The sequence below is a fragment of the Pinus tabuliformis genome, chromosome 6 (genome assembly GCF_031772625.1).
Source record: "Pinus tabuliformis cultivar Carrire ecotype Pingquan chromosome 6, CPIR1, whole genome shotgun sequence".
Taxonomy (NCBI): domain Eukaryota; kingdom Viridiplantae; phylum Streptophyta; class Pinopsida; order Pinales; family Pinaceae; genus Pinus; species Pinus tabuliformis.
In genome coordinates, this window is record NC_142292.1 from 1,684,148,342 (window position 1) to 1,684,220,430 (window position 72,089).

The window sequence follows — 72,089 nt, forward strand, 5'->3', positions numbered from 1 at the left end:
ATGACATTGTTTTATCCTAGTGATGCTCCATGTTTGATTTTTCACTCTCCAATAAGGCTACATGTAGGCTCATAAATATTCATAAGTCAACTTTATCAGTAGTGGGATTGTCTAGGCAAAAGCTCATAAAGTCTCATAATCCATTTCCTTTTCACACAAATATTTTTTATGATGAGATAAAATATATAGGATTTCATCCGTGTTAGTTTTTGTAGCACCATTAGTGTTCTAGTCTCAAAAATTTGTGGAGAGGCTAAAACACACAAGTTTTTCATATCTCATAAATTATTTATGGAAATTCCACCTAGAAATGTCTCAATTATGTTATTAGCCTATTTTTAAACATTTCCAAAGTTTAATCTTAGGAAAATTTGTTAATTAATCAATTTTAATTAAGAAAGGTGTTAATCCTGTAGAAAGTCACACGAATCGATCCAGAAATAACCTCCGCATCAATTATGTTTTAATCTTTTCCATTAAGAGTCCCAAGAAGAAGTTATAATAAGAGTCCAATGGGTAGATGGAGAATATACACTTGAGATTGATTTCCTTTGGCAATTCAATTTAGAGCGAGAGAAGGGAAGAAAATGTAGAGATGGGTATGAATAATGATTTGAAGGAAGGTTTTTATGGGGATTTTATTCCAAAAATAACCATGTCAAATTTGTGTGTTTATGTACCATTATTTTCTCATTTTCTAGTTTATCTTCAACATAATTCAATTTTGTGAAACTTGTAGTTGTGAATTATTCGTTGTTTTTGTAGGAAAATAAACTACTAATTAATTTACTGTTAGAATAATAATTTCCATTTAATTTTGAGAATATATTAAAGGTTTGGAGCTTTAGATGGTTGTTTAGTGTGGGTGGACTAATGCTTATCCAACTCGCTCTAGAAGTTATGCCAGTCTTCTGGATGTCTTTGTGCTTGATTCAAAAATGGATTTTTAAATCTATTTGTAAGATTAGCTATAGATTTCTATGGACAGGTTAGAAATATGGTAGGGTTTTAAATTTTTTCAAATGGGATAAATTTTCCAAAGATGTTGAAAGGTTGAGATCTAAAAAGGTCTTATTCTTTGTTTAAGTTGTTGGCAGCTAAGGTTTGATGGAGACTGTTATACACAAATAACCTATGGATAGAAGTGGTATTCATAAAGTATATTCACTCTATCTCTATTGAACATTGGATTAGGAACCCGAAAAAGAAAATGATACATTTTTTTGTCGTTTCGAAGGTAGTATTAGCTTCATTGAAAGTGGTCGAAGAAGGACTGTCCTAGAAGTTAGAAAATGGTAAAGAAGTAAGAATGGGTATCGACAAATGTATATGGTGTGGGGAAAATTACTTTTTTGCAAAGAATTTTGTTGAATTCCTAAATGAAAATAGGAGGTCTACTTTGAACCAGGTGGTAGATCCTATTAGAATATCTATTTGGGTTGATGGATCGCATCATCCTAATAAGCTAAAAATCCCTTTTGATTTTTCAATTCAGTGGATAATTACCCTACTTCCCTAAATATATTGGATGTTCACCTCAAGGAGAGGGAACAGACATTATGTTGGGTGCACTCCTCTCTTGGGGAATATTCTCCATAAATGTTTTGTTTGAATATCATTGTTGAAAGGGGGATTTAGCTTGGTGATGTAAAATATTATGGAACCTAAGTTATTTAGAAAATGAAAGGATCCTCCAATGGTGCATATGGGAAAATAAGATCCCATAGATGACAACTTATAGAAGGGAAGCATGATCATGCCTAGTTGGTTTGCCCTATGTATAAATGTGAGGATTATGTGGACCATCTCTTCCTTGTGTGTCTTTTGCCCTAGATGTGTGGAACATTGTTTGAATTTTTTTGGCGTTAGATTCCATGCGGCGAGGTATCTCATCCAAACAAGTTGGAACAAGAAGACCCAAAAAATGTCGTAAATCTCTTGCATATCATCAATTGGTGCATAGATATTGAAAGTAACAATGGCATCATCCAAGCAAAGATTAAAGACTCCTAAATGGGTAACAACACAAGTTCTAACCACATATGACTTAATTTCAAAAGTTGTTCATGTGCACTAGCCATGGAACATTACTGTTGAAGAAGATGTGCATTTTTATCCCTAGGCATACTTTGATAAGGCATCCCTTGCTAGGGTGAGTGTGTGGGATAGGATATGATGTATTTGTAGGTTTTAATCCCGTACAAAAATTACCTACATATGAATTCTAAAACACAGAAAATAAACAATGCGAGAGCATAACACATAAAACACATATACACAGAGATTTCCCCTAGATCCAACAATCAGGACTACCAGCTTGATTTTTCATTATGTTCCTTTCAATGTTACAATACATATTTATACATGTTGAAGCATCCAATACCATGGACCTAAAACCATCGCATCCAAAACCATGGACAAAAAAACCATCGAATCCAAAACTGTGTGTGAAAGACATGCACAAAACCATAGATAGGTCTGCCCAACCTAATATAGGGTCCAACACCAAAAAATTTCGGGGCCCTCAAACCCCCTGTGACTCCCCCCACTACGCAATCGATACAACAAAGGGGGGCTCTGTCCCCCTTCTAAACCCCCAGTTAACTATGTGGATTAGTCATGGAAAGAATATAACACAACCCAACAGTATTAACAAAAGGAGATTAAGAACCACTTAGAAAAACTCTAGTGTAAAAAGAAAAGATGATTTACTCTAATTTCCAAGCTAAAAAGAATCTTACCATCTACAATTGAACAACTAAGATGATGTAATTACAAATATAACTATTTAATTTCTTATGGATGCGAAACATTATTTAAATAAAAATGTTACGTCAAATAACTCTTTTTAATTACTATTCAAAAATATATGAAATAGCGCCCCTCAAAAGCCCTGTGACTCCCCCTGCTATGTAATCGGCGCAACAAAGGGGGGCTCTAGCCCCCTTCTAACCCCCTAGTTAACTATGTCGGCTAGTCGTGGAAAGAATATAACACAACCCAACATTCTCCCACTTGTTGTTTTCCTTCCACAGGGGGCCACAAGAGAGCTTAGTCATTTATGTAGCCCTGCAACGCTCATTGTTTCTATACACCAAGAGAACTTCTCAGAGCTCACAGATTTGTTAATGCATCTGCAGTATTCTTCAAAGTGTCCACTTTTACCAGCAACACCTTTTTGTCTTCTATCATATCCCTCACAAAGTGATACTGAACGTCAATGTGCTTTGTCTTTGAATGATATGCAAGGTTCTTTCCCAAGAAAATTGCACTTTTGCTGTCACAATCTATCCTTATAGCTCCCTGTACCAACCCCATACTTGAACACAATATCTGAAACCATACTGCTTCCTTGCTTGCATGAGTGGCTACCATGTATTCTACCTCTATAATTGATAGTGCCACTACAGATTGTTTCTTACTCATCCAACTGACTGCACCTCCAAATAGGTTAAACACATACCCACTTGTAGATCTTCTCTGATCCATATCTCCAACCTAGTTTGCATCAACAAAGCCATGAATATCCAATGCTCTGTCCAGCCCTGGTCTTCCTTGGTAGCACAAGCCATAATCACTAGTGCCACGCAAATACCTGAAAACACGATTCGCTGTTGTCCAATGCTCCTTCCATGGTTTTGACATAAACTTGCTCAATACTCCCACTGTATGTGCAATGTCTAGTCTAGTACAGACCATCGTATACATCAGGTTACTGATTGCACTTGCATATGGAACACGGGACATGTCCTCTTCCTCTTCTTGTGTCTTGGGACACTGTTCAACAAATAACTTTACACCTACAGGAATAGGAACCTTCACCGGTTTACTATCCTGCATATTGAACCTCTACAATATTATCTCGACATACTTTCTATGGTTTAACCAAAGCTTCCTCTTTGTCTGATCTCTTTTAATTTTCATGCCCAAAATATAGTTTGCAGCACCAAGATCTTTCATGTAGAATTTGGAGGACAAATGGGTCTTCAAATCCTGGATAATTTCTTTGTCATTTCCAACTAGCATCGTATCATCCACATATAAGAACAGATAAATAACATGGTCACCAATTAATTTAAAACACACACATTGATCTTCTTTGCTTCTGGTGAAGCCAAGTCCCCGTATAAATGTATCAAATTTCTGATACCACATCCTTGGTGACTATTTTAACCGATGCAAAGGCTTCTTTAACTTGCATACCAGTTCATTCTTACCCTTCACCACAAAGCCTTCAGGTTTCTTCATGTAGATCTCCTCTTCCAGATCCCCATGAAGAAATGTTGCGTTCATATCCATCTATTCTACCTCAAAATCAAAAGTTGCAGCAACACATAAAAGTAATCTAATAGAAGTTACCTTGGCAACGGGAGAAAAAATATCATCAAAAGAAATTCCCAACACCTAGGAATAATCTTTTTCTACCAGCCGAGCTTTGTATTTCTCCACCTTTCCTTCTACATTTGTCTTCTTCTTGAACACCCATTTGCCGCCAATGGATTTCCTTCCACCCGGCAACTCCACCAGATCCCAAGCTTCATTTTTGTGCAAATATGCCATTTCATCAACCATGGCCTCTTTCTAGAGTTTTCCATCCTTCGAATCTATTGTTTCCTTCACAGTTCTGGGATCGTCATCAGTAATAGATAAAGTAAAATTTGAACAGAAAGCAGACTATACCTTTCTAGCTGCCTTCTTTCTCGAACTGATCTTCTCACGAAGTTTGTGGCTCTTCATCTTTTGATTCCTCCTCTGCTATAGAGTTTGATTCTTCCTCCTTTATCTCAATCTATCTTCTCAGGTTCCTTAGGTTGGAATTCATGTTTAATAACATCTTTCACCTCTCTGAACACCACATCTTAGCTGTAAAAAACCTTCCTTGTTACTGGGTTCCAAAGATTATAGCCCTTTAAACCATCCTTATACCCAACAAATGTGCACTTTTCAGATTTACTATCCAACATGGTTTATTTCTCCTTTGGAACATGTACATATGCATCACATCCAAATACCCTCAGATGTGAAAGATAGTGTTTCTTACGAGTCCATACCTCTTATGGAGTCTTATCCTCCAAGGCTGATGAAGGTGATCTATTGACCAGGTAACATGTTGTCTCCACCACCTCTTCCCAGAATTCTTGTCCTAACCCGGCACCACTGAGCATGCTTCTTGCCCTTTCCATCAACGTCTTGTTCATTCTTTCTGCAACTCCATTTTGCTTAGGTGTGTATGGAGTAGTCTTCTACCGTGCTATACCACACTTCTTACAAAATTCTTCAAATTCCTTACTATGAAACCCTCCACCATTATCTGTCCTCAAAACCTTTACCTTCTTCTTCAGATTTATTCTTAAGGAAATATATCCATGTATTCCTTGAGAAGTCATCTATAAAGGATACATAGTACACATACTTACCCAGTGATGGAACCTTCACAGGTCCATACACATCACTGTGCACAAGCTCTAATATATGTTTCACCCTCTTATCACCAGAGGGGAAACTCACCCGATTCCGTGTCTCATATACTCAATTTTCACACAAATCAAAATCCAAGAGCTATTACTCATACCTTTACCATGAAGTATTAGAAGGTCCTTCTCTCCAATATGTCAAAGCCTTTGATGCCACAGCATGGTCTTCTCTCCAGAGACCACTAGATTTTCTGCTCCACTTTCAGGAACCACAAAACTTTTGCACCCATCAACAACAGTGCTACCTTACAGCTCATCAAAATTTGAACTCCTTGCATCAATACCAATGCCCCCCAAACCATTTTGCAGGTATCCTTTTCGAACACTATTTTTACACCTGCATCATCCAGCTTGCTTACAGAAATCAGATTTCTAGCCAATGCAAGAATATGCAGAACACCCGGAAGTGTTCTAACCCTTCCACCTTACAACTTCAACTTTACTTTTCTACGACCAACGATTCAAGCTTTCCTGTCATCCCCCAAGAAGACATCACCACCATCATATTTCTCATACTCGTAGAACCACTATCTATGGGGAGTGAATTGAAACGATGCACCTGATTCAATCAACCATGCCTCGTGATCTACATGTATGCTTGAAGAAGCCAAGGACACATCCCCACCTTCATTTGAGGTGGTTTTTGCCTCTATAGAAGGAGCGTCATTAGATCCATTTCCTTTATTAGGAACTTTAGATTTACCGTCCTTTTTGTAGTGCTCTTCCTTCCGCATTTCCAGCACACCACATTTACAAGTTTTCTTGGAGATTTAGATCTCCTTCTAGATTTAGACCTCCCACTCAATGACTTATTTTTATTTCTGTTCTGGGACCGTCCTCATACAAACAAGGCATCACCATTCTGGCTCTCCATATTTTTCCGTCTTATTGCCTCTATCAGCAAGGATGAGACTATTTCATCAAACTGCAAGGTAGTTGCATTGCTACCTATTGCAATAACCAGACTATCCCACGAATCTGGTAGAGAACACAACAAACTAATGCACTTATCTTCATCTGAAATTTTAATATCAACAGACGATAACTGACTTACCACAGTATTAAACGCATTCATATGCTCTGTCACCAAGTCTCCATCTTTCATCGTCAGGTTGTACAACATTTTCCGTAGGAACACTTTATTCAGCAGAGACTTAGATTGGTACAAAGTCCCTAACTTGTCCCACAAACCCTTTGTTGTAGCTTCCCCTGATACATTCAACAATACTGAATCATAGACACACAATCGTATTGTGCTCTTTGTCTTTCGATCCAACTTCTTCCATTCTTCATTAGAAACTCCCTTTGGTTTAGTACCTGGATCTATCGCGATCCACTGATCTTTATCCACCAACAGATCCTCCATCTTGAGTTTCCACAACTCAAAACATTGACCATTAAATTTCTCGATCTCTCTCTTTCCACTGCTCGCCACCTTATTTCACCACCAGAATCAATCCCGCAAATCTTCCACTGAATAGGGTCTATCACAGGCTTGAGAAAAACCCCTCAGCAACAAAGGCATCCCCTTGAAGCGAAAACAACTCCGATATCAAATGTAGGTTTTAACCCCGTGCATAAATTACCTGCATATGAATTCTAAAACACAGAAAATAAACAATTCGAGAGCATAACACATAAAACACATACACACAGAGATTTTCCCGTGGATCCCAAAACCAGGACTACCAACTTGATTTTTCATTATCTTCCTTTCAATGTTACAATACATATTTATACATGCCGAAGCATCCAATACCATGGACCGAAAACCATCGCGTCCAAAACCATGGACCGAAAAACCATAACTAACCATATGAATAATTGTTTCAATGTATAATTAACCATCTTTCAATAAGTTATGAAGTTGATTTCTATATGATACTTTGTCCATATATCACTATGCTTCTTTGAATTGGTTGTTTTGCAGGTTCAAGGATTGAGAGGAACTCCAAGAGGGTTTGGACCCTGGCTGGATCTACCCGAACAAAGGATTGCCAGGTGCACCTCTCTTCACGTATTTTGCTTATTTAAGTATCAAAGCTATGTGGAATGCTTGTTTTTTACTATAGATAGCCCCCGCTCTGCTAGGGTATTGACCGAAAACCCTAGGGGATTTAATCCCTCAACACTTATCCCTGCCTTTTTATGGGATTACATCCAAGAACAACCTTACTGATATCGCAAGAGAATTGATGCATTATAGCCCTCTATTACACCCTTATTTTTCTAATGAAACCTTTGAGTACTAATATTTTGAATTGTAACAAGAATGTGTATGAATTGACCTGTCCCTCTATGGTTATGAATTGACCTATCCCTCCATGGTGCTTAAAATTGGGCATTGTCAATCAACCTCGACCCAAATCATGGAGCTCATGACAAACTAGAGAGAAACCTCCACGACACTCATTAATTAATAGATACTTCCGCATTTTTAGTTACTACTTTCGATTTCTTTTTTCAAAACCCGATATCATTAAGCTCGATGGGAACATTTGATTTAAATAAATGAAACCTTTTCAATTTGATCGTTATATAAAAGCTCCTTGTCAACTGATGTTTCCCCATCAATAACGCTTTTCGGCTTACTTTATCCATAGATCTGGAGATGTACGAATTGTGAAACTATAAAAAATATGAGCTTACTCTTTGCTGTTGAATCTTCTACTGCAAAATGTCATTTAGTGGATAATGGATATCCTCATGGTCATGGTCATCCTTAATTTGGATAGTGTTTATCCTTCATTACACTTTGAAAAAACACACTAACTTTATCTTCTACTTGCGATGGACACAAACATGTAAGGTTAAGAGCAGATCAAGGCTAACATTAATACCACATCTTAGGCTCATGCAGCTCTTGCCATAGAGGCATGCAGGTGTAAAATCATATGGAAACATCTATCAGGATTTTGCAGTGGTTGTAGCAGGCGATGGTCATATGCACGGATTGCAACGTCCCTTGCTTTACTATAATACTCTGTGATCGAGCATGGTTAAGGTAGTGTGTTGACAAAAGGGCCAATCTCCTCTACAACAAAATTCAGAGCTTCAACCTTGAGGAATGTTTTTTTCCTCTTCAAAGGATTAAGGACATTCTGGTCAATTAATTGCTAATAAGAAGTAGGTAGCAGGAAGCGTTATTGTGGCATTATTTAAAGAATGAGTTGCCTCGCAGAGCAATAGAGTTGAGTGGTTAAAGTTCACGATGGTGGTCTGAATTGGCTACAATAGTCTTTTGACCATTGTCCAATTAGTGGAAATATTGTGGTTAACTACATTATGTTGGTCAATGTTGTTATTAATAATTGAGTTCCTTACGATGGGTATTTTACGTTGAAGCTATAGTTGGCATAGCAATAGAAAATGGATGACAAAAATTTGAGTCTAAACATGACTTATTTGAGATATTTGAGTCTGAATTATATATACCCTCTTTGGTTTAATTTTTTTTAGAATTTTACCACTAGAATATACAAATGTTACATGTTGATTACAGGAGCATGTTGATTTGGCTCAAAGCTATGGAGTATGCTCGCCAAGCGTTGACATTTTTTCAATTGTTCAAAGATGTTTTATTTGTCTTGCAATTGGAAATTTGATGGCATTTGAGATCGTAGGCTGACTTCGTAGTGAAGCACCTCCATGCGAGCATTCACTTAATGATTGGAGGGAATTGTTCTAGATGGCATCACTACCAAAAAAATGACTTGGTTCTTTTAGCATCATGGTAATAATTTTCTTCCCCGATGTTGCAAGTATAATTTTGAGAGATATGATTGTGCATTGCGTGTTTTTTTCAGAAGCCACCTATGCTCAAAATTTAAGAAGTTTATTCTTTATACACGCTTCATCGGAATTTTTTTACTTTATATTGAATTCATCAAGTCTATGTATTGTATTCATACACCATGGTGGATAACTATAATAGCATTGTGGGAGAAGAAACCTTGTAAGGATATATTTGAATAAATAATATTGCAATATTGTTATACAACATAGAACCTTCCAATCTTGTGATGGAGTAGAGAGTAATCCAAAGAAGTGAAAAAAAATAACTTGTTGAATAATTTCAAGAGGTAGAAGTGGTCAACCCTAAAGTGGTTACGGTTTTATTGTGCCTAACTATCAACGGTTTGGAATTATGTGAACATTAATTTTTTATTTCAATATATGTTCTACAAGCTTTTTCCAAACTTAACTTCTTGTCAAATTCTCTTGTAATGGCACAAAGTCTCTATACCATGATTTAAAATCGGTTTAAGATACCTACACATGATAGACCTAGCTTTAGATTCTCAGAGTCAAGCTTCATGAATGAACGCATTTGAAATAATCGTAAGGTATGATTATGGAGAGTCTCGATGATGATATTTAGTGGTGTGGTCATCATGGCTTATGAATATGAAAGAAAGTGTTGAAAGGAGTAATGGTGGATAAGGAAAGTTTGAATCCTATGGGTAGCTGCATGTTGATATGTTTTCTCTTACATATTGTCATCATATTACTTTGCTCATATTAAAATTAAATTATGGGTTCAACGATTGCGAAGTGTAGTATAACTGAGGACATAGCTTAATAGAATGAAGTTATAATTATAAGAGATCTTAAGGGAAGAAGCATTTAACTATCATGAGGTAACGAGAAAAAAAAAAGATAAAATAATAAATTCTCTTTCCATAGATCATGGTGAACAGGAAGAAAGATAGATGGAATCTATATACATCTTAGGAAAGAAGTTCATGATATTTTATCAACGTAGCCAAAATTGATGGGTAATTAATTGATTTCCATCCTAGAACATATTCTGAAGGTTTACTTTAATTGTATCTATTCATGAAGTTACCATAAAATATCGTTACGTTCTTGAAAGACAAGTCCCTGTGTGTGCTATGAGATTATGGATTTTTTTGTAAACTATCTTTCGATTTAATATTTTTTGTTAATTGGTGCATCTACATGTAACGATGAAATTCATTTTTTGATGTGGTCTTGACCACAGGTTGAACTATTAACTCACCCTTAAGGGGAAAACACTTTAAATATACGCTACTAAAAGGAACTAAACCTTACCAAGTCATTACTCATATATTTAGTAGCAACATGCGTATTTAATTGAACATGCATAGTTTGGAATGTACAGGTTCCTTTGAGTAAAGAAATATCTCAATAATTATAACTAAGAGATGTAAGAGGCATTTAAATTGAAATAAGGTCAGAGCAGTGAGGTTTATGTACACTTGTAATACAACTCACTATATACATGTTGAAGATGACATTATACATTAATAATTTTATGACATTCATAAGTAGGTCAATGGAAATGGCACCCAGTACTACATCTGGTGTAAATACATAATAGGAATGTAAAATAGGCTCTACTGGTTCTTGATTAATAGAAGTAAGACAATATTAAATACAATCTCAAGAGCACATTCCCACGTTCACTCAAATTTCAATGTGTAAATTTTTTCAACTCAAGTATGCAACCTCAAACTTCACAACCTTGATGTGGATATCCATCTAGATAGATATGCGGTTCTGTCAATATCTGACAAATAGGAACCTTTCAAATCTACAAGAAAAAGATGATGCTTCCAGTAGAGTGAGTGTAGATCTTACAAATATAATTCTTGTGGGAAATGATAAGATAAAAATGAACCATGTGCTTCCACTATAATAAACAGATTATCCATGCTTTATGAAATGACAAACCTATTAGATATGGTGGTCTTGGATGCACTTGAAGTAGAAATAGAGAAATTATGTAACACCCCTCCATTGTATGTAAAACATTTCTAACCTAAGCTACGAAAAGTTAGGTTTGATGTGCAAGAAACAAAAGAAAATAATTTATCGTGAAATAAATAAAATAATCTATTGGGAAACTGAGACACCAAGAGATGAGATTCTTTCCAAATCCCATTGGTGAATGGGATGAAATAATTATTTCATGATAAGACTTCTAGATCCAAATCCATATAAACTTAGTGGATTTGTAGATAAATATCCATTAAGCTACATGGGTGCAGAAAGATGCTAAGTTAAGAAAAAACATAAAATATTTGCAGGAAATAAATGAAAGATTTTATAAGGAAACACCTCGAGGGAGATAAAGGCAAGCCTTTCTGGGAAAAGCCAATGCAAATGGATAAACAATATCCATAAAAGCGAGACACCGTTAATGGAAACAATATCATGAAAGAGGGTATTAAATACGCGTTGAAGATATCAAAAGAGGAAGTTGATCCATGGCAAGAACCTCGTCTCGGGGGTGAACTAAAAGAGGACAGTTCTAGGTTGGGTGGTGGTGCTCAATTTTCCAAGTGACTATCTACAAATAAGCAAGTTCACTTCAATTTCTTGGGATGTATTGCATGTGGTCCCTTTACTCACTTTGTTTTCACATATTTAAGCTTATGAGTATAATTACATGATGCTATATTATTAATCATTACTCTTAGTGTTGTGAAATTTGTGAGTGTATGATGCATGAATAATCCTTGTGGTGAGATGATCGAATAATGATGATTAATTATACAGGAGACAACTATGTTTAATGAGTAATTATGTTTTAAGATGTGAAATGGTATAGTTTATGGTTCAAGTTGTTTATGCTATGAATTATGCATCATGAGGTGAATTTCATCTGCATAGCCATCATGTACCCATTTATTCCTATTACGTAAAATATTTATGAGTAATACTTCGACTATGCCAGGCAGGACTACGATCATGATACATAGCCATGCTAGCTACAACAATATTATGGATTATTCTATTAATGCTTGTGTTGTGTCATTAAAGAATCTTATTGGTTGCATGCCATAATTGATTCTTTCTCCAAGTTGAAATTTATGTTTAAGGGTTGATTTGAAATGTAAGTCTTGTAATTGAATGAAAAGGTCCACATGATGGATTCAGTAGAGCATAGAAGGAAATGGTTGTATTGTACCCAGGGGGTATGTGGAAAATGGTATTGATGCTTAAGTACAAACCTTTCTGCCTATGGGCCAATCCACTTTTGTAGAATATGAATAGGTTTCCGGTCCTAAATTTGGCCTTATGCTACTAATATGTTTAATTGAGGGTGTTGGGTACCAAATCTCCTTACTTTTTCCCTACATTTCCACTCATATTTTGATCCTTTTTGCACTCATTAACATGTATCTACTATGCTAACCCTATGAGGTAACCCTCCTTTCATTGTCTCTTGGAATATTTAATTAATGAAGTAAAGTCATCAGGATTTTACCTACGTGAGCCACTAAAAATTGTTATGTCCACAGTTCCCGGAGAACAGGTGTTGTTCTCCTGGCATATAGCAGCAATTCCATAATTCACAACAGCGGTTTAGTAGGGCTAAAACAATATAACCAACTTGCAACTATTTCTAATCCATTTTGGATCATTTCTATTCTCGCTCTCTCGGCACTATTGCTTTTTTGAACTGATTTATATTTTTGGGCATGTAGTTGCCAGGTTTTGGGGAAAGATGTTATCACCCCCCTATATTGTATAAGAGAGGGATCGTTCCTGTGCGAAGGGTTAGTCGTACTTGGATATGTGTTGGAGAGGTAAATCCCCTCTGCGGACAGAGGCAATCCCACTAGCCCAAAATGGGTCTAGAAACAATCAATTAATGCTACCATGCAAGTTCCTAGTTGCAAATTGAAAGTGGATTATAAGAACCAACCTGGAGTCCAACGCTAGTGTCATAGAAGAGTTGATACTCCCGTTCCCTTGCTCCAGCAGGTCACGATCCTCACGATCTCCGTGAATGGATACCTGCACATGCAAAGAACGAAGCGAATACAAGCATAAAATCCACTAAATACAACTATATATCAGTCAGAAAGGATATAGATCAAACATTATCATAATGAACAATAAGGTCGGAACCATAATGACAGTCATTTATTAATGAATAATCAACAGAGAAATATACAACCAAAGTTCTGACGTTGAATCTCTCCTCTGGCTGGGCGAGCAGCTATATATGTCTTGCAATAGACCTTTCTCTCTCAGACTTCTGGTAGCATAACCTCCCTATGCTCCAAGACTCTTACTATCACTCAAGACAAGTGTTATCACTACTAGCACTACTCCAAAAACTAGCTTGTCAAATGCATGAGGACAGACTTTTATAGATGGAGAAGGGGAGGAAGATACAATGAATCAAGACACCCATTATGGATTGGCATTATCTCCAAAAGCCGCTGTGGATAGATGTAAGGGATAGATGATGACTCTCGACATCTAGAAGATGAGCTTTATCCTCAAAAGACTTCATGACTTGAAGGGAAAAAACATCTGGGTGCGCGTTTGTTAAAAATATTTTCCAAACTTGGTTGGCGCGGGTGTTACTCTAAGACAGAGTGCCAATGGTCGCACCTTCTTTTGAGGATCTCGTTCACTAGCGCGGGTAGTACATTGTGGACCCGCGCTAATGGAAAAAGGGCACTTTTCAGGGATATTTTGTAGGAGGTGTCTTCAGGGCATATGAAGTCCATACTTAGGGGAACATAATGCAAGTGTTTTTAAGTTATGTCACTGCTCACAGGTCCCGGAATGAGTCCTCCAAAGTACGGGAAAGGGGTAACAGGGACGGTGACCAATGGTGACAAATTACTGTGTAAAAGATGCCCCCTAAAGCATGAGGCCTGAGAGAGAGAGAGGGGTGAAATGCTTTACAAGAACACATGTAGCTGCCGCCGAGAATCTGCATCGAGAGATACAACTGATAGCTTAAGTACATGATATATGTGGTATGGTCGCAGCCATCCATAAGAGAGTACATAATAATCTAGATCCTTAGTATGGGCGCAGCCATCTGGTTAGGATCAATGAATCGACTCAGGTATGGTCGCAACCATCTAGTGAATGAGTCATGTAACAAGAATCACGCCTGGATTACAACAGAAAAAATCCAGGGTCTTGCGCTCCATCTCGACCCAAACAAAAGTACAAGTTCAAGCATGCGAATATATGAGCTGAAGTCGAACATGCATGAACATCGTCTGATTACCAGTCAATATTGAAAACTGTTAACAGACGCGAGAGGTACCACCAATAATGACAATGGTCCTCAAGGTACTATAGGTACAATCTATGGCGTGCGAATCAATGAGCTGGCGTCGAACACCCGTAGAATCATTCGATCGGAGGCCAATGATGAAAACCTCACGTTGAACACGAAGAACCTGTCATTAAGGCATGCAGGCTCTAAGGCACCGGAAGGGAGTCCCTAGATCAGCTTCCTGGATAATGAGCTGAAGTCGACAGGAAGTGACCTTGATCGAAGGACGGCCATAATGTTTCCCACATCATCGACACGAGACAGAGAGATAATGTTGTGAATCAGGATTATATGAGCTATCAGAGGGAGGTTGTTTCTCTGCAGAGGTCAACTTCTCTTGAACATATCGGTGGCACGACAGTGGAATTGGCAGTATTTGACATCAATGGATCAGAGGTCATGGTGACGAGGCAATTAGCGGATGAGAGGTCAAACAGGATTACCCAAATCCACAGAGGCAAGTGAAAAAATGAGATGAGATATGCCCACCCAGACACGAAAGCAGACAAGTGCCATGTTCAAGAGCGACATACTGCCGACACGACAATAATTATGGTTCCATTTTTTCCCCCGCCATTTCTGGCGAGTACCCAATTATTTTTAACAAGCTTGATGGGGATAGCATATGCTTGTGGTGCGTCATTTCGACAGAATCCGATGTCATCAGGTTTTAACGAGTCTGACAAGGAAAAAACTCGGCGTCTTTTCATGTTTAGAGAGTTTGAAAAGAAAGCAGAAAAGGAAACTCCAAGGGTGTCCTTTTTCGTAAATTTGTGTCTCTCGAGCTCGAAAAAGTATAAAACAATGCTCGAAAGAACCGCCCGACCATTACGATCGAGGAGTACTTTTCATAAATAGTGATTTTGACCTGAAAAAGTAAAAAAGTGATCAAAACCATGTCGTTTCGTAACCATTAACGAGTCTGAAACGACAAAAACCCGGTAATCTTTTATGTTTTAACGGTCGACAAAAAGAACTTAAAACGACTGCCCCTTATTAACGTTTAACGAGTCAAGAGGAGTAACTCGGCAATCTTTTCGTCTTTAAACGGTCAGAAAAGAGCTGAAAGCGGACCTCAAAGTAACCTTTTCACATGTTTTACCGAGCTTGAAAAAGTAGAAAAAGGAGCTCGTTTCGTCGCTTGAGTTGCACCAACACCTGTTATCATACCAAAAACAGCGTAAAACCCATTTTGATATAAACATATTCAAAAATACCCAAAAAATAATATTTTTAATGCATTTTAGGTCAAAAAATGCTATAAAATAGTGAAATGGTAAAAAACAAATTCACTTTTTACTTTTCACCTTGTGAGTTTACCATTGGAGGGTTTTGGGTGCAAACTTCAACCGTTGATTGTGATCAATCCAGGAAAGCAATCGAGCCGCCGTCTGGAGCAGGTAAGAGGTCTTGTCCTTAGCTTCATTTTCATTCCATTTTTTCAGTTTTTCATCCACAGACGGATCCCCTGCAAGGGGATTTGCAAAATTTAGGGTTGCGCCATTGGCGCGGGTTTCCCACTCGGGACCGCGCCAATGGGATTATTTTACAAAAGGGGGCGCGACACTGGCATGACTGTTTTGAAAACAGTCGCGCCAACCGCACGACCTAATTTTCCCATGGATTTTACCATTAATTTTGCAAATTTCCTTGGATTATGGTTTCACCAGTGATCTAATGATGGTATTTTCGACTTTATGGTTGCAGGGATTCGTCAAAATGGTTGTAGAATGGAGAGAAAGAGAGCATGATGCTATAGATGCTCTGGCACTAGAGGATGAAGCCTGCATGGATGCTTTGAGGGACTGCGGCTTAAAGAAGTTTTTCCTCACTTCCTATTTGCGTGCACAACCGAAGCTACTACAATTTATCGTGGATGCTTGGGACATAGAGGATCAGGTATTCCGCTTGCAAGATCAGACATTGGAGCTGGACGTTTCCGATGTCTATTTTATCACTGGGTTATTGCGGAGAGGTGCACGACCCATTTTGACTAGAAGTAGGCCTTCCGGGGAAAAGATGGGGGAGGTGATGGAACGGGTTTGTCCAAGGGCACAGTTTGGATCGAACAGTGCCAAGGTAGATATCGTCACAGTTCCAGACCTAGTGCTAAGGGTGATACTATTCACTATCACACGGATGGCTGGGGTACAGGCGCCCCATGAGGCCAGCAAGAATCATTTACTGCTGGCAACCGAGTGTCTCCAACCTACTCTGTTTGATTGGGCCACAGCTGTGACTACAAACATCAAGAGGCAGCTTACGAAGTGTAAGCGAGGGGGCAACAAACAGTTCGGGTATGGATCCATTGTGGTATCCTTCTTCTTGGAGCGACTGCCGATTTTCCGGATTCAGGGAGGTATAGTGGCAGATCCAGTGCCACGGGAACCGAGGTTGGCTCGATGGACAGCACTCATGCCCAGAGGAGGAGGGGGCCAACAAATGGCTTGGAGGCCCGAGTTCTTCATATGGCTTCATCACCAGATGATCGTTATAGAGGATTGGCCCTATGCGGGAACCGATTTTACTGGAGACCCAGATCTTCCATTGCCTACGGGAGAAGACTGGGATGAGGAGCTTGGTAAGAACTCTTTGTGTTTTTGATGTTTTTTTTTTTTTTTATGTATTTAATTTTTTTGTAATACATGAATGTCTCTGACAACAGCTATATATATGTATGCAGATGTTGGTGCAGAGCGACCAGCTGGTCTGTCTCACATAGCACGGAGGGTACAACCCGCAGCCGACCCTCAGGTAGAGGGTGGTGTGGGTGAAGAGCTAGTACAGAACCTTGAGGGACTCACTCGAGGGATTCCAGACTATGCCAGATTGGTGGATGTGCCCTTCGCATACCAGAGGCACACAGTGGGAGTACCGACTCATGTCCACCGTCTGCTGAGACGTTTGGTGCGAGCGGTAACATGCTATCATGAGCATCACCGTGATTAGACGCCTAGGTTTCATTTTTGCATATTTTTGAGAGACATGTTGTCTTCGGCCATATGAGATTCGAACATGTATTATTTTTTGGACTATGTAACGCGCACGGCGCAAACATTATGACACACACGTATATATATACATATGCCTATGGTTTATTATTGTGCTTTCATGTGCTTGCTTGTATAATGTTTTGATTACAAATTACGCAAATGTCTATCTAATACATGATTAGCCAATGCATCAGATAATGTGTTTAATTGTCGTGGAATATGCTGATATGTGATAAAATCAAAGTTCCTTTCTAACAATCTCACACGTAAATACAACCTTAGAATGCGATGGTCTCTGACGGAATATTGCCCGTTGAGCTGGTGGACGACAAGTTGAGAGTCCAGGTTCACTACCAATGCACGAATGCCGAGATTAATTGCTTCAGCAAGTAGCTCGATTACAACACAATATTCGGCGACATTGTTAGTGGTACAGCCCAAACACACACCTTGAAAATCTATCAGCTCGCCATGAGGATCATAGATCACCCACGCCGCAGAGGACAAGTTGCAAGTACTGCAGCAGGCACCATCAGCGAAACCAACATAAGGTGCATCAGACATCTGCACAAGAAGCGAAAGACACAATAAGTGGCAGTTACGCCTTTAAAACTAACACACATACACACAACACACTTGCTAGAGTACATGTATGTACAAAATAAAGTGTACAAGCATCATGCATAGTACTTTTTCAAGTACAGCCCGTTTCGGGGTTTCTCGAGAGGGTTCCCTTCATAATCAATTAGCTCGTAGGCCCCTTTTTGCAAAACTTTCTTGACAATGTAAGGGCCTAGCCACATAGGCTCAAGCTTTCCTGCTCCTAGCTTATCTTTTGCCTGATCGTATAGCAGGACTAAATCTCCCTCAACAAAAGAACGTGGATGTACAGTCTGATCGAAGTGAGTCTTGACTCGCTTCTTTTGTGTTTCGATGGCCAAAGAGGCCAGGTGACGGGTCTCATCTAGCCGTTCCAGGTAAAGAAGGTGTTCTTCTAATGGAGTAGTGTTGGGAAGTAGCTCGATAGCCAATTTTAATGAAGGGATTTCACATTCGATTGGAAGGGTAGCCTCTAGTCCATAAACTAGTTGAAATGGAGTGAACCAGTGGCATCCTTCACGGAGGTTCGGTAGGCCCACAAGGCAGGGAACAACATCAAATGCCAGTTAGACTTATGCATGCCAATGGTACGCTGAAGCATTGTAACCAAAATCTTATTGATAGCTTCAACTTGGCCATTGGACTGAGGGTAGTATGGAGTCAAACTATCATGTTGTAAGCCTAGCTGGGTTGTTAGTTCCGACATCATATGATTACGGAAATGCTTCCCGTGATCAGTGACGATGGCTTGAGGGACACCGAATCGCGAGATAACATGGTTGAATAAAAATTGCGCCGTTGTGTGACCGTCTTCAGTTAATGTAGGCATCGCCTCGGCCCATTTAGTAAAGTAATCGACGGCAACGATAATAAACCCATGCCCCCGGCCGAGCGAGGGTTACAGGTCATATAATCAATGCCCCATTTTGCAAAAGGGCCGATGGTGACAACAGGGTGCAATGGAGCGGGAGGCGCTCGCATCTTCCGCTGGTATATCTGGCACTCATGACAAGAACGGACGGCAAGAATGCAATCCTTAAAGATAGAGGGCCAAAAGTAGCCAGCACGGAGAATTTTTTGGGCGGTAGCATATCCGGACATATGACCACCACAGGCACCAGAGTGGCAGTCATTCAAGACACGCTCAGCTTCCTCGAGAGTTAGACAACGGCGGAGAATAGAGTCGGCACCGAGGGGATATAGTGTGTTGCCAATGATACGGTATGGTTGAGACTGATGACGAATCCTTCGCCAAGCGTCTTTGGACACGCCAGGGCGAAAGGAGGACGTTTGCAGATATATAATGATATCTCCGTACCAGGGATCGAGGGTGCTAATGAGGAATAAAGTCTCATCCGGAATTTGATCCTCTACGTGAGAGGTTAGGGAAGAAGATGGCAAAGAGCAAAGTAACTCAGCAAATACAAGAGATTTCTTGGACTTGGCAGTGGTAAATTCCAAGTCGAACTCTTGGAGGATGACAATCCACTTTGAGTACTTTCCCCCCAGCAACTGATGTGACAAAATATACGTCATGGGGTTGCAATCAGAAATCACGGTGGTAGTGCGCAGCAGAATGTAGTGACGGAAGCGTTGGACAGCACAAACGACGGCTAAAGCCAACTTCTCAACATAAGCATATCGAGCTTCCATGTCTAAAAGGTTGCGGCTGAGATAATAGATAACATGCTCAATGTCATCATCGTCAGTTTGAACGAGAACCATGCCGATAGTGGTGTCGGCGGCAGCCAAATACATGGTACAGTCACGATAATAGTTCGGAGGGCGGAGCAATGGAGCAGAAACAAGGAGACCCTTGAGACGCTCAAAAGATTCCTGAGCAATGGTATCCCAATGAAAAGGGACATCGCGCTTTAGTAATCATGTGAAACCTTTTGCCACCTCGGCATAGTTTGGAACGAAACGTCGTAGAAAATTTGCTTTACCTTGCAAGCTTTGCAATTGCTGTAAAGAAGCAGGGGGAGGAAGATTCACTATAGCCTCGACCTTAAGGGGATCCAAACGGATGCCCTCTCGGGAGACGACAAACCCGAGAAGTCGGCCGGATTCAACGCAGAAGACACATTTGTGAGGATTGAGTCGGATTCGGTAGTATCGACAGCGAAGAAAGATCTCGCGAAGGTGAGTAGGGTGGTCCTGACGTTTGGCTGAATGAGCTGGAAGATCATCCAGGTATGGCTGTACAATGTGTCGAATGTCATGAAACGCATAGGACATTGCACGTTGGAAGGTAGCACCGGCATTTTTGAGACCGAAAGGGAGCTTCTTATAGGCAAAAGTGCCCCATGGGCAGATAAAGGCGGTCTTGTGTTGATCAGCGGGAGCAATATTGATCTGGTTATATCCAGAAAAACCGTCCATAAAAGAGTACATTTCACTTCCGGCACACTCGTCAATAATTTGATCAATGAATGGTGTGGGAAAATTATCTTTAGGACAGGCCCGATTTATATCACGATAATCGACACAAACACGGATTGTTCCCTGTTTTTTATTCACAGGTATGATATTGGAAACCCAATCTGTGAGCGGGATAGGATAAATAAAACCAGCTTTAAGAAGCTTCTCTACTTCGGCCTTAATAGCTGCAGCCTTTCGGGGGTGTACGGGGCGTAAACGTTGACGAACAGGCTTAGCACCTGGGTAGGTGATTATCTCATGCACCACTATGCTAGGATCAATGCCGGGCATTTCTTCATAGGACCAAGCAAAGACATCACGAAATTCGCGAAAAAGATTGGAATAAAGTTGAATCTCCTCCGGAGTACAAGTGACTCCGATGTGAAGATGCTCGACAATCCCTGGTTTGACAGAAATGTCGATGGGCTTGGTTTGCGTAATGTTCGCCATATTTCCTTCCGAGGACACTTGATAAACTTGGATAGGTGTTTGAAGGATCTGAAATGGGAGACAAGGAGCAAACCGCTCGAGACAAGTCAGCATATCCTGATGGGCAGGGAGAAACGAGGAACGATGGTGAGAATCATGCCAAGGAGGTTCCTCGAGAGACATAGTCTCAATAATGGTTTCGTCGGAAGGGAATGTTTCTTTTAAAGGGTTCGAAGAAGTCTCATCTACAAGCCCTGAGGATGGAGCGAACGAGTGGAGAACCTTGCTCGAAGGAGCAAGTTCAGAAGAGGGAGCCGATGCAGCAATGATTTCGACATAGTTGAGCTCGGCAGGACTCAACGGCATCTGGTCGCCCCAAGAATCTACTTGGTCGGTGGGAGGGAGAATCCACGAATCAGAACAAGTAGTAATCATATTGACGAAAGCGACGTTAGGAGGTGGGAGCGGAAAAACACCCATAAGGGCGGGATCTTTGAAAAGTCCGGCTCCCAGACTTTCGGATAATTTCGAGGTATGCTCCACAAAAGGGATGTTGCCTTCAGAAGAGGAGGCGAAGAATGATAGCTGGTCTACGGTAACAATCTTCCCTTTTTGAGCATCGCGTATATCCAGCTACGTCCGAGAAGGAGGTTGTAGGTAAGAGTAGCATCGACAACTTCAACTTCCATTTCGACCGTCTTCCCTTCCAAAGAGATGGGCAAACATTGGAGTATACCATAAGGACGGGATGCTCTTCCATCAAAAGCTTCCAAGGTTGTGGGAGACTGGCTCAGCGTCGGAGATCCAATAGCTTTCCAACAGGCAACAGACATGATGCAAGTAGAAGCACCTTCATCAATGACTGTACGATGAATCGTTTTGGAATCAATAATAACCTGTATAAGGAATGCGATTTGGGGAGGCAGTCTCTGCGTATGGCGTTCCAAGTCAAAAGTAATTAAATCCGAGTCGGCCGGGTCTATGCCACCGATAGCGGATAGCAAGGACTTCCTCTGAGAAGGGCAACTCTGGAGAACTTCTAAAGCGGACATAGCCGATGGAGTCTGAGCTAAGTCCTCAACGATATTGTAGTGCTGTGCAGCACGAGCATTTGGGTTGTAAGAAGATTTCCGGAGTACTCCTTTTGGAGGGGGTCGAAGAGGCGTTTCAGTACTAGGTCTCTCGATGTGGAGCGGGCCTAAACTGAACGGAGGAGCACTGGAGGGGACCTCAGGCTCTTTCCCGGCAGATGACGGATAATCTTTTGTTCGAGTACTGATATTGACAGGTATCGTTCCAGCCATAAACACTTGAGAACCGAAGGAAGGGGGAGGTTGAGAGGGGTCAGCCACCATTTGAGTTTTTTGAGTTTGTTGTGAGGGAAAGGGTTCTTTAAGCACCGCAGGAGTCCCGGGAGCGCCTTTTAACAAACGACTAACTTCGGACCGCCTAGGGCAGTCTTTGGTATAGTGATCTTCATCACAGATAAGACAAGGATACTTGGGTTTGCGCTTGGCACCGTCCTCGGCGGAGGTTTAGGGGAGTCCTGTTTAGGTTGATCTGGCTTATTCTTCGCTTTCCCTTTCTTCTTTCCTTTCGAGGCTTTGTCTGCCATGGTGGACTGGACGACATTGACCTCGGAAGTAACATTCGAAATGGGTGTTACCTGAGAAGTGGGTTCATTCGAAGCACTTGATTTTTGTTTCCCAGGGTTCGCGGGATTTTTCTTCGAGGACGAATTAACAGAACCAATAATACCATCAACAGTTGGTGTTGGCGGGGATTTGGATGTTCCTGGTCTCGGGGCGTCAGGCAGATAATCATACAATGTACCTGACTGAGAATAAACCAAGTCAAGGTACTGAGCGCGCGCGATAGCTTGCTCTTCAGTGACACACGCCCCCATGGCAATGTCCCGAGCTATTGGAGGAACGAACGAAGTCGTAAACCAATCGGTAAGAAGTTGGTCGGGAATCCAAAATTTGATCATACGTCTACGCCGTCTCCATTCATGGATATGATCAGAGATATGCGTAGCCGTTGTCTGTCTTAAGGATGTCAGGAGGTGTGTACCCGTTTCATATCGAATGGGCAACTGAAAATGAGTGAGAAATGCCATAGCCAACGAGTTGAAATCCTGAAAGGATCCGCGATTGAGCTCAATATACCACTTAGCTGCAGAACCAGTGAGAGTCCTTTGAAAAAGGCGAAGCCGAATTGAATCATCAAGCCATGAATTGGATGAACACCACAGGTGATAAGTCATGACATGAGCTTGTGGATCTTCATTAGCTTTACCATCGAATTTTGGACAGTCACCAGGAATTTTCGTTGGAACCGGAGGCCAATATGGATTATGTAGAATAGGATCATTGGTCAGTTTGGACACATCCGGTAATTCTAAAGTCGCTAAGAAAGGCAACTGAGGATTGAAGGACATCTGGGGCTGCTGGTGGGATGGAACACCAGGGTTCCAACCAACTGGCGGTTGCCCCCAAAGGCTTGGTCCGGACGGATTTGGCCCCATAGGGTTTTGTCCGTAGGGATTTTGGTACTGCCCCCCAGCGTTCCATGGATTACCAAACGGTCCTGCAGGAGCACCATATGGTTGCAGATAATTCTGATAAGGATTCGCCTGCAGTTGTTGATAATTTTGATATGGGGCAAACAAAGGTTGCCCTTGAGGTTGCTGGTAACCATACGGTGGCTGGACTCCAAACTGAGTTTGAGAAACAGGCTGAGTTTGATAGACTGGTTGGGATTGAACTCCAACTTGCATTTGAAGACCGGATGGGGTTTGGGGTCCAGCCTGGGGCAAAAAACCGGATTGAGCAGCGCCAGAAGGATGTCCTGTAGGTTGGGCTATCTGGCCAGAAGGATGACCTTGTTGATATTGAGGTTGGCCCCCCTGCCCAGAAGGTTGTACCTGCTAGGAGTGGAGTTGTTGTTGCACAACTGAAGGTTGTCCTAACGGACCAGATGGCTGAGTGGGCTGGGCATTTGGTTGGCCTGATTGGATTTGAGGCTGACCGACTTGCCCAGAAGGTTGACTATACTGGACGGTGGGCTGACCATGTGGTTGAGTAGCTTGTCCAGATATAGGACCATATTGGACATTGGATTGGTTTGGGTTAACATATGATTGACCAATTTGTCCAGTAGGATAACCTTGCTGGATACCAGGTTGGGCTTGTTGAACAGAAGATTGACCTGAGTTACCAGAAGGTTGAACATAAGATGGGAAAAACGGACTACCAGAGGCAAAAGGGTTTCCCTGGAAGGATTGCCCTTGTTGGTCTTGATGAGGTGGTCTTTGGGGTTGCGCAGACGATACTTGGCCACCATGAAAAGAGGTGGAACCCCAATCAATTGACAACGGAACTGAAACCTCAACAATCGGTTGAGATGGCAAAGGCCTACCAAGATGTGGTAAATACTGATCGTATGGCCCCTCTGCTAGGACGTTTGACGTAGGATCAAAGACTCCGAATAAAGAAGCCGAAGGACGACTGAAAATAGGAGTCGAAGAAGCTACACATACCGTTGGAGCGGTTGTGATTGAGGTAACAGACGTACTGCGACTTTGTGGAGTAAAAGGCTCCGTGGTGGGAAAAGCGAGTTGTGACCAAATAGAACTCGTGAAAGGAGTTCCAGATGACATAACATCCCTTAATGCTTTATAGCCTGGAGGTAGTCCCCCGGTAGTAGGAGTGCTACTAACAAGTGTAGGTTCCGTTGCGGTGGGAATTTCACCGCTCGTCGCAACGGATTCTTCAGTCGAAGTAGGGGATACGTCCTCCATGTCGGAGGAAAAAGGTGGGACTGAAACACGAGGAGAAGTGTATTCCCAAAAAGGGATACCGTCCTCAGAAGGTTCCCAAACAGGGTTCCAATGAAACTCGTAAGTCTCGTCGCCTGGAGCACGAGAATTAATCGGTTGTATACTCGGAACAACAGGAAGAATTTCACTCACAACCGGTATCTCGGCAAAGGAAGAAGACGAAATTGGTAATTCCGCCAGGATGAAACTTCACAAAATCCTAGGGAATCTAACGAGACAAAACCCTACTCAAACTAACGCAAACAAAATATAATCAGGTAAATGTGTATCGTGGCCGAATAAATTTTAAGACGCAAAGACACAACTTGACCTTTTCATGTTTTAAGAGTTGAGAAAAGGACAAAAAGATGACTCTAGTCTCCTTCGAATGTTTAATGAGCACGAAGTGACAAGACACTCACTGGCACCTTTTCTTTTAAGGAGTCCGAAAAGGATCAAAAGTGACTACTCTGGAGACTCTAGGCAAAGGGTTTACCAAACAATCCATAAAACTGCTTATACACCTTGGCAATCAGATGAAAACCAAGGACTTCCCATACGGCAGTCAGTCTTCCTGAATGCTGTGTTCAGTGCATTACGGATTGTAAGGTGGCAGACACGGCTTCCTGTGGATAAAGGATGATAACCTAGTGGGGTATCCCCTATATACGCGACGGTACGTGGGAGCTCAAGTCCGTGCTAGACCACTATCGAGTCACAAGAGGAGGAATCACCCAACCGTAATGTGAAACAACAGTGACTAGGTTTAACGACGCCGGAACACGTCTCTAGCCTAGACCTCTAGAATGTATACGTTAGGTTCCAATGCGTTGTTAGATTCATTCGGTTTATTTTACAGTTGATCTTCAATTAGGTTTCAGTTTTTAGGTCCTACCGTATGTGATCTCTCAGAATTTCCTAAATGCAAACTATATGCCAAAATATATCATTTCGTTCAATGAATGCTAACTACAGAAGAGTTGAGATTTTCAAACAAACAAAATGATCACCAAACAATCAACAAAGATCCTAATGCAGCTAATAGCAATAAATGAAACTTTTTTTTTCTTTTCTTTTTTAAAAGTGACTAATTGCCAATGACAATAAATGCTAACTAATATAATGCAAAAGATCATTTGTATTTTTTTCTTTTAAAATGGCACAATGCACTTAAACAAATCTCGAGAGATATTAACAAGCGTAAACAGGCAAATTTCACTCAATGCAAATAGAACCAAGTCTGAAACACCAAGACAAACTGTCAAAACAAGGAGAATCACAAAGACCTCAATGAGCTATGTGATCTAAGCTCAACGAAGCCAAGAAAAATCAAAACGAGCTAGAGGTGAATTGTTCAAAGCATAGAATAATAAGTTTTGACAACCACTAGACAAGTGCGGAAAACAACCAAAAAGTCGACTGGACAATCAAAGAACCAAAAACTCCCACGGAAGGCTCAATATACAAAGCCACTAGATGCTCTAGGGTTGGGATATAAGATCGATGGAAACAGGCAAACACCTGAAGGATAAAGGTAAAAAACCAGTCAAACAGAGTTCTGACACACTCCAGTAGCTGAAAAGGATGTAAAAAGACAGAAATCCGAGTTTAAAAAGCTTCCAACAAACAAACTGGCAAAGTTCACAGGACTGGCGCGACTGTCAGCCTATAACTAGCGCTATTAAGGAATTAGCGCGAGTTGCTTTTGTGCAACATGCACCAACTGGCGCGACTGTCAGGCAGAAAAACGCGCTAATAAAGTTTGCTGGCCTAAAAAATAAATCAAGCAGTCCAGGGTCTGGTCGACAGTATTCAGATAGATCAAACAGCAAGCAACAACTTGAAAACTAACCCAAAAAGCTTATTTATGCAAGCAACCAAGAGAGAACCAAAACACAAGACAAACTCTAAGCTGTTCGATTCGTAAACCAAACTGGAGATTGACTGAAGTGGCGTTGATCTACTTCGCTAATGCAAAGCAATAGCGTTTCAAAGGTTGCCTGGCCGTGCTTCAGGCTCCGTCCAAGGTTTATGAATCAAACAAAAAATAGCTTCTCCCCAGTGGAGTCGCCAAATTGTTGGAGAGGTAAATCCCCTCTGCAGACAGAGGTGATCCCACTAGCCTAAAATGGGTCTAGCAACAATCAATTAACGCTACCATGCAAGTTCCTAGTTGCAAATTGAAAGTGGATTATAAGAACCAACCTGGATTCCAACGCTAGTGTCGTAGAAGAGTTGATACTCCCGTTCCCTTGCTCCGGCAGGTCACGATCCTCATGATCTCCGCGAATGGATACCTGCACATGCAAAGAACGAAGCGAATACAAGCATAAAATCCACTAAATACAACTATATATCAGTCAGAAAGGATATAGATCAAAAATTATCATAACGAACAATAAGATCGGAACCATAATGACAGTCGTTTATTAATGAATAATCAACAAAGAAAGATACAACCAAAGTTATGACGTTGAATCTCTCCTCTGGCTGGGCGAGCAGCTATATATGTCTTGCAATAGACCTTTCTCTCTCAGACTTCTGGCAGCATAACCTCCCTATGCTCCAAGACTCTTACTATCACTCAAGACAAGCGTTATCACTACTAGCACTACTCCAAAACCTAGCTTGTCAAATGCAAGAGGACAGACTTTTATAGATGGAGAAGGGGAGGAAGATACAATGAATCAAGACACCCATTATGGATTGGCATTATCTCCAAAAGCCGATGTGGATAGATGTAAGGGATAGATGATGACTCTCGACATCTAGAAGATGAGCTTTATCCTCAAAAGACTTCATGACTTGAAGGGAAAAAACATCTGGGTGCGCGTTTGTTAAAAATCTTTTCCAAACTTGGTTGGCGCGGGTGTTACTCTAAGACAGAGCGCCAATGGTCGCACCTTCTTTTGAGGATCTCGTTCACTGGCGCGGGTAGTACATTGTGGACCCGTGCTAATGGAAAAAGGGCACCTTTCAGGGATATTTTGCAAGAGGTGTCTTCAGGGCATATGAAGTCCATACTTAGGGGAACATAATGCAAGTTTTTTTAAGTTATGTCACTGCTCATAGGTCCCGGAATGAGTCCTCCAAAGTACGGGAAAGGGGTAACAGGGACGGTGACCAATGGTGACAAATTACTGTGTAACAATATGTATTATAACAACTTTTCTTCATATTAATAAAATATAAACGTTTTGATGTTCTATCTCCACTTGTCAATGAACACAGTCCTGATCAGAGAGTTGGGCCCGCTCTTCTGATCAGGTGTTGCGTGTTTCCTTTTTAGTGTGTTGTTTTACTTGTTGTATCTATTTCCTTATTGTTGTTGTAGATTACATAGATTACTGTGAATTCCATTTTAATTTATGCAGTTTATTTCCATTTATGTTACAACGATGTTTTGATTTCTTAATCACAAACCCTGGGTTGGTGTAGATTGTAACTTTGGTCCTGCATATACCTTATGCGTTACCTTGAAAAGACTATGCACATGGATTGATGAATTAATGTAGTAAAAGGGTTGACAAATTGTTCATACCTAGACATCGACATTTTGGCACCGTTGCCGAGGAAGGCTAACAAGGTGTAGGACATGATCTATATCAAACAGAGGGTTAATATCTCATCGTGGGGAGAGAAAGAATTTTCTCACTCTGCTCCAGGTCCTGAGTGTAGTTGTTTCTTTGTTTTGTTGTTTTTCTCTCATTTTTTTTCCATTTTTAACTTTAGGCCCAGTCTCTCGTCCTGGGGAAGGAATGGTCTTTCGACCCCCTACTCTAGGCCCCACGCTTAGTTTATTCTTGCATTTTTGTTTGTTTTTGGGAAAAACGCAGTCTCTCGTCCTAGGGAGGGAGTGGTCCTTTGATGCCATGCTTCAAGTTCCAAGCGTTGAATTTCCTAGTATGTATTCTTTTTTATGTTTGGTTTCTTGTCCTAGGGAGGGAAGGGTCCTTTGATGCCTTGCTTGAGGTCCTGAACCCTAATTTTTAGTTGTTTTCCTTTTCGCTTGATCTCTCGTCCTGGGGAAGGAATGGTCTTTTGACACCCTACTCGAGGTCCTGAGCATTGTGATGGTATCAACATATTCATCACATCAACTTACATGAACAGAGATTCGAATAAAAGGGGTAGAGGAAGAGCCCCAAAGAAGGGAGGACACGATTTGGGAAGGAATACTTATATCCAGAAAATCATCGCGAAAGTTGAATCAGAGGCATCTTCTCGTACTATTGTGATGCTTGGTACGCGAACAAAATCGGAAGGATAATTTGTAGATCAACTAGTGTTGTCCATAGCACCACCTATTGATTCGATATAGTAGACCCTTCTAGTAGCTGAAAAGACAAGGAGAACATCTAAGGGACCAACCCATTCCAATAGTGAAGAAGAAGTTGTAAAGAGGAGGTATGAAGAGTGAAGCCCATGTGAGAGAGAGGAAGAAGTTGTAGGAGCATTTCTATCACCAAAGGATAGAGGAAGTGTTGTTAAAGAAACTCAAACACATGTGATAAGAGCCCTTCCATCATCTCCTGTAGAGCCTAATGAAATCCCCAGGGATTACTGGAGGATATTCATGGCACCTATAACCTCCACTATTGACTTCCCAATTGGGGATCATGCCACTGGCACACCAACAAAGCCCATTCCTTTAACAACTTTATCTAGCTTTCATGGGCTTACTTTAGAAGATCCCGACACGTTCATGTTTGAATTTGACATTGTGTGTCAGGGATATGATTATATAATGGATGCTCATAAATTGAAAATCTTTCCTGCCACACTAAAGGGGACAGCCCTGCGATGGTTTATGGATCTTGGGGGAAGGACCATTTCAACATGGGAAGAGATAGAAAAAGGAATTAGAAAGAGAAGGGCAGGCTTGGACCATTTCTTTGATAGAAACTGATGAGAAATCAATCCCATCAACAATACAAACCCTAGATCTAAAGTGAAGCAATATACCTAAGAGAAATATTCACCCGCATAACAATATATAATAACAGACAAAATGAGAGAGAAAATTCTCTAAAAATAATATCTTGATTTTTTTGGAGGGCTATCGAACCTCTATCTACATTTACACCTCAAAGCAAATCAAAATGCACTTAATCCACATGTTGGTTTATTTAATTTCTTATTCAAAACAAATAAATGCCAATATCAATTGTCAACTTGAGATTGTCTAGTTGTTTCAAAAATTACATGCAAAATCTATGCAAGCTATAACTTCGAGTCACACATTTGTTTTCTAACTTAATAAATCTTATAGTGAACTTACATTTGGAGGAATCTCTTCAGGGGGATATAATTTTTTTTTTATACATGTTTAATCACAATTTTTTCATATTTAAAGCTTAGTTATGTAATAGAGTATATGAAATAAGGGAACATGTTCAAGCAAGTGTAATGACAAAGTGAATAAATGGACATATTTTCAATATTTGGTAATAAAACAAATGCCTAAGAACAATAGCAAAAAAATGTATGCTAAATGTAATGATACCATTTTGATCTATTTGCTTCCAATAGTCATTCCACTTTAGCATTTGAATTCATACTAGTTGTCCTACACATATTCATGAGACCAATGAGGCAAACCTAGATTAAATTTGACCAAATATTAAATTTAATTGCATGAATAAATAATAATTAAAAATAATTGAGTGAATGAATACCTGAATTAGCTCCTCTTAGTTTCGAGAATAAATTATTGGAGTAGCTTAATCTTGGATCAAACCTCCTTCCACTCAACGAAGAAAAAACGATGTCAACATTGACTTTGTTGTTGTTCTTTTGGATCAAGGGTGTTTTTCTCCAAGATTATCCAAATCCTAATTTATTCTCTACTGAACACAACCAACCAAGTGAATGTGGAAGCTCTCATGGCCTCTCCCCCTGTCCCCTTGTCCCCCCCCCCCCAAATCACTCTCAATTCCCCAATACCCAAACTATCTACTAGGAAATAGTTGAAAGTAAGACATTAAGCCACATAAATAAACAAATAGAAAACATTCATTCGTAGATCTACAAAATATTTCATCTCAATAAATTTTATCATAAAAAATATGTTTACATGGAAAATAAAATTTTGCATGATGCTCTCGCATCATACATCAAAAATTTAAATTATTCATGGACTCTTGTCCATGAGGTCCCATTTGACTACCTTTTTGTAACAATTCAGCAGATACCCAAGGTTTCTTCCTTGGGTGGTTCCCCCATTTAGGTAATCCTTTCATTCATTCCTTCCATCATAGTTTCATTAAATGTAGTTGAGCTTTCCACCTTTTATCTTGATACGGAACATGATTTTCTTGAATTTGTTTGTCCTGGATTAATGGTTTGTTCTACGCTAGTTCAATGAAGGTAACTTGCATATACACGCAACCGTATTTAAGGCAACCAACGTATATCTAGAAAACTTACGATTTAGTTAATTCATCATATGTTGATCTTTAATCAGTACTTCATTAACTGTATAAATAGTAAATATGTGTAGTAATATTAGAACAAACCATTACACATAAGAAACACACATGAACACCAAGATTTAAGGTGGAAACCCAATGCAGGACAAAAACCACCTGCCATTGTCTTCTTTTAATATAAGAAAAACTTGTTTACAATCTTGTACTAGTGCAAACTCATACCAGTATGAAAGCACCCACCTGCAGAAGGCTACAATTCTCCAACTTCTATTGGAAGGGAGCTACAACCACCTAGCTCTTGTATTAGTCGATTTGTTTACTAGTACGTAGGCACCGGACTACTGAAGGCTCCAACCTTCACTCATTTTCCAGCTACTACTAGAAGGGAGCTCCAACCCCCTAGCTCTTATATTAGCCGATATATTTACCAGTACATAGGCGCTGACCTACAGAAGGCTACGACCTTCTCTCTTCCTCCAGGGATCACGTTTCATAAATTTTCAGACTGGATACTCCTGGATCACAACACTATAATCGGAAGGCCCCGTTTCATCCAATTTTCATACTGGACCCATCAACTACATTGAAGCTCAAAATCGATCACCAATGCAATACAATTTTCAAATACATCTGCATCAACCAATCATTGAAACTTAAACATCAAAATTGAATCAATCAATCACTTTGACAACCCATCATCACTATAGCAAATCACAATCAATCAATCTGATCATTCAGAATACTGTCACCAGAATATAGTCACCAGAACCCAAAGCAGACCCTAGAACTCTGCAACAACAAACAGAAGCAATTGAAACATACTTCACAAGGTATACGCTATTTCCCTATGTCTAGCCTACGTGTGTACGCTCTTTCTTCAAAGCCAACCAGCGTATACATCTGTAAATATTAATTCATAATTTTGTAGCTATTCCAAACTTCAATTATGCCCATATCATAACATTTACAGAATAATACATGCGTCAATATTCAGATCTAGAATATACGTGATCAAAACCATATAATGATAATTCATTTTAAGCCTTAAGATCATGATCCATCATTAGATCTAATCCCTCATCAACTGCTAATGTTCATCCTTGGTTCAGATCCAACAATGCACCATAAGTGAATAACTTGCATACTAGATCTCACACTTCATCAGATATTCGTTACTTTCACAGCTTGGCCTAATTATCTTCTCCTCCTTTTATAGTTTTAGGCCTTTCTCAATGCGATGGACCAAAACCACTTAATACCAATACCTTGGACCAAATATCTAGGGTCAATACCTCAGACCAAATACCTTGGACCAGTACCATGGATCAAAATACCATGGACCAAATACCTCAGACCAAAAACTTAGTTTTCTAAGATATACGTGCTTTTCCTTCTGTGAAAGTGCATGTCTACTTATACGCTAGTTGTGTTCAGTGAACCTGCATGTATATGTAACTTGGTCAAGGTGAACCTGTGTATACCTCTCTTTCTTCATTCTTTGTAGCCTGATCTGTAATTCTTTGTTGTTAACCTATTGTACTGTGATCTTCCATCTGAATGAGTTTCCATCAAGGACAACACCTATATCATAATGCCAACAATATCCCCCTTTGGACTTGATGGCAACCATAACACCAAGACACTCTCCCCCTTTGACATCAAGGGCAAGGGGTGGACCAAGATAATTTTTCCCCTTGACATAGATTATGTTGTCCATGCTCCCCCTAAGTACATGTTGAAATCTCTGATTGAGGTCCCCCTTTGTACATGCTAAGATGTACTAAACCGTCCATGCTCCCCCTAAGCACATGCAGATTCTGCAAAAATATTTTTCAAAAGAATAACATGACTCTACAACTCAACTAAGTGAGTATGACCTTCCTATCACCAATGACTCATACATAGATCAATCTCCCAACCATGTGGGGATACACCGATTTTGACTCATGCACTCAACCAAGTGGGCATATACCAAATGTTTATACATGACTGACATAGAAAATATTACATCATCCTTCTCATGCATAGTGGGGTTAAAAATTACGTATTTTCATGACCTTTACATCAAATTATATACATGGCATTTATAACAGGGACAACCGATCTAAAAAAGACCATGATAGTCATTGACAACCATCATACACCATATATGATCTACACCATAAGCATCTGTCAACTGCATCCAGACCTGTAACCTGCAATAACACCATTTTTTTGGCCAACCAACAATAATATGCAACTTATGTAATCATCCATGAATCTAACCTGAATACCAACAATGTGACCCCAAGTATCATCTAAGATTTTAACTTAGCAAGATGTATTGTTTAGCCACATAAGCATCATCGTCATTGATTATGTACCAAAAACTTCTAACCATAATGCCAACAATGCTTTATTAGAAGCATAGCATGTTCTGAACCTGTTCCACCTATTCACTATCAGATCTGATCATGCATATATCAGTAAGAGGTATCAAGGAATCATCATGAATCATATATAATTCAAGTTATCAACAACTTTTGAGGATCAAAATCACTTCTAAATAACATCCACAAACTGTAGTCATCTATCATCACGTCAGAAAATATAACTGATAATTGTCTGAATCATATCAAATCAGTCTTTCTGAGTTTCTCCAACTGCATTTTTCCTCAAATCACATATACACCACTATGCAGCTTCGAACTCGCGTATATACATGCCTTGTGTTCATGAAACTTGCGTATGAGATTTAGAACATTGAATTTTCATACTTTTAGCTCCCTTTGAGTCTATTACGTCTGTATACTCTGCTATAACACATCTTTCTGACTGTACTTCATTTTCCTTCCATATCTTCAAGTGTGATGATGATTTATCCCTTTGGTATGGTGGCCGAAATTTTCTTCTGCATTCCTTTGCTTTATGTCCAAACTTGTTACACGCATAGCATCTTACATGTCTCATATTCCTTCTATAACAGTCAATGACTTTGTGACCAAACATATTGCAAGAAAAACAATATCCCTTAAAGTACCTGGAATATGATGATATTTTTGTGTGACGGTCTTGAACCATTCTACTTCTGCATCTTGCTACAACATGTCCAAAATTATGACATATAAAACATTCAACATTATTCATCGCAAGAAATAACCAACTGTAACTTCCACAATTAGGAGTAAAAGATTTTCTTTGAAGACTTTCTTTCCTTTGTTGTTGATGGGGTTGACCTCTCATCTCCTTGTTGAGCATTTCAGATTTTGCATAAGAGTTCCTTGCCTCACATTGTGAGCTAGATTCACCTTCAAAAGATTCATGAAAACCAAGACCCGTTTTGATGGTAGGAGACCTTTGACTACTAAGAATATTATCCAAAATCTTAGTATTGTCTTCAATTCATAACAATTTATCCTTTTCTTCTAATTTACCTTTTAAGATATTTACCTCAACCTGATATTGCTCTTCCTTTTCCAAATATTTCTTCTTCAAGATTTCTTCAGACTTTCTTCCTTCTTTCACTTGTTGCCTTAATTTGAGAATCTCATTTTCTTGTTCTTCATCTGCTTGAGGTAGTTCTTTATTCTGCTTATTTTCAAGATCTTCTTTTAGAGAAAGGATCTTAACTTCAAGACTTACACAGTAACTAGATCTATCCTTAAGTCTCTCGATTGTTATACTCTGATCATTTATTGCATTTCTTAATGATGTCACTTCATCCTGCATCTTTTGACATTGACCTTCCCTTTCCTTGTACTACTTCCTTACTTTGTTTCCTTCCTCCAGCTGAGCTTTTAGTCTGGCAACTTCTTCTTTGAAGGCACACTTCCTTTTGTTAAATATATCTTGTTGATCTCTGATTTTATCTGCGAGTCTTTCACCTTCTATCTCTATGTTTCTTTCACGATCACTTCCAATAGCTACAATATTGCATGAACAAAGAAAGGTATCACTAGAAGACCAAATATTTGTACGTAATGCTTCATTTGCTTGTTCATCTTCAATCTGAAGTGACTCAGAATCTGAATACTTTCTTCCACCTAAAGGTCAATTGTCTCTCCTACTATCACTATTCCTTTGATTTGTGTTCTTCTTCTGAGACGTTTTCTTCTTTAGCTTCTTTCCCATTGTTTCTACGGATCTCCTTCAAGCGATCAAGCTTATACCAAAGGAACTGCTCTGATACCAATTGTTGGAAATAATACTGAGAGCGGGGGGGGGTGAATCAGTATTAGTCAAATCAATAATCCTTTTCTTTTCATACTTAAATTCATATATGATACTTCAATGAAGGTAACTCGCTTGTACACGCAACTGTATTTAAGGAAACCAATGTATATCCAAGAAACTTATGATTTAGTTAATTCATCATATGTTGATATTTAATCAGTACTTCATTAACCATATAAACAATAACTATGTGCAGTAATATCAGAACAAACCATCATACATAAGAAACACACATGAACACCAAGATTTAAGGTGGAAACCCAATGTGGGACAAAAACCACCTGTTGTTGTCTTCTTTTAATATAAGAAAAACTTGTTTACAATCTTGTACTGGTGCAGACTCATACCAGTACATAGGCACCCACCTGTAGAAGGCTACAACCTTCTCTCACATCATGGTGGATAGCTATAATAGCACTATCAGAGAAGAAACCATGTAAATTTAGATTTGAACAAATAATTCTACAATATTTTTATATAACATAGAACCTTGCAGTATTTTGATGGAGTAGAGAGTAATGCAAATAAGTGAAAACAATTAACCTCTTGATTATGTTCAATAGGTAGAAGTGGTCAACCATAAGTTTTATAATACATACTTATTAAGAGATGAGAATTATGTGCAAGTTAATTTTTTATTTCATTTTATGTTGTGGAAGTTCTTTCCAAACTTATGTTCCTTTCAAATTCTCATGTGATGGCACAAAGTCTCTATACCATGATTTAAAACTGGTTTAAGATACTTACACATGCTAGACCTAGATTTAGATGCTCATAATCGAGCTTGATGGATGAACACATTTGAAATAATTGTAAGGTATGATTATGGAGAGTCTACATGATGAAATTTACTGGTGTGGTCATCATGGCTTATGAATATGAAAGCAAGTGTTGAAAGAAGTAATGGTGGATAAGGAAATTTTGAACCCTATGGGTAATTGCATGTAGATAGGTCTCCCCTTACATAGTGTCATCATATTACTTTTCTTGTATTAGAATTAAATTATGGGTTGCAATATTTCTACGCGTAGTATAATTAAAGACATAGCTTAATAGAATGAAGTTATACTTATAAGAGATCTTAAGGGAAGAAAAATGTTGAACTCTTATGAGGTAACGGGAAAACAAAAATAGATAACATAATAAGTTATGTTTCCATAGATCATCGTGAACATGAAAAAAGCTAGATGGAATCTATATACATCTCACGAAAGAAGTTCATGACATTCTATCAACATAGCTAAAATTGATGGGTAAGTAATTGATTTGGATCATAGTACAAATTCTGGAGATTTTATTTAATTGTATCTATTCATGAATTTCCAATGAAATATTGTTAATTTCATGAAATACAAGTCCCTGTGTGTGATATAAGAGAATGGATTTTTTTTTTAAATTGTCTTTCAATTTAATATTTTGTGTTAATTGGTGTATCTACATGTAATGATGCAGTTCATTTTTTGATGTGATTATGGAAACTGGTTGAACCGTTAAAACACCCTTATGGGGAAAATTATTCAATTATATGCTAGTGAAAGGAACTAAACCTTACCATGTCATTACTCTGATATTGAGTAGCAACATGCATATTTAATTGGACAAGGATAGTTTGGAACCTAAATGTTTCTTTTAGTAAAGAAATATGTCAATAATTATATCTAAGAGATGAAAGGGTCATTTAAACTGAACTAAGGTCAGATCTGTGAGGTGTATGCACAAATGTAATACAACTCACTCTATGCATGTTGAATAAGACATTACACGTTAATAATCTTATGACCTTCATAAGTAGGTCGATGGGAGAGGGACTGGAAGGTAGATATGGTGTAAATACATAATAGGGATGTAAAATCAACTCCTAGTGCTTCTTGATTAATAGTAGTAAGGAAATATTAAATAAAATCTCAAGAGCAGATTCCCAAGTTCACTCAAATTTCAATGTGTAAATTTTTGCAACTCAAGTATGCAACCTCAAAATTCAAAACCTTGATGTGGATATCCATCCAGATAAATATCGGGTTCTTTGCCTAACATCTTTGAAGAATCTAGTCATGATGAACATTGTCTTGCAGCTATGCATGAAGAATTGGATCATATTGAAAATAACAACACATAGGAATTGGTTCCACGAACAAAGGATAAAAATGTCATTGGTACAAAATGGTTCTTCAAAAACAAGTTGAATGAGGATGGATAGGTCACCAAAAACAAAGTAAGATTAGTCTGCAAAGGTTATGCACAGGTTGAAGGAATAGATTTCGAAGAGACATTTTCCCTATTGTCTGGATGGAAGCCATTAGGATTATCTTGGTCTATGCATGTTCGAGTAAGATCAAAGTGTATCAGATGGATGTAAATTCATCTTTTCTAAATGGAGAATTGGAAGAAGTCTATATAGAACAACATGAAGGAGTTTTTCTTACTAATAAGAAATATTATGTTTGCAGGCTGAAGAAGGAATTATATGGTCTTAAATAGGATCTTAGACCTTAGTATTCCCATCTTGACAAGTACTTGCAGAAACAAGGGTTCAAGAGAGGAAATGTTGATAGCAACCTTTATGTAAAGGTTGAACATGACAGTTTGACCATCATTGAAGTATATGTGGAAGACATTATTTTTGGCAGTGATGATGACAGGTTAAGCAAGAAGTTTGCCTCAAATATCTTGAGTGAGCTTGAGATGTCATTGCTTGGTGAGTTTACTTTCTTCTTAGGACTTTAGATATCTCAGGAAGATAAGGGCATATTCATCTATCAAACCAAGTATATCAAAGAAATGCTAAATATATTTCATATGGAGGATTGCAAACCAATTAGCACCCCAAATCCCTGAGTAAATTATATCTTCCTTTCTTTGTCGTGGCGAAAGACAATTAATCTCGCTTTTGTCTCCCCAGAGCTAAATTATGTTATTAAAAGAAATATATATGTATATATATAGGTTATAGGAGTCAAGGATTTTGAAAAGAAAAATGTTTGTATTTTTTAGATTTTCTATTTACTTATCAAATCCCTTTAAAATTTGTGAAAATTATAGTAAAATTGAATATCATGCAATGAAAGTGTTATTATCTTTTAGGTTAAAGTTATCAAATTCCTTTGAAATTTATGAAAATTATAGTAAAATTGAATATCATGCAATGAAAGTGTTATTATGTTTTAGGTTAAAGTTATTTGATTCGTATTATCTCTATACTTCAGTTTTGTAACGTGAGGGCTTGAATTCTTCGGTAGTTTTTAATTTATTGTATATCACCTATTTTAGGTGAAGTTAATTTTCTTGTTAATGTTTATTTTAATTAAATTACATTATTTTTTGAGCTTTTTCTTTAGAATTTTGTCAAATAGTGATTGAAGTGTGTAGAATTATTATTTTTTCCCGAAGACTTTAATTTTGCAGTAGAACCTTACACATTTTATTATAATTATATAATTTAAAATAAAATATCAAAAATATCAAGCAACAAGCGAGATCAAATATTTATGACACAAATTTCATTTTTGCTCCCCTCAAAGATTGCACATTGAGTGAATTGAACCCTCTTGATGCTTGATAATATGAGCTTAAGATGGATCTAAATTAATTTATTTACAAGATTAGTCTATTCTTGTTAATTTTAACATTATTTGACTCATGTCAACATGATGCGCATTACAAATTTCTCCCATTCGAACTAAAAGATAATGTTTGACATAAGGGGCATCCTAATTTTTTTTACAAGTTACAACACCCAAGAAAAACCCTCAGTACTTCCCCTTATTATGAGGTTTGTAAGCATAAGAGGGTAAACATACATCTTTTAGGGCACAAGACTAAGTCAACAATATTGTTCAAACCCATTATAAATATAATTAGTAAGAGATTAATATGTCATTACAAGAATATAATTTCCCACAACCACTTGTTTAGACCCAATTCACACGAGACATCATGACTTTTCACTAAATAATGCTAGAAATTAAGTATATAGAGCATACAAAATACACATTAAGAAAAAAAAAGTCCTTTGGTACAAGAGGAATGAGTAGACTTGCCAGGAGGCTCAAGGTCGAATCAAATGGATTGTTCCTCTACTCTTGAGCCTAACGCAACCACCTACAAGCACACTAAGCAAGTTAACCAAATTTCAATCTCGGGCAAGGCTCCAACTTTGATTACCAAAAACTTTTTGATCCAAAATACCCACTATTCAACCTAGCCTAATGAACTTACATCAAAAGCAATTATGTCTATACATAATAGTTAAGTTGAAGAAAATCCCAAAAATTATATTGATTAATGTAAAAGTTAACAAAAAAATTTATTCAAATCCTATTCAATCTTTTAGAATTATAGGTAATTTCTAATAACCAATTAGTGCTACTTTCTTTTCAATAAATTTAAAGAAAAAACATAAAATAAATTTAAGAAAAACATAAACTTCATATGAAAATAGCAAGTACCAACATCCTCCTTCAAAACACTTTGTACCTTGTTCAATAAATAACATTCTCATCATATAAAAAAAAAATAGTAAAATGATTATATTAACAAAATGACATTTGAAACTAACATTTGTGTCATTTTAATCATTTATGTTGGAATATGACATAATACTATCATCAAACGTTCAAGCAATACTAATAACTATTAAAACCTTAAATCTACTTCTAAATAACCATGATAAAACAATTATCAAAGCATGTTTAACCATACATAACAAATTTTTATAACTATGGAAAGTTATATTATTTATTATTTTGGTCCAAAAAACCTTTGGTTTTAAAATTTTTAAATAGATTTCTATGAAGTTTATTAAAGTTTTGAAAAAAATAAAATATTAAACTAAATATTCAAAATATATATAAAAATTGGTTTTTCTAATAGGTTGATAACTATTTTTATGTAAATTATATTAAAAAATAAAAAATCTAAAAAAAATTATATCCACCGTGTCATGGTAATTTAGGCTTTGTTACAATGCCATAACTTCTCAATACCACATGCCCAAAAACCATAACTCATTTCAAAATCAAAATATTTTAATTTAATTTAATATTATAACATTTTTTAAGTTGAAATTTAATATTTACAATATATCAAAATAAAATTAGTTATAATACCATATTCTAGTACCATGGCTTATCAATAACAATTGCCCAAAGACCATAACTCATTTCAAAATGAAAATATTTTATAATTATTTTATTTTATTTTTATTTTGCTACATATTACACTTCCTCGATGGGGGTGCCTTAATTGTTGGACACTTGGTGGAGGCGCGACTGTGGAGCCTGTCAAGCCTCCACGCGCCCCACCCCCATATTAAATACATGTGATAGCAAGGACCAGCGTCTGAGGTTGTCACCCACGACAATGGCTATTAAATCTCGTCCTTGGAGTCAGTTATGCATTGCTTTGTTGTGGTGGGAGATGGTAGTGATGTGCAATGCGATAAGGGTTGTGGAGCTCCTGCAAGCCTCACCAAAGAGACGAAGAAGCTAGCAATTGGTGCAAAGCACGGGGTGTGTTGGTAGTCTTGGATGATCCTTGGGACCCTAGAACGTCCAAGGAGAACAAAATGGTTGGCATTCTCATCAACCCAATATGTTTGCATGACGCAGTACAAGGGATAGGAGAAGAGCGAGGGTTGACAAATCTTAGCCAAGCATTAGTGAATTATCCTCTTCTCGTTAGTGGGGAACTTGTTCAGGATACTAGTGGTTTGACACTGATTGGCACTTGTGGCAAGACCTTGGTTTCTCAAGGCCCCCACGAGGAATTACAATGGGGATGGGCTCAGTGTGATAGAGGAAATACGCAAAGGCAAGTGTAAAAGAGGTAGAAGGACGCCGCGTTCAGCATCCAAAGCCCTATGCTAAGGAATCCTTGTCTCGCTTTGCCTAGGTATGGAGTTGATTACGATGATGACTGGTGCATGATAACCCCTCAATTCTCTTTGGGGGCAATGGTAAAAGTTACAATGCTTTTTGTTGCTCTGTGGGGTTGGGAGGGTGCTTACGCCCATCACCCTTTCAAGTGTTTTGGGTATGTCGAGAGGCCTCGCCACCAAGGGAGACCACGTTTGGGGGGAGGGGCAATCTGCGGCACCCAGACCAACCGAAGCGAGACAATGATGCCTTGTCAAGTTTGTTGGGCAGCCATGAGAAATAGGAGAGAGTTGATGGCTCCCCGAGGCATGTGGTTGCTCTAGCGACACTGGAGTCTATCCTGCTCAAATACGGAACATTCAAATGAACATGGACAACCTCAGGAAGCAAATGTATGATGACTGCAACGCTGGAGTCTATCTTGCTCAAAACCAGAACATTCAAGTGAACATGGACAACCTCAGAAACCAAAGGTATGATGACTATAAGGAGCTAGTAGCTTTTGGCAATGACATTCAATTTGGCCAAAGTGAAATCATGGACCAATTGGATAATCTACGACGGCAGCAAAGGCCCACCAACAACCACCTTCACAATCTGGAAGCAAGGGTGGAGCATAAGGGAGACCATGCAGTGGGGGTGGCAATTTGAGGCAAGAAGATCAACCAAAGCTAAGTTTCCTGAGCTGTATTGGAGATAAAAATTAGTAAGTTTGTATTGCAAGTGGACTCAAGAGTGACAATATATTAATAAACATTAAGTAGAGAGCCACCTAGTAGTTCAAGCTCTCAACATGAAATTTTGCTGGTGTTGTCAAGTTGTTGTAACACAAGCCAAAGTTCTCAACTTGCAATTTTGTTGTGTTGTCAAGTTGTTGTAGCACAAGCCAAAGTTTCATGAAGTGAGTTAACTCGAGTGCCTTATATTTCAAGTGCAAAGACACGAGAGAGTTTATGAAAGTGAGTTGCCTCGAGTGCCCTTATATTTTTCGAGTGCAAAGACCAAAGGAGTTTGTGACAGTAAGTTGCCTCGACTGCATTATATTTTCAATTGCACAGACCAAAGGTAAAGATGTACTCGTATCTTAAGTTAATGGAAAAGTGTTTGTAGCCTTTTCTTCACGTCCCACATCTAACTGATCCAAAGGTTCATAACTTCACATTTCTGACCATAAAGAGCATCTACCATCATTAAATGCTCACCACAGATTGCAACCTTTAAATGCAAAAATATCCAAAGAAATGGACCACATGTCCATCCTAATCTACACTAGATCAGTGATTTCATCATTACATCATTAAATGCTCATCACAGATTGCAACCTTTCGATGCAACAATATCCAAATGGACCACGTGTCCATCCTAGTCTACACAAGATCAGTGATTTCTCCATTAAATGCTCGTCACAGGTGGCAGCCTTTGGATGCAAAATATCTAAGAAATGCATTACGTCTACCCTAGTGTAAACTAGATCAGCGCGTAAATAGGTTAAGATAATCGAGAGATCAATCACGAGACTGATTGAAAGAAATCGATGTTGGAATTGATAACGAAGAGATTAATTATATCAGTCGATGTCAGAAATACCTGCTGAGTCTAGCTAGATCAGTTGACAAAGATCAATAATCGAGAGGATGGTAATGAAATTCCGGAGATGTGAGGCATGCATCATGCAGAGAATCTCTACAACATGTTCAAAATCACCTTTCTTCATGAGACGTGCAAGAAAGAAATAGGATATAATCCAAAAATCACCAAAAACGGTTTGAATAAATCAGCCCCACGAGGGAAAGTAGTCGCAAATCAAATGGGCATGTGTGATAACATAATAAAAAGGAAAGGTAATAATGAATTAATATAATAAAAGGGCTGTACCTTCCTTGGAGAACTCAACCACAGCTACTCAACACTCCTTTTACCTAGATTTGTTCATAAGTAATTGTCAAGACGGTGGAAAAATGTGGATGCATTCAGTATCTTCATCAAAGTTCGAGATTTATTAGCAATGCCAACAACCAACTAAACATTTAGCTGATAATAAAAACAAAAGTAACTAATACTGCAATTGCTCAGGTTACGATTAAACCTATGAATTGCTCAGGTTACGATTAAACCTAACACCAAAAGCAGCAGAGTTAAAGTCATAAATGCTAAAATCCTACAAACACATTGCATAACTTCTCCTCTCGCATCTTTGCAATTACAATTCAAAGAAAAGAAATATAATTCACTTCAAACAACATTGACAAAGTTGAGCGTACTTCAATCAGAGAGAAAAGGCAATCAATACAGCTTCGAGTTCACATCCATTGTTTATTGCAAGGTTTTGCATACAAAGACACTAAATTAATATTACATGCCGAAACTAAGTTCAAAAAGTTCTGACATATTTCCAAATTCAAACCGTCTTTCAAGTGAAAGTGGTTGTCATCCAGTTTGCAGCACTTTAACGCCTGCCTCCTGTTTGATGAAGCATGGCATCAATCTCATCCCCATCTTCCATTTCAAGCTGTTAAACATCAAAGAAAAAATGTTGTTCAGTTAAAAAAATATTCGTTAGAAACAGTATCTGTTAGGTCTGCCAATTTCTGAAAATAGTCCAATAACAGTAAAAAGGAAGCGTGTACGCAAACACATACAACAGAAAAATCTTACTTCTTCAGGAGTTTGTTCCCCTCGTAAACGCCTCCCATCAAACAGAAACGCTATGGAGTTAAAATCAACGGATTGCCTATCACAATAAGCATTCATTAACTTCCGCAGTTGAGTACTACGTTTCCATTCTGTATATGGTAAATCATCGATTGTTAGTACTCGGCATAAAATTAATCAATCTGGTATTGCGAATATTAACCGAAACGAGTTGTCTCTCTGGAGTCCGGAATAGGAAAGGCAAGTAAAAATTCAATAACTGCGTCAGAAAATTAGGGTCTAACATCTGCCACTGGAACATTTTTACATTTACTTCCACAAAGGATTTTCCAATTCTATAGCATCGAACTGGTTTGTTTTAGTCTTTCGATGAAGAAAACACAAATTTTCTACAAAATAAATTAAATCCTTTTTGGTGTCCCCATATATTTGCAATTTGGATTTTGGGAATTCATTAAGACTTGCCAAATATTCTACAAGTGTAAGTATATTATGGTCCCGTGATAGATCCCCTCCAGTATGCATAAATATATAGAATAAAGAGAAAAAGAAACGCTGTCTAAAGCCTGAGCTGAAAACATCAACATGAGAATTTCCAAAACCTTCAAGGAAATCATACCAGTGGATTTAATTCTTTAAAACAAGTTGAAGAAGATAGCAGACTATGATTATCAGGCTCTTATTGGTCATTGGCCAGAACTTACTAGTATGTGATATCAATAGGATCCTTATATTTCTACTTCCATGATAGCAATAGGTCTGGTATATCATAGAACTTTTGGCCTCTTAGGTTCGAGCTATTTCAATTTCTGCTCCTGGCGAACCCACACCTGCAGTTATAAGTTTAAAACCATGTTTTTTTTTTATTAGCGGGCTTGTATTGGTTAAATCGTTAAGACAATTGAGGACATACTCTTTAGTGACTACCAAGTGATGCAGACTTTTGGACTCCATGAAATTGGAAGCTAGTATTGTGTGTAATGTTTGCCATAAGAAAATAACTTGAAAGTAATCTTTTTGGAAATTTACTTATATAAGTAAATTATTTTTCTTGGATCTACTTGGTACATAAAATAAGCATTCACACCTTTATATATATATATATATAACCTTGTTGAAATAGGTGTTTGGCTTTCACTGGCCTGGAGTATGCGGTAAAACTGCTTCTTCTTCGCTAAGAGCTCCTCTTCCTTGGACGTAAGGAAGCATCTGGTAGGAGTGAAAGCCTGCTCCCTTAGGGCTCCCTTACTGACCACCAAAGGGTTATTATAGGTGGCGTGGCTTTCCTTGATAACTGTGATGAGTCAAACCTACATTAGCTGATAGCAGCCAGAGATAGCTGTCCTCTCTGTTTGTTTGACACCTGAGTTTGATAGGTTTTGCCACCTTCGGAAAAAAAAAAAAAAGTGTTTGGCTTTCACACTATTGTAGAATTTCCTTGAAATTTCGGAACTGCTTGATGAACCAACTTAGACTGGGTTTGATTCACCAAGACCTAGAATTTCTCTACTTTAAATTTGCAGCAGAATAGAAATAGAATTAAAAACACAGGATAAAAATAACCCTATATTTTCTAGGGAAATCAACATAAATTTTGCCTGCCCAGAGGAAGCAAGATGCTAGTTGTATGTTCGGTGTTGTATGCTTGAATACTTACTGAGGCGAGTGCCAATCTACAAATGAATGAAATATTTTAGTTTATGTATACGCAAAGGGATCGACTGTGAAGAAATAAAAATATGACTTACTTCCCAAAGGAACCTTTCCATCAAATAATGTGGCTGATAGGAAATGTAAGATCTTATTTATTTCAAAGACAATTCCCCTACCTTATAGAGTCAAGATACGAGGGCCTAAAACATGATTGAATAGCAAGAGGGTGATGACTAGAAGACACCAAAATGAGGGCATTATGTTACATTCAAAACCTTTTTATTGAGAAGTTTGTGCCTTGTGAAGAACGTGAGTAATTTTTTTTTTTTTTTTTTTTTTTTTAACAAAATAGAAGAGTGATTTGACTGTTTCTGCCAAATAAATGGTCCATCAAATCTACTCCTTTCTTGTAGATTATAATTGGCAAGAAAAGTAGGGATGGTTGCTAAAAGTTAAACAAACAGATATAGAATTATTAATAGTATGGATGTTTAGAAGAAAAATATCCAATTTTCTGATATTTTTAATTAGACAACCACTTAAATGCATTCAATATATTATGGGAAAAAAAAAAAAATTCTTGTGACTCAGTTCTGAGTTGAGGATAGCAATTGAAGCCACCATCTAGGTAGAGCTTGGCATCTTGTATTAAATTTAGCAAGATACAAAACATGTGACTTAAAACAGGATTAGATGGGTATGTAGAACTTGTACAAGGAAGCCTTAAATTTGTCATTTTCTGCAGCAAAATATGTCCTATGTAGCTTATGAGCAAAGTATAAAAAGAAAATCTAGAGAAATACATTTGTGAAAAGGCTATACAAAGCAAGGATACATCTAGAGAAATACTTTTGTGAAAATTTAGTCATTGTCTTCATGCCGAGGACCTTGGTTGCTACCCAACAAATCTCTTTCATATTGTAGCCAAAGTTGAAACAAAAAAAGGGAAGCTTCGTGCCAGTGAGCATGCAGAAGCCTGGTTAGAGGGGATGGGAAGGTGTTTTGCACTAAGGGACTACAATTCCAATTCCAAAGCCAAAATTGCAATATTCCAACTCAGAGATAGTGCTCTGAATTGGTGGGGTAACTTGGAGCGTCAACTACACCTCACTCTAGACACAGTTACTTGGGAATTGTTTGAGGAGAGGTTCAGGAAGAAGTACCTACCAGCATATTATGAAGAATAACACGTAGGAGTCTTCCATGCCATACACGGAGGTCGTACTATAGAAGAATATGAAATTAGATTTATGGAATTGGTCAAGTACGTCTCCTACATGGATACTAAAGAGCGCCAAGCGGATCGTTTTATGTATGGATTGAGACCTAAGATTAGGGCAATGGTACGGACGTGGAAACCATCCTCTGTAGAACAGGCTCGTTATGTCGAAGAACACCTAGATTTAAAGGGTGAAAGCAGAGCCATCTTTCCATGTCAAACAGGGTTTATGGGGAAGGCTCCTCGTACCTTCCCAGGGGGGGAGTCGGAGGCCACCACCATATGGAAACAGGGTTATACCTAGAACACCAATAGTAGGAATTTCAATGGTTTCTAGTGCAGCTTCACCCACAGTTTCAAGGGCGCGTACAAATCAAAGTCATAGGCGACGAACAACAAGTGGAGGTAGGGGTTCCAGGGGAAGAAACTCTTTCCAAAGAACTCCACAACATTCGGTTCAAGGTCCACCACGCATCACTTGTTGGGGATGCAGAGGACCTCATTACCAGCGGGACTGCCCAGAGTTTCGAACCAGTAACAACAGAAGAGAGGGAAAAGAACCAGTAACCCCAGTAAGCCGTGGTAGAAACCTCAGGTATGATAAAAAAAGTAAAAGTTAAAATTTTGTTTGACTCTGGTGCTACAGATAGTTTCATTTCACCAGTTGCATTAAAAAAATGTGGGTTGGCAACCTATGAGCACGATGACTTTAAACAAGTTGAGATGGCTTTTGGAATAAAACAAGCAGTAGGGCCTAGTGTTGACCAATATCAAGTAAACCTCGAGGTGTGTATGACTAAGTTGAAGGCATACATCACAGAATTGGGAACGTATGATGTAATTGTTGGAATGGATTGGCTAGAAGCTCATCGAGCTTTGGTATATTGTTTCAAGAAGAAGGTGATCTCTTTAGATGATGAAGGTAGGCCAATTGAGATTTGTGGAATCAAGAGGGGAGTGTTCCGACGATTCATATCCATGATGAAGGTAAAACGTTGTCTCAGACAAGGTTGCAAACTGTATTTGGTCAAGACTGTAACTGACTAGAAAGGACCTTCCCTGGATCAACATCCAGTTTTGGCTTAATTCAAGGATGTTTTTCCAGAGGAATTGCCTGGATTACCTCCTGTAAGAGAGATTGATTTCATCATTGATCTGAAACCAAGTGTAGAACCAATATCTAAGACACCCTATAAGATGACAACTCCAGAGCTTTATGAGTTGCAGATGCAGTTAAAGGAGCTCTTAGACTTGGGATTAATCAGACCTAGTATTTCCCCTTGGGGTGCACCAATAATTTTTGTCAAGAAGAAGGATGGTTCCTTGCACCTATGCATAGATTATAGAGACTTAAACAGAGCCACGATAAAGAATAGGTACCCAATACCTCGAATAGATGACATATTTGATCAAATGAAGGGGGCAACGGTCTTCTCAAAAATCGATCTACGATCTGGGTACCACCAATTGAGGATAAAGGAGGAAGACATCTCAAAAACTGCATTTCGAACTCGGTTTGGGCACTATGAGTTTGTAGTTGTTCCATTCGGTTTAACCAATGCACCAACAGTATTCATGAGCCTCATGAATGGTGTGTTCAGGAAGTATTTGGACCAATTCGTGCAAGTCTTCCTTGATGACATTCTTATATATTCCAAGAATGAAAGGAGCATGAAAAGCACCTAAGGGTAGTATTGACTTGTTTGAAGGAAAATCAATTGTATGGGAAATTGTCAAAGTGTTCCTTCTTTCAGAAGAAAGTCCATTACCTTGGGCACATCATTTCAGGAGAAGGGATTTCAGTTGACCCGGAAAAGGTGAAGGCCATAATGGATTGGCCAGTACCAAAGAATGCCCATGAGGTACGTAGTTTTATGGGCCTAGCTGGGTATTATCGCAGGTTTGTGGAAGGGTTTTCAAGGATTGCAAAACCCATCACCACATTACAGTGAAAGGGGGTTAGGTATGAATGGACAAATGAATGTGGCACTGCATTCACAGAGCTGAAGAGGTTTCTAACTAGTGCATCGATCCTTCAAGTACCAGACATGAGAAAAGACTTCACTGTCTGCACCGATGCTTCAGCCCAGGATTGGGTGCAGTATTGATGCAAGAAGGCAGAGTAATAGCTTACGCTTCTTGAAAATTGAAGAAGCATGAAGAGTTATATGCTACCCACGACTTAGAATTGGTAGCAGTGATGTTAGCCTTGAAGCTATGGAGACACTACCTCATTGGGAGAAGATTTGAGTTAAGAACAGATCATCAAAGCCTAAAGCATCTCTTCACTCAAAGGGATTTGAACGCCAGACAAAGGCGATGGAGCGAATTCATGAGTGAGTATGATTTTGAAATCTCATACATCAAGGGAAAGGAGAATGTAGTGGCGGATGCACTGAGTAGGAGGCCACGAACTTTCTCCCTAGTAGCCTTAAAGGTAAATTTAAGGGAGTGGATATTGGAGAAACTCTTTGAAGATAGTTGGTATTTAAAAGTCATCTCAACTATCCAAAATGGGAAACAGATAGAACCAAAGTTTGAAGGATATGTCCTTGAACCATATGGGCTATTGAGATTCCAAGGGAGAACGTACGTACCTAAGGAAGGGGGTATAAGAGAAACCATCCTCGGAGAGTCTCATAGAGCACTCTATTGTGCACATCCTGGGGTAAAGAAAATGTATGCAGACACAAGGAAACTCTTCTTTTGGGCAGGCATGAAGCATGACATAATCCAGTTTGTCGCCAAATGTCTTGAATGTCAGCGAGTGAAGGCTTATCATCGCCATCCAGCAGGACTCCTACAACCTCATGACATCCCTACATCTAAATGGGAAGTAATTTCCATGGATTTTGTGGTGGGTTTGCCACTCACTTCCCAGAGGCACAATGCTATATTGGTTATAGACGATAAATTGACAAAAAGTGCCCATTTCATCCCAGTAAGGGACACTTACGATGTTACAGATGTGGCGCGAGTGTTTTTCAATGAAGTTATCCGACTGCACGGATTTCCCATAAAGATAATTTCTGATAGAGACTCCCGATTTACATCTAGGTTTTGGACAAGTTTGTAGTCAGCACTAGGAATTTAGTTAAACTTAAGCACTGCATATCATCCAGAAACAGATGGGCAAACTGAAAGAGTAAATCAAGTTTTGGAGGACATGCTTAGGATGTACGTCATGGATAATCAGACTCAGTGGGAAAGGTACTTACCATTGGTAGAGTTTGCCTATAATAACAGTTATCACAGTTCAATCAGGATGCCTCCTTATCAAGCTCTATATGGAAGACCTTGCAGGACACCATTGAGTTGGGAAAAGTTGGAGGACCGAGTGATAGTTGGCCCGAAATTAGTTCAAGAAATGGAGGAACAGGTAAAACAGGTTCGGCAAAGGTTAAAGGAAGCACAGGATAGACAAAAGAGTCATGTTGATTCACATAGGATTGATTGCAGTTATGAAGTAGGGGACCAAGTTTTTATTCGTATCTGGCCCAACAAAAGCACCATCTGGTTTGGGAAGGGCACGAAATTATCACCTCGGTTCGTGGGACCTTTTAGGATCAAAGAGAAGATTGGACCAGTTGCCTATCGTCTTGTACTACCGCCCCATTTGCATAAAACTCATGATTTTTTTCATGTATCTGTTTTACGACATTATGTTTCTGATGAATCTCACAAACTAGAATGGCGGGACTTGCAGGTCTCGGACATGGGAACCATAATGTTAGAACCATTATGCATATTGGACGGTAGGATTCGACAGCTCAGCCGTCGCACGGTGAACCAAGTTAAGGTCTAGTGGGACAAGTATAGCCTAGGATCTGCTACCTGGGAGGATGCAGAGACTATGCATCGTGACTACCCCTCACTTTTTGAGCATCTGTGATGCCTATTTTGACTTAGATAGCTACCTATGTTAAGATCCTATTTTCATGTTATTTATTTATGAACATTATGTAATAATGATGCATTTGGTTGACACATAAAACTACTTATATGAATCAGTTGATAGATTTGATATTAATGATAGAAATGGTTGATGTATGGACTACATGTATGACTCACTTAGTGATGGACTATCTAGTGCGTAACTTATCAAGATTATTTTGGTGCATATATAGCTGAAGTGGATATGATTTATTTAAATGAATGACTTAGTGAGAATTCCTAGATTGACACATGGATACTAAACTTAGTAATGTGATGATTATATGTCTTGTTGTTATATAAATGCATGAATGGTAGCTAACCGCAGGCGAAAAGAACTATGTGATAGCCAAGAGGGAAGGATGAGACATCTCATGAGGAAGGTATAATGTACATTATTTTACTTCATTCGGTATCTACTTGATATGCACTCTTATGACACGAGAAAAATGCAAATGACAGGTGGCAAGACAACCTGACTAGATTATTCGATGACAAGTCCAACCAGCTTTGTAGTGTGGTCTGTATTAGGGTATTGACCCTAGTTCTGTAGGAGGGGTGGAGGCATTTCCCATCGTGTATCCTCCGAAACATGGAATCGTGGGCGGGCAGTGGTGGACATGCTCCCCTAGACGTGTGATGACGATTGCCAGTTGCCTGCTGGGGAAGTTAGGTCGATGTATTCGACGCTTCCACCATGTCGGTTTTATCAGTGGTTAGTATGGTCGTTGCCATTGATAAAGCAGCAGAGGACGGATAGGGTGGGAACGGAAGTAGGCCAGGGTGGATAGGAGGATATAGATCAGTTGGAGACTCTTGATGGGAAGAAATGTCATTGTCGGACTTATCCAATTTTATTGTTATAACTCTCTCTGGTTGCTATGCTTTAAAACTCTTTGCATCTTTTCATTCTAACTTCGAGACGAAGTTTTCTGAAGGAGGGGTGTATGTAATGCCCCACTTAAATCTTATTCTACAAATTTTGTTAATGTTTACATTATCTGAAAATATTGAGAAATATTGGTCTAATATAAAATTCATGATTTCCATTATTCAAATTCCCCACTTACCTTCTCCAATTGAATATTAGGTAGGATATGGTCTCCTTCCATTATTTCAAAATATATGTATTCAGTTCACATTACCCAATGTACCCTCACATTTACTAAGGAGAAGACATGGTCCTCTCCATGTAATTACATCTCACATTCCCCAATGTACCCTCACATTTACTAAGGAGAAGACATGGTCCTCTCCATGTAATTACATCTCACATTCCCCAATCTACTCCTTTCTTGTAGATTATAATTGGCAAGAAAAGTAGGGATGGTTGCTAAAAGTTAAACAAACAGATATAGAATTATCAATAGTATGGATGTTTAGAAGAAAAATATCCAATTTTCTGATATTTTTAATTAGACAACCACTTAAATGCATTCAATATATTATGGGAAAAAAAAAAAAAAATCTTGTGACTCAGTTCTGAGTTGAGGATAGCAATTGAAGCCACCATCTAGGTAGAGCTTGGCATCTTGTATTAAATTTAGCAAGATACAAAACATGTGACTTAAAACAGGATTGGATGGGTATGTAGAACTTGTACAATGAAGCCTTAAATTTGTCATTTTCTGCAGCAAAATATGTCCTATGTAGCTTATGAGCAAAGTATAAAAAGAAAATCTAGAGAAATACATTTGTGAAAAGGCTATACAAAGCAAGGATACATCTAGAGAAATACTTTTGTGAAAATTTAGTCATTGTCTTCATGCCGAGGACCTTGGTTGCTACCCAACAAATCTCTTTCATATTGTAGCCAAAGTTGAAACAAAAAAAGGGAAGCTTCGTGCCAGTGAGCATGCAGAAGCCTGGTTAGAGGGGATGGGAAGGTGTTTTGCACTAAGGGACTACAATTCCAATTCCAAAGCCAAAATAGCAATATTCCAACTCAGAGATAGTGCTCTGAATTGGTGGGGTAACTTGGAGCGTCAACTACACCTCACTCTAGACACAGTTACTTGGGAATTGTTTGAGGAGAGGTTCAGGAAGAAGTACCTACCAGCATATTATGAAGAATAACAGGTAGGAGTCTTCCATGCCCTGATACACGGAGGTCGTACTATAGAAGAATATGAAATTCGATTTATGGAATTGGTCAAGTACGTCTCCTACATGGATACTAACGAGCGCCAAGCGAATCGTTTTATGTATGGATTGAGACCTAAGATTAGGGCAATGGTACGGATGTGGAAACCATCCTCTGTAGAACAGGCTCGTTATGTCGAAGAACACCTAGATTTAAAGGGTGAAAGCAGAGCCATCTTTCCATGTCAAACAGGGTTTATGGGGAAGGCTCCTCGTACCTTCCCAGGGGGGGAGTCGGAGGCCACCACCATATGGAAACAGGGTTATACCTAGAACACCAACAGTAGGAATTTCAATGGTTTCTAGTGCAGATTCACCCACAGTTTCAAGGGCGCGTACAAATCAAAGTCATAGGCGAGGAACAACAAGTGTAGGTAGGGGTTCCAGGGGAAGAAACTCTTTCCAAAGAACTCCACAACATTCGGTTCAAGGTCCACCACGCATCACTTGTTGGGGATGCGGAGGACCTCATTACCAGCGGGACTGCCCAGAGTTTCGAACCAGTAACAACAGAAGAGAGGGAAAAGAACCAGTAACCCCAGTAAGCCATGGTAGAAACCTCAGGTATGATAAAAAAAGTAAAAGTTAAAATTTTGTTTGACTCTGGTGCTACAGATAGTTTCATTTCACCAGTTGCATTAAAAAAATGTGGGTTGGCAACCTATGAGCACGATGACTTTAAACAAGTTGAGATGGCTTTTGGAATAAAACAAGCAGTAGGGCCTAGTGTTGACCAATATCAAGTAAACCTTGGGGTGTGTATGACTAAGTTGAAGGCATACATCACAGAATTGGGAACATATGATGTAATTGTTGGAATGGATTGGCTAGAAGCTCATCGAGCTTTGGTAGATTGTTTCAAGAAGAAGGTGATCTCTTTAGATGATGAAGGTAGGCCAATTGAGATTTGTGGAATCAAGAGGGGAGTATTCCTACGATTCATATCCTTGATGAAGGTAAAACGTTGTCTCAGACAAGGTTGCAAACTGTATTTGGTCAAGACTGTAACTGACTAGAAAGGACCTTCCCTGGATCAACATCCAGTTTTGGCTTAATTCAAGGATGTTTTTACAGAGGAATTGCCTGGATTACCTCCTGTAAGAGAGATTGATTTCATCATTAATCTGAAACCAAGTGTAGAACCAATATCTAAGACACCCTATAAGATGACAACTCCAGAGCTTTATGAGTTGCAGATGCAGTTAAAGGAGCTCTTAGACTTGGGATTAATCAGACCTAGTATTTCCCCTTGGGGTGCACCAGTAATTTTTGTCAAGAAGAAGGATGGTTCCTTGCACCTATGCATAGATTATAGAGACTTAAACAGAGCCACGATAAAGAATAGGTACCCAATACCTCGAATAGATGACATATTTGATCAAATGAAGGGGGCAACGGTCTTCTCAAAAATCGATCTATGATCTGGGTACGACCAATTGAGGATAAAGGAGGAAGACATCTCAAAAAATGCATTTCGAACTCGGTTTGGGCACTATGAGTTTGTAGTTGTTCCATTCGGTTTAACCAATGCACCAACAGTATTCATGAGCCTCATGAATGGTGTGTTCAGGAAGTATTTGGACCAATTCGTGCAAGTCTTCCTTGATGACATTCTTATATATTCCAAGAATGAAAGGAGCATGAAAAGCACCTAAGGGTAGTATTGACTTGTTTAAAGGAAAATCAATTGTATGGGAAATTGTCAAAGTGTTCCTTCTTTCAGAAGAAAGTCCATTACCTTGTGCACATCATTTCAGGAGAAGGGATTTCAGTTGACCCGGAAAAGGTGAAGGCCATAATGGATTGGCCAGTACCAAAGAATGCCCATGAGGTACGTAGTTTTATGGGCCTAGCTGGGTATTATCGCAGGTTTGTGGAAGGGTTTTCAAGGATTGCAAAACCCATCACCACATTACAACGAAAGGGGGTTAGGTATGAATGGACAAATGAATGTGGCACTGCATTCACAGAGCTGAAGAGGTTTCTAACTAGTGCATCGATCCTTCAAGTACCAGACATGAGAAAAGACTTCACTGTCTACACCATTGCTTCAGCGCAGGATTGGGTGCAATATTGATGCAAGAAGGCGGAGTAATAGCTTACGCTTCTTGAAAATTGAAGAAGCATGAAGAGTTATATGCTACCCACGACTTAGAATTGGTAGCAGTGATGTTAGCCTTGAAGCTATGGAGACACTACCTCATTGGGAGAAGATTTGAGTTAAGAACAGATCATCAAAGCCTAAAGCATCTCTTCACTCAAAGGGATTTGAACGCCAGACAAAGGCGATGGAGCGAATTCATGAGTGAGTATGATTTTGAAATCTCATACATCAAGGGAAAGGAGAATGTAGTGGCAGATGCACTGAGCAGGAGGCCACGAACTTTCTCCCTAGTAGCCTTAAAGGTAAATTTAAGGGAGCGGATATTGGAGAAACTCTTTGAAGATAGTTGGTATTTAAAAGTCATCTCAACTATCCAAAATGGGAAACAGATAGAACCAAAGTTTGAAGGATATGTCCTTGAACCATATGGGCTATTGAGATTCCAAGGGAGAACGTACGTACCTAAGGAAGGGGGTATAAGAGAAACCATCCTCGGAGAGTCTCATAGAGCACTCTATTGTGCACATCCTGGGGTAAAGAAAATGTATGCAGACACAAGGAAACTCTTCTTTTGGGCAGGCATGAAGCATGACATAATCCAGTTTGTCGCCAAATGTCTTGAATGTCAGCGAGTGAAGGCTTATCATCGCCATCCAGCAGGACTCCTACAACCTCATGACATCCCTACATCTAAATGGGAAGTAATTTCCATGGATTTTGTGGTGGGTTTGCCACTCACTTCCCAGAGGCACAATGCTATATTGGTTATAGACGATAAATTGACAAAAAGTGCCCATTTCATCCCAGTAAGGGACACTTACGATGTTACAGATGTGGCGCGAGTGTTTTTCAATGAAGTTATCCGACTGCACGGATTTACCATAAAGATCATTTCTGATAGAGACTCCCGATTTACATCTAGGTTTTGGACAAGTTTGCAGTCAGCACTAGGAATTTAGTTAAACTTAAGCACTGCATATCATCCAGAGACAGATGGGCAAACTGAAAGAGTAAATCAAGTTTTGGAGGACATGCTTAGGATGTACGTCATGGATAATCAGACTCAGTGGGAAAGGTACTTACCATTGGTAGAGTTTGCCTATAATAACAGTTATCACAGTTCAATCAGGATGCCTCCTTATCAAGCTCTATATGGAAGACCTTGCAGGACACCATTGAGTTGGGAAAAGTTGGAGGACCGAGTGATAGTTGGCCCGAAATTAGTTCAAGAAATGGAGGAACAGGTAAAACAGGTTCAGCAAAGGTTAAAGGAAGCACAGGATAGACAAAAGAGTCATGTTGATTCACATAGGATTGATTGCAGTTATGAAGTAAGGGACCAAGTTTTTATTCGTATCTGGCCCAACAAAAGCACCATCTGGTTTGGGAAGGGCACGAAATTATCACCTCGGTTCGTGGGACCTTTTAGGATCAAAGAGAAGATTGGACCAGTTGCCTATCGTCTTGTACTACCGCCCCATTTGCATAAAACTCATGATTTTTTTCATGTATCTGTTTTACGACATTATGTTTCTGATGAATCTCACAAACTAGATTCGCGGGACTTGCAGGTCTCGGACATGGGAACCATAATGGTAGAACCATTATGCATATTGGACGGTAGGATTCGACAGCTCAGCCGTCGCACGGTGAACCAAGTTAAGGTCTAGTGGGACAAGTATAGCCTAGGATCTGCTACCTGGGAGGATGCAGAGACTATGCATCGTGACTACCCCTCACTTTTTGAGCATCTGTGATGCCTATTTTGACTTAGATAGCTACCTATGTTAAGATCCTATTTTCATGTTATTTATTTATGAACATTATGTAATAATGATGCATTTGGTTGACACATAAAACTACTTATATGAATCAGTTGATAGATTTGATATTAATGATAGAAATGGTTGATGTATGGACTACATGTATGACTCACTTAGTGATGGAATATCTAGTGCGTAACTTATCAAGATTATTTTGGTGCATATATAGCTCAAGTGGATATGATTTATTTAAATGAATGACTTAGCGAGAATTCCTAGATTGACACATGGATACTAGACTTAGTAATGTGATGATTATATGTCTTGTTGTTATATAAATGCATGAATGAGAGCTAACCCGCAGGGGAAAAGAACTATGTGATAGCCAAGAGGGAAGGATGAGACATCTCATGAGGAAGGTATAATGTACATTATTTTACTTCATTTGGTATCTACTTGATATGCACTCTTATGACACGAGAAAAATGCAAATGACAGGTGGCAAGACGACCTGACTGGATTATTCGATGACAAGTCCAACCAGCTCTGTAGTGTGGTCTGTATTAGGGTATTGACCCTAGTTCTGTAGGAGGGGTGGAGGCATTTCCCACCGTGTATCCTCTGAAACCTGGAATCGTGGGAGGGCAGTGGTGGACATGCTCCCCTAGACGTGTGATGACGATTGCCAGTTGCCTGCTGGGGAAGTTAGGTCGATGTATTCGACGCTTCCACCATGTCGGTTTTATCAGTGGTTAGTATGGTCGTTGCCATTGATAAAGCAGCAGAGGACGGATAGGGTGGGAACGGAAGTAGGCCAGGGTGGATAGGAGGATATAGATCAGTTGGAGACTCTTGATGGGAAGAAATGTCATTGTCGGACTTATCCAATTTTATTGTTATAACTCTCTCTGGTTGCTATGCTTCAAAACTCTTTGCATCTTTTCATTCTAACTTCGAGACGAAGTTTTCTGAAGGAGGGGTGTATGTAATGCCCCACTTAAATCTTATTCTACAAATTTTGTTAATGTTTACATTATCTGAAAATATTGAGAAATATTGGTCTAATATAAAATTCATGATTTCCATTATTCAAATTCCCCACTTACCTTCTCCAATTGAATATTAGGTAGGATATGGTCTCCTTCCATTATTTCAAAATATATGTATTCAGTTCACATTACCCAATGTACCCTCACATTTACTAAGGAGAAGACATGGTCCTCTCCATGTAATTACATCTCACATTCCCCAATGTACCCTCACATTTACTAAGGAGAAGACATGGTCCTCTCCATGTAATTACATCTCACATTCCCCAATCTACTCCTTTCTTGTAGATTATAATTGGCAAGAAAAGTAGGGATGGTTGCTAAAAGTTAAACAAACAGATATAGAATTATCAATAGTATGGATGTTTAGAAGAAAAATATCCAATTTTCTGATATTTTTAATTAGACAACCACTTAAATGCATTCAATATATTATGGGAAAAAAAAAAAAAAATTCTTGTGACTCAGTTCTGAGTTGAGGATAGCAATTGAAGCCACCATCTAGGTAGAGCTTGGCATCTTGTATTAAATTTAGCAAGATACAAAACATGTGACTTAAAACAGGATTGGATGGGTATGTAGAACTTGTACAATGAAGCCTTAAATTTGTCATTTTCTGCAGCAAAATATGTCCTATGTAGCTTATGAGCAAAGTATAAAAAGAAAATCTAGAGAAATACATTTGTGAAAAGGCTATACAAAGCAAGGATACATCTAGAGAAATACTTTTGTGAAAATTTAGTCATTGTCTTCATGCCGAGGACCTTGGTTGCTACCCAACAAATCTCTTTCATATTGTAGCCAAAGTTGAAACAAAAAAAGGGAAGCTTCGTGCCAGTGAGCATGCAGAAGCCTGGTTAGAGGGGATGGGAAGGTGTTTTGCACTAAGGGACTACAATTCCAATTCCAAAGCCAAAATAGAAATATTCCAACTCAGAGATAGTGCTCTGAATTGGTGGGGTAACTTGGAGCGTCAACTACACCTCACTCTAGACACAGTTACTTGGGAATTGTTTGAGGAGAGGTTCAGGAAGAAGTACCTACCAGCATATTATGAAGAATAACAGGTAGGAGTCTTCCATGCCCTGATACACGGAGGTCGTACTATAGAAGAATATGAAATTCGATTTATGGAATTGGTCAAGTACGTCTCCTACATGGATACTAACGAGCGCCAAGCGGATCGTTTTATGTATGGATTGAGACCTAAGATTAGGGCAATGGTACGGATGTGGAAACCATCCTCTGTAGAACAGGCTCGTTATGTCGAAGAACACCTAGATTTAAAGGGTGAAAGCAGAGCCATCTTTCCATGTCAAACAGGGTTTATGGGGAAGGCTCCTCGTACCTTCCCAGGGGGGGAGTCGGAGGCCACCACCATATGGAAACAGGGTTATACCTAGAACACCAACAGTAGGAATTTCAATGGTTTCTAGTGCAGATTCACCCACAGTTTCAAGGGCGCGTACAAATCAAAGTCATAGGCGAGGAACAACAAGTGTAGGTAGGGGTTCCAGGGGAAGAAACTCTTTCCAAAGAACTCCACAACATTCGGTTCAAGGTCCACCACGCATCACTTGTTGGGGATGCGGAGGACCTCATTACCAGCGGGACTGCCCAGAGTTTCGAACCAGTAACAACAGAAGAGAGGGAAAAGAACCAGTAACCCCAGTAAGCCGTGGTAGAAACCTCAGGTATGATAAAAAAAGTAAAAGTTAAAATTTTGTTTGACTCTGGTGCTACAGATAGTTTCATTTCACCAGTTGCATTAAAAAAATGTGGGTTGGCAACCTATGAGCACGATGACTTTAAACAAGTTGAGATGGCTTTTGGAATAAAACAAGCAGTAGGGCCTAGTGTTGACCAATATCAAGTAAACCTTGGGGTGTGTATGACTAAGTTGAAGGCATACATCACAGAATTGGGAACATATGATGTAATTGTTGGAATGGATTGGCTAGAAGCTCATCGAGCTTTGGTAGATTGTTTCAAGAAGAAGGTGATCTCTTTAGATGATGAAGGTAGGCCAATTGAGATTTGTGGAATCAAGAGGGGAGTGTTCCTACGATTCATATCCATGATGAAGGTAAAACGTTGTCTCAGACAAGGTTGCAAACTGTATTTGGTCAAGACTGTAACTGACTAGAAAGGACCTTCCCTGGATCAACATCCAGTTTTGGCTTAATTCAAGGATGTTTTTACAGAGGAATTGCCTGGATTACCTCCTGTAAGAGAGATTGATTTCATCATTAATCTGAAACCAAGTGTAGAACCAATATCTAAGACACCCTATAAGATGACAACTCCAGAGCTTTTTGAGTTGCAGATGCAGTTAAAGGAGCTCTTAGACTTGGGATTACCTAGTATTTCCCCTTGGGGTGCACCAGTAATTTTTGTCAAGAAGAAGGATGGTTCCTTGAACCTATGCATAGATTATAGAGACTTAAATAGAGCCACGATAAAGAATAGGTACCCAATACCTCGAATAGATGACATATTTGATCAAATGAAGGGGGCAACGGTCTTCTCAAAAATCGATCTACGATCTGGGTACCACCAATTGAGGATAAAGGAGGAAGACATCTCAAAAACTGCATTTCGAACTCGGTTTGGGCACTATGAGTTGGTAGTTGTTCCATTCGGTTTAACCAATGCACCAACAGTATTCATGAGCCTCATGAATGGTGTGTTCAGAAAGTATTTGGACCAATTCGTGCAAGTCTTCCTTGATGACATTCTTATATATTCCAAGAATGAAAGGAGCATGAAAAGCACCTAAGGGTAGTATTGACTTGTTTAAAGGAAAATCAATTGTATGGGAAATTGTCAAAGTGTTCCTTCTTTCAGAAGAAAGTCCATTACCTTGGGCACATCATTTCAGGAGAAGGGATTTCAGTTGACCCGGAAAAGGTGAAGGCCATAATGGATTGGCCAGTACCAAAGAATGCCCATGAGGTACGTAGTTTTATGGGCCTAGCTGGGTATTATCGCAGGTTTGTGGAAGGGTTTTCAAGGATTGCAAAACCCATCACCACATTACAGCGAAAGGGGGTTAGGTATGAATGGACAAATGAATGTGGCACTGCATTCACAGAGCTGAAGAGGTTTCTAACTAGTGCATCGATCCTTCAAGTACCAGACATGAGAAAAGACTTCACTGTCTGCACCGATGCTTCAGCGCAGGATTGGGTGCAATATTGATGCAAGAAGGCGGAGTAATAGCTTACGCTTCTTGAAAATTGAAGAAGCATGAAGAGTTATATGCTACCCACGACTTAGAATTGGTAGCAGTGATGTTAGCCTTGAAGCTATGGAGACACTACCTCATTGGGAGAAGATTTGAGTTAAGAACAGATCATCAAAGCCTAAAGCATCTCTTCACTCAAAGGGATTTGAACGCCAGACAAAGGCGATGGAGCGAATTCATGAGTGAGTATGATTTTGAAATCTCATACATCAAGGGAAAGGAGAATGTAGTGGCGGATGCACTGAGCAGGAGGCCACGAACTTTCTCCCTAGTAGCCTTAAAGGTAAATTTAAGGGAGCAGATATTGGAGAAACTCTTTGAAGATAGTTGGTATTTAAAAGTCATCTCAACTATCCAAAATGGGAAACAGATAGAACCAAAGTTTGAAGGATATGTCCTTGAACCATATGGGCTATTGAGATTCCAAGGGAGAACATGCGTACCTAAGGAAGGGGGTATAAGAGAAACCATCCTCGGAGAGTCTCATAGAGCACTCTATTGTGCACATCCTGGGGTAAAGAAAATGTATGCAGACACAAGGAAACTCTTCTTTTGGGCAGGCATGAAGCATGACATAATCCAGTTTGTCGCCAAATGTCTTGAATGTCAGCGAGTGAAGGCTTATCATCGCCATCCAGCAGGACTCCTACAACCTCATGACATCCCTACATCTAAATGGGAAGTAATTTCCATGGATTTTGTGGTGGGTTTGCCACTCACTTCCCAGAGGCACAATGCTATATTGGTTATAGACGATAAATTGACAAAAAGTGCCCATTTCATCCCAGTAAGGGACACTTACGATGTTACAGATGTGGCGCGAGTGTTTTTCAATGAAGTTATCCGACTGCACGGATTTCCCATAAAGATCATTTCTGATAGAGACTCCCGATTTACATCTAGGTTTTGGACAAGTTTGCAGTCAGCACTAGGAATTTAGTTAAACTTAAGCACTGCATATCATCCAGAAACAGATGGGCAAACTGAAAGAGTAAATCAAGTTTTGGAGGACATGCTTAGGATGTACGTCATGGATAATCAGACTCAGTGGGAAAGGTACTTACCATTGGTAGAGTTTGCCTATAATAACAGTTATCACAGTTCAATCAGGATGCCTCCTTATCAAGCTCTATATGGAAGACCTTGCAGGACACCATTGAGTTGGGAAAAGTTGGAGGACCGAGTGATAGTTGGCCCGAAATTAGTTCAAGAAATGGAGGAACAGGTAAAACAGGTTCGGCAAAGGTTAAAGGAAGCACATGATAGACAAAAGAGTCATGTTGATTCACATAGGATTGATTGCAGTTATGAAGTAAGGGACCAAGTTTTTATTTGTATCTGGCCCAACAAAAGCACCATCTGGTTTGGGAAGGGCACAAAATTATCACCTCGGTTCGTGGGACCTTTTAGGATCAAAGAGAAGATTGGACCAGTTGCCTATCGTCTTGTACTACCGCCCCATTTGCATAAAACTCATGATTTTTTTCATGTATCTGTTTTACGACATTATGTTTCTAATGAATCTCACAAACTAGATTCGCGGGACTTGCAGGTCTCGGACATGGGAACCATAATGGTAGAACCATTATGCATATTGGACGGTAGGATTCGACAGCTCAGCCGTCGCACGGTGAACCAAGTTAAGGTCTAGTGGGACAAGTATAGCCTAGGATCTGCTACCTGGGAGGATGCAGAGACTATGCATCGTGACTACCCCTCACTTTTTGAGCATCTGTGATGCCTATTTTGACTTAGATAGCTACCTATGTTAAGATCCTATTTTCATGTTATTTATTTATGAACATTATGTAATAATGATGCATTTGGTTGACACATAAAACTACTTATATGAATCAGTTGATAGATTTGATATTAATGATAGAAATGGTTGATGTATGGACTACATGTATGACTCACTTAGTGATGGAATATCTAGTGCGTAACTTATCAAGATTATTTTGGTGCATATATAGCTGAAGTGGATATGATTTATTTAAATGAATGACTTAGCGAGAATTCCTAGATTGACACATGGATACTAAACTTAGTAATGTGATGATTATATGTCTTGTTGTTATATAAATGCATGAATGGTAGCTAACCCGCAGGCGAAAAGAACTATGTGATAGCCAAGAGGGAAGGATGAGACATCTCATGAGGAAGGTATAATGTACATTATTTTACTTCATTCGGTATCTACTTGATATGCACTCTTATGACACGAGAAAAATGCAAATGACAGGTGGCAAGACGACCTGACTGGATTATTCGATGACAAGTCCAACCAGCTCTGTAGTGTGGTCTGTATTAGGGTATTGACCCTAGTTCTGTAGGAGGGGTGGAGGCATTTCCCACCGTGTATCCTCCAAAACCTGGAATCGTGGGCGGGCAGTGGTGGACATGCTCCCCTAGACGTGTGATGACGATTGCCAGTTGCCTGCTGGGGAAGTTAGGTCGATGTATTCGACGTTTCCACCATGTCGGTTTTATCAGTGGTTAGTATGGTTGTTGCCATTGATAAAGCAGCAGAGGACGGATAGGGTGGGAACGGAAGTAGGCCAGGGTGGATAGGAGGATATAGATCAGTTGGAGACTCTTGATGGGAAGAAATGTCATTGTCGGACTTATCCAATTTTATTGTTATAACTCTCTCTGGTTGCTATGCTTCAAAACTCTTTGCATCTTTTCATTCTAACTTCGAGACGAAGTTTTCTGAAGGAGGGGTGTATGTAATGCCCCACTTAAATATTATTCTACAAATTTTTTTAATGTTTACATTATCTGAAAATATTGAGAAATATTGGTCTAATATAAAATTCATGATTTCCATTATTCAAATTCCCCACTTACCTTCTCCAATTGAATATTAGGTAGGATATGGTCTCCTTTCATTATTTCAAAATATATGTATTCAGTTCACATTACCCAATGTACCCTCACATTTACTAAGGAGAAGACATGTTCCTCTCCATGTAATTACATCTCACATTCCCCAATGTACCCTCACATTTACTTGGGAGAAGACATAGTCATCTCCATCTATATATATCATATATATATATATATATATATATATATATATATATATATATATTCATTTTACATTCCCCAGTGTACCCTCACATTTACTAAAGAGAAGACATGGTCCTATCCATGTAATTACATCTCACATTCCCCAATGTACCCTCACATTTACTTGGGAGAAGACATAGTCCTCTCCATTTAATTATCAATAATATATATTCACCTCACATTCCCAAATGTACTTTTCAGATTTACTTGGGAGAAGACATGATCATTTCCCACTAAATTCTCAATTTTATATTCATGTCACATTTCCAAATGTACTCCTAGCTTACTTGGGAGAAGAGAAGTCAACTGTAAGGATGGATGAGAAGTTAATGACATTAATGAGAGGTGGTTGAGATGGAGAAGGGAAGGAGGGTATAAAAAGCGAAGGGGGAAGGAAGAAGGGGAGGTTGGTTGTGATTGTTTGGGCTTGTTGTGTTTTTGGAGACCTTAGGAACCTATGGAGGTTTCTTGGGTTGTTGAGAGGAGAGAAGTGTTGGTATCTTGGTTTGGATCTTTCATTGGACACACACACTACATCTGGTTGGACTTGGGCTCGGAGGGCTAGGGAACCTGTGGAGGTTTCCTGGGCTAGGGATTATTTCCTAGTTGGTTGGGAGGTAAATCCAGTGGGTCTGTCAAGAGGAGCATTCAGCAAGAGCAGCAGGACAAAGGTATCTCCATCAGCCACCGGTACAGGTATTCCTCCATAGACTACTCTTGTAAATTTTATCAGAATGAAATATTCCCCTTAGTTTACGCTGATTAGAATGTAATGATAAAATTGTAATTGTTTGAAAGTCATGTAAGTAAGTAATTTATCGCCTCTAAACGCATTAATTTCAGAAGAAAGTAGATCTGCTAGCAGACCCTAGATTAGGTCTCTTACATGGCATCACTACCAAACAACTCACTTAGTGCTTTTAGCATCAGGGTAATAATTTCCACTTATGCTCACAATTTAAGAAGTTTATTCTTTATACACACTTCATCGTAATATTTTTACTTTATCTTGAATTTCTCAAGTCTATGTATTGTATTCATACACCATGGTGGATAGCTATAATAGCACTATGGGAGAAGAAACCCTGTAAGGTTAGATTTGAACAAATAATTTTGCAATATTCTTATATAACATAAAACTACACAGTATTGTGATGGAGTAGAGAGTAATGCAAAGAAGTTAAAACAATTACCATGTTGATTATGTTCAATAGGTAGAAGTGGTCATCCATAAAGTGGTTACAGTTTTGTTGTGCCTACCTATTAAGTATTGGGAATTATGTGCAAATTAATTTTTTATTTCATTTTGTTTTGTGGAATTTTTTTCCAAAATTAAGTTCTTGTCAAATGCTCTTGAGATGGCACAAAGTTGCTATACCATGATTTAAAATTGGTTTAAGAAACTTACACATGATATACCTAGCTTTAGATGCTCATAGTCGAGCTTGATGAATGAACACATTTGAAATAATTGTAAGTTATGATTGTGGAAAGTCTCGATGATGAAATTTAGTGGTGTCGTCATCATGGCTTATGAATATGAAAGAAAGTATTGAAAGAAGTATTGGTCAATAAGGAAAGTTTGAATCTTATGGTAACTGCATGCCTGTTGTTGGGAAAAGTATCCAATACGGAATGAACCTATCCCACTCTAAGGGTGATAGTACCTCAGCAACAACTGAATGCAAAGCTATTCAAGATTACTTCTTTATGGGATGAGAGAGAGAAGAGAAGGATGATCCACTAACCGTTATCTTGCGCTAATGGTTGATCCAATCTTCACTCCTTGCTGCTTGCTCCCAGCTCTTTGCTCTTTCACCGGCCCAGCTACATAAAGATCCTGTAAAAGCACAAGAAAAGGAAACTACAAGAAGCATACATCCATAATCGATTCAGGGATTAGCATAAATCAAATATACAAGCATCAATTCGCCATAGAGACACATGCATATAGAAGAAACTCAAATACTTTATTAATGGAAGAAGTAAAGTTCTGAGAGAGTTACAACCATAATAGGCCCAATCCAGCAACACCTCCCAGCAGAAAGAAATCTCCTCTTCACCTCCTTCAAGCAAATCACCCAATAGTTCTATACTCAAACCAACAACACTTCCTTACTTGCACAAAATTCCAGCCTCCCTAGACCTCATGAGAGAGATCTATATATAGGGTTTTGGAGAAAGGATGAGTCATCTTGAGACTGGCATGAAGCTGACTAGTGTCCTCTCCCACTTTAGTTAATCTTCAGTTCTTGAGTCCACTTGGAGATTCTTGCTTCCACTTGGAGATCAAGACCCTCTTACTCATCACAAGGCGAATTCCTTGACCCAAGTGTCAGTTTGGAAGCTTCCTGGGCAGTTGACACCTTGCAGAATGACTGTGCCACTTGGCCAATCTCGCCCAGCGCAGGTAGCCTTCATTAGTTTTGACATTCAGTGCAGGTACAGAGTGGAGCAGTTGACATTCAGCGCAGATGCTCAGTGGAGCAGCTGACATGATCCAGAAATAGCTTGTTTTTGAGTGTTTTCAGGTGGAGAACTGATTTTCAGTGCTGTGGTTTGCTGACCTTGTTCCTCTAAGGGTAAGAACAACATGTTTAGGGACTTTGGATCCCTCAGATTATTGACATTTCATGCTCCATGCTGTTAGGCACAAAAATGTCTATAACATTTGCCCCCTAAAGTATGAGGTCGTTTATCGGGTGAAATGCTTTATCAGGAGGATCCGAAGTTCATTCAATCGCTGAGAGGTGACCTGCAATAAAATACAATACAATACATTATTTTTCATTCTACCTTCATGATCTAGCTGAGGCAGGCATTCCCATGCTCAGCTTTATAAATTCATTTTGGTACATATAACAGACGACCGTCTGATGATAGACTGATAATTCTCTGCTGAAATTATCATCCTTTGAGTAGGATGATCATCTGCTGCAATAATGTACATATCAAATGTCTTTATATTTCCTGAATATATATCGCAGCCCGGATGGATGAAACTAGATCCGGGGTCTTCAATCTCATTCGATCTTCACTCTAAGTACAAGTCGATCCATGTGAGAATTGTGTTGAAGTCGAACATGGAAAGATATCGCTTGATTATCGGTCAATAATGTAAACCGTTAACAAGCGCGAGAGGAATCACCAATAATGACAATGACCCTCAAGGTACTGCAGTACAATTCACGTGGTGTGAATAAAGGACTTGGCGTCGAACACCACGCAAAATCTTCTGGTCGAAGGTCATTGATGTATACCTGTCGCCGGAAGTGAGAAACTTGCCATTGAGGCATGCAAGCTTCAAAGTACTGGGGGGTTTGTTCCTAGATCAACTTCTTGGATAATGAGCTGAAGTCGACAAGAAGCGATCCGTCAAAGGAGGGCCTTAATGAATCCCACATCAGTGACACGGAACGGAGCTAATGATTTTAGTGGAGGTGAAAACAATCTGTGAGATATGATTCAGGGTGGCGATCGTGGGTGGATGAAGGATAATGTATGGCAGTGGATGGGACACGGTTGACTCTTTCTGAACACATCTCTTGAACATATAACGACACTGATGTGATGGATCGGTAGCATTACCCCAAATACGGATGGTTTGGCGAAGACCATGGTGATGAGACTGGTGAATGAAACAACCCAACCCGATGTGATACGGAGGACAAAGTGTCATGTTCAAGAGCGACCTGCTACCATTAAAGCTTTGAGGTTCTCCCAATTTTTCTCCAGTCATTCCTGACCAGTACCTCTTTATTTTTGTCAAGCTTGAGGAGGATAACATATGCTTGTTCTATAACCTACCCTTCGGGCAAGCCCATCGCTATGTTTTAACGAGCCTAGCGATAGGGAAACTCGTTCTCTTCTAAAGATAAGTTTGTCGCTATTTAATCATTTTAACGAGTCTAGCAACAAAGACAACTCGGTCCTTTTCATTTTTAGAGAGTCTGAAAAGATACAGAAAGTTAACTCCAAAATTCCCTTTTTCGTCATCTAATCCATTAAGTCTGAAAAAGTATAAAACAATACAGAAGGGATGAATTTTCGATAACTTTAACGAGCCGAATAAAACAAGCGCTCGACCTTTTTGTGTAATAATCCCTCAGGTCCAAAAAGATTAAAATCTAGAGGAGGGATAGCTCTTCCGGTCCTTTTAACGAGCTGGAAGGCCAAAACTTGGCAAACTTTTCATATTTTACGAGTCAATTGAAAAGAGCTCAAAGAAGACTCGTCTTTTGAGGTACGAGTGATAAACAAGGATAGCAGCAGATTCCAGGTACAGGTTGGAATTTTCCAATCACGGCAGTGTCACAAGGATGGCTAGGTGAAATCACTCTTCGCAGCTGTTCCTCAAAAAGGGTAAACAATCATATGGGGGTGAACGATCGGCCAAATGAAATGGAGGTGGCAAGTGCAAACACGACCAAGACTTTTATGGCTAATAAATTTACGATCACAATGGTTATTTACCGGGATAGGTTCATTTTTTAATGAGCTTGAACTCTGGTGGAACCCTTGCTCACGCTTTTCTATTTTTTTAAACGAGCATAAATTCCGCGATAAAACTGCTCGATCTTGCGTTTATTTTTTAACGAGCATGAACTTTATGCTAAAACTGCTCGATATACCAGTCATAAGATAAGAATGTCTCCTGAAAGATCCCATTTTTTATAGAGCTTGCGCCTTACCAAAGCTATGCTCCCTCTCATCCTTTCTTCATGCAAGTTTGGAAACGGCTAATCCTACGAGTTTAAAGGGTTAGACCTACAGGTTTAAAGGGAGGACCTAAAAATTTAAAAAATAAATAGTCGTCCCTTGCTTGCATTCCAAAAGGTTGCATGCCCCCAGGTATAAAACAGAGTTTCAAGGTTACCTCTACTTACCCTCCGCCAAAACATTTGTTTTAATCGAGAGAGGCTTACCTCTTTCTGGTTACCCAAAGATGGTTCTATTTGCTGCCGCAAATCAATCTCTTTCTTCGGCACTGTCTCCCATAGTAGACAATGGTGAATGACTAAAACTCGTCAAACACATAACCTTGACAAAAGAACCTTCTTCTAGAACAACCCCTCTTCCAAATACGGACAGGGTACGGACTAGTCATATTCTTTCGCGGAAATTCTACCATATCCCCAAGGTTTCCTCTGCCCGAAGCAGACCAGGATGCATGCCCCCTGGGTTCCAGTCCCATCTTTCCGAATCACTCGCACTCATCGGGAAGGAGGACTGGGGGTGGAGACATTTCTTGAGTAAATAGACCATTGAGGGTTGGTATTTGACTATTTGCGATGCGTGATCCTGGAAATGAAAGTTGGTCTACGAGCTTGACCACCCTTCCTTCGTGTGGAAAACACATTACTCTAAAGAGTGAGGAGACTATAGCTCCCATGCAATATATATAGTCCCGTCCAAGGAGTAGGTTATAATCCAAGGGTCCTTGAATGACCATCATGTTCACTTGAACGGTCTTCCCTTTCAATGTAACAGGCACATTGGGGAGGATCCCTAACGGTCGACTGGTTCCTTTATCAAAGCCCGAGAGATTTCTTATCTCAGGCAAAAGCGCCGGGGAACCCAGTGCTTTCCAAGCAACAGAGGAAAGGATACTCACAGATGCCCCTTCCTCAATGATAGTTCCAGCCATCACCATTCTATAAATTTGGACTATGATTCTGAATTGTATACTGGCTGGGAACCGGGGTCTGCCCAGTTGGTTCCAATCAAAGGATACAACCAGGTTGCTTGGTGGTGGGACCGAATATACGGCCGGCTACGATCCTGATGATGTTCCTTCCTGCGATAAAGGAATGGGCGCATTGCCCTGATGCTCATCAGAATCTGTGTTGATGAAAAGAATCTGGATGGTGTCATCCTTATTCTCTTCCGTGAGGGTGTCATTTGAAGATGAATCTTCAGTGACGGTGTCATTTGAGGATGAAACCTCTGAAGGAAGAACCGGGTCAACTGCCGTATCGACCTTTAGACTTTCGTCTGGTCTGGATTCAGTAGGTTCATTTTCAATGACTGACGCCTCAGCTGACCACTTGAGCGGGCCAGCTGTGTTTTCAACCAACGAAGGACTTGGCACGAGTTTTTTGTATCCAGGAGGAAGTCTCAACGGTGAAACCGGACGATCTTCCAAAACTCTCTTCGCTTCGTCTAAGAAGGGACAACGGTGGATGGCGTGATCGCCTTCACACAGTCTACAGGGGGATTTTGCTCCCCCTTTTGTCTTGATCCTTCACTTTCGCTGGTTGACGGTAAGCACTCAACCTGGCTATCAGAGGTTGAGGCTCCCGAATTGTGCAACCGAGGGGACCAGTCCCTTAGTATCCGGGGAATACAGGGACAATCTCTATGGAAATGGTCTCCTCTACATATGACACATGGCGATTTAGGCCCGGTCCGTGCTGTGTGTGGGTTTTTGTTAGATGTCTTTTGCTTGCCCCCAGTCGCTTTAGGCTCCTTCTTCTTCTTCTCTTTCTTCTTCTTTTCCTTCTTCTCTGTGGGAGCTTGGCTTTTGTCGGCTCTACCTTTTGAAGATGAAGGATTGGAGGAAGGGTTGGAGGAAGTAGAAGGTTGGTGGGAGGCTCTAGACTCATCTAACTGTTGACTCGACTGCTCAGGAACCATGGTGTTCTGAAATACATTAGTTGAGAATAGCCAAATAGGCAGGCCAATTGTCAGTCCTGGAAGCGACAATGTGGCCATGTGGGGCGCACCAACTTCTCCCCAAGAGGAGAAAGGACTAGGATTTCCATCATCTGGAATTCCTTGGTTGGGGCGTTCCATGTTCTCAACTTAAAGATCAACGCGGGAATAGGAGGTGATTATGTTCCGTTTAAAATAAATTTTATAACGACGCTTAGACACAACTTGCTTTTTCACTTTTTAAGAGTCGAGAAAAAGCTAAAGATGACTCTAGTCTCCTTCGATGTTTTAATGAGACCGAAGTGACAAATGCTCGGATGGACTTTTTCAGTTATAGAGTTTGAAAAAGGCCAAAAGAAACTGCTCTGGAGTTCTAGGCAGAGGGTGTGCCAAACGTTTCGCAAAACCACAGAATACGTTTTACGGTACGAGTGGTCGATCTTCGTGAATGCTGTGTTCACTGCATTGCGATCAATAGGGCAGCCGACACAGTTTCCTATGGATAAAGGCTTTGATCCTATAGGGGTCTCCCAATATATACGCGACGGTACGTGGGAGCACAAGTCCGTATTGATACTTATCGCTTCACTGTGGAGGAATCACCCAACCACTCAACGCTAAGATATCACGTTTAACGACGCCAGAACACGTCTCTAGCTTAGACCTCTATGTGTTTGCGTTATGTTTCAATGCGTTGTTATGTAAATTCAATTTATTTTAAGGTTGATCTTGTTTAGCAGTTTGCCTTTATGGATCACCACGAGATGTATAATAACACTCCTGAATGCAGTCTAAGATGATAAGCAAGCTTTTCAATGTTTCAACTTTGAAAACCTTAACTACTGAGGGAAAAGAAAGATAAGACCTTTTCACACAGATCATAGAGCACACACTAATGCATTTTCCCTAAATCATCATGCAAAATATCATAATACACATGCACAATGCAAGTATTTCTTTTCTCTTTCTTAATGTTTGTGCAACACAGAAAGAAAGCTGTTGTATAACTTTGAATTCAATTTCAAGAAAAAGCAAACAAGTTTGTCCAAAATCAAAAGACACCTTAAGATTTACTTGTTTCGACACTAGAAATATATAAATTCAAACCATATGACGAAAGCGACAAGCTTAATCAGCTATGAACAGCAAACAAACTAACTCTTAAGATCAGAACGACACTTAATCCCAGGTCTGGATCTAAGAGGCCACATCAAGACTGGTTCACTTTCGTTATGGGAAACTGTAAATGACACAATAAATACAAAA